Raw genomic sequence first — 72,089 nt, forward strand, 5'->3', positions numbered from 1 at the left:
GGAGCGTACTAATGGTCAGATTTTAGGACAACAGTCTGTCAAAAGACAATCCCCTGCCAACAATTTGATCATGTGTACTAGGCTTTAGAATAAGTAAATGGGCACTTTTTTTTTACCAGTAAACAGATCTTTGGGTTGGTGGGTAGAGCTTCATTTCCAGGTCGATCCGGCCTTTCCTGAGCTTTTACTGATGTATCTTGTTAGATGGATGAAAGGAAATATTAACATCTTTCTTATCGTTCCATTTTATTACCAAAAATGCATCATTGTGCAAACTTGCTAACTCCCCCCTTTTCAGTTTTGTGGAAAGCCTTTGGGATTTGGTCACAATGTAGCACAAAGCTACATTTTTCTGGAGAAAAAGGAGTCTGAAAAGTGTCATGCTGGAATATAAATTGCCCACATAAAGGTTGTATCCCTTATGAAAAAAGGGTGACATAAGGCCCCACATTATTCATCTGCTGCTATCAATATAAGATAAGCCAAGGGACTGCAGATGTCTATATCTCCCTTTCTAAACATAGAAGTCATATATGCACCCTGTGTTCCTCTCACAAAATGTATGTAACTTCACTCTATACTCTGTACTTTTATTGGAGAGATACTGTTTTTGAAGTGTGCTTGTGAAACCCGTCACTGCAGAAATTTTTGTGAGGGGGTTATACGTTTTAGAAAATGTTTGAAAAAATTGATAAGTAGCCCAATTTTGTGGAGCCTATCCTATGCCACCTTGGGGAGGGCACTGGAAATTGTCATGGAAATGCAAAAATCTTATTATTTTATAGTGTGTCCTAGACTTAACTGAAAATATAATGACATATAGAGGTGGGCTGAACCCCGCCCCCATTCGGTTTGCAGCAGAATTCACGAACAGGGGAAAAGTTCTAACCCCAACAGTGAACCCCATTGAAGTAAATGGGAGCCAAACAGGAAAAACCAAAAGTGCCCATTTTGAAAGCTTATATGCAAATAATTAGCCATAAAAGGGGTATAGGGTTCTGGGTACTGCCCTGGGGGGGACATGTATCAATGCAAATGTTTTTTTTTTTTTTTTTACAACAATCGTTTATTCAGGAACAATGATTTCAAAAATTCTTCAAGTGGAATGCGCATGCGCGAGAGCTCCGTCATGGCTGCCTGAGCCGAGAGCTCCTAGCCACCCTGGACTGACAAGCCGCAAAAGCAGCGCTGTTCCCCCCTGGGACACACACCGCCTGCCCAACCGGGCCCGGGAACCCTCAGGGAACACGCAGGGATATCTGGTCCCTCCGCACGATGGAACCTCGGGCCGCAATTCAACTCAGCGGTGGAGGACGGGTGTACCAAGTTGGCCGCTGCCACTGATTCAGCACAGCTTCATGCGGCCTACCCGGCCAGGGCACTAGAAAACAGGCAAGTCCTTGCCCCAGCGACTCTGACCTACCCACAAGAGGCCCAAAGCAGCCCCAACCTCCCCCAAGCAGCCCCTCACGGCCACCACATGCCCCAGGCTCCATCCCCGGCATCCACAAAGTCCTTGCTCAGCCTTCACATGGAGGATTATGCATTATCTCCGTCCGGGCCTTCTCTACCCCATCTATCAGCTAACCCTTCCCCATGCTATTCAGTCAAAGACTTCACCACACTACAAGAAGACCTTTTCACTAAATTCTCTACCCTCTTGGAGAGAGGACTGGCCAACACGGCAGCCCAAATCACTAACACCATTAAATCAGATTTTGCAAGCTTGGGATCCAGAATTGAGGCCATGGAGGACAAAATAGACAGTACAGTGACCAGAACCAACCAAAATGCAGCGCACATTCAGACCCTGCAGGAACAACTGGACACGGCCCTCTCCAGGATCGATGACCTCGAAAATAGGTCCAGGAGATATAACTTTAGAATTCATGGCCTACCAGAAACCTTCACTGATATCCCCCTCACGGTACGAGACATTATCTCAGAGCTCATCCCAAACATACCGCCACACCACCTCGAACTGGACAGAGCGCATAGGGCCCTGGGACCCAACAGAAAAGATGGCACCCCAAGGGATATCATTGTTAAACCTCACTTTTTTGCTGTCAAGGAGGAGGTCATGCGCCAATTTTCGCATGAAGCCTAAACTACAGCACCAGGGGCACCAGATGCAGATATTTGCTGATCTGTCTCCTTCCGCCATTCAAAAAAGGCGAGCTCTCAAACCACTGCTTGCGGTCCTAGCTCAATGGGACATTAAGTATCGCTGGGCCTTTCCATTCGTGGTGAAGTTTACAAATCACGAAAAAACACACTCCTTCTCCAACCTACCGGACGGTGAGAAACTGTTTTTGCACCTTAAACTGATCTCACAGGAATCACCTATGGACTTCTCCATGACATCCTCGGGGTCCTCCAAACGACCTCCACCAGCTAGCCCAGTCTCCCCTCTTTGGAACAAGGGTCGCTCCAAGAAGTGCAAGGATGGAAGACCACCATAAGATGACGTCCCAAATTTCTTACTCCATTGCCCTCTCACGGGCACTTCCCATTGGGACAGGAGTCCCTTCCATTGATGGAGCTGGAGCTCCAAATCTGGGTTTTAGTTCGGTTCAGTCCCCAGTTTCCTGAACGACATAGTTCCTCAAGGTCCCACTCCCACAAGTTTACACAGCGAAGAGACTTCATTAGCATACCACACACTAGTACTACGGCCGTTACAGGAACAAACTGTCTGCTTCCTCTCTCTTCCTGTCAGGGAATTGAACTCGAACTGAACTGGAGCCCCTGGGTCAGGGGATTTTTCCCCCACCAGGTCTAGTCCTCGACATTTGGCTAGGGAGAATCCACTCTATAAAAATGACACTACTGCCAAGACTCCTCTATCTTTTCAGGGCCCTTCCAATAAGCATTAAAAAGGATCACCTGACAACATTCCAAAGAGAAGTCAAAAAATTCATCTGGGGAAGGCGAGGACATAGAATCCCGCTAAAACTCTTTTCCTATCCAGAACACAGGGGGAGTTAAGGCTGCCCCAGCTATTCTGGTATTATCAAGCAGCCAGGATAGCCCAGCTCTCCACAGTCTACTCCAGGGTGGAGAAACCCAACTGGATACAAATAGAAAGGCAGGCTGCTTCATCCTACCCCTAGACTTCTTGCTTTGGGCCCCCCCCAAGAGACCAACCCCCAATCCTTTCCCCTACTCTCTCCCAATCATTGAAAATCTGGGAAAAACTGAAATCCAACCCTGCACTGACCTCGAGTGGCCGACTCCTAGCTCACATTTTCAATAATCCAGACTTTATTCCGGGCCTAGACATCAAGGCCTTTAAATGGTGGCTGGACAAGGGGTTGTATCGAATCGGACACTTCTTCACTCCCATTGGACCTATTTCCCTGGATTTCTGTGTGAACCAACTAGAGATCCCGAATTCGGAACGATTTAGATATCACCAGATAAGCCACTTCCTTCACAAAATCTGGCCAGGGAAACCTTTTCCACCCAGATTCACACCGTACGAATTATGGTGTGGGCAGTCCACAGAACAGAGGGGCGAAATCTCCGTTATATATCAGTCACTGGCCCAACAGTCCAACAAGACCCCATACATGACTGCCTGAGAGAGTGACTTCTCCCTCAACTGGGACATAGAGAGATGGAGGGCCTCCTTTGCTAGATCCTACAAGGGCATTAGGAATGTCTCACTAATTGAATTCAGCCTCAAGGGTAATACCAGATGGTACCTAACCCTTGACAGACAGGCCAAAATGTACCCTTCCTCAGATTCCCGGTGCTTCCAAGGCTGCCAACTTACAGGCACCATAGCCCACATATGGTGGGAGTGCCCTAGATTAAGGCTGTTTTGGAGCAAGATTTTCTCCCTGATCCTAAAAGTTTCGGATCTTCGGCTCCCGAAAACCCCAGTCATAGCCTTGCTCAATGCAAATTTTCCCAAAACACTAAAACACATTCGCAAACTAGTACACTTCATTTTCTTGGGAGCCAAGCTTACCATTGTCAAAGCTTGGAAACAACCCAAGGTTTCCTACAAGGCTGCTATACGTAAAATATCCTGGATCATGTCCCAAGAGAAACTTACTAGCATTCTCCTCAACACCTAAATGCAGTTTGAAGCTACCTGGGAACCATGGGCCCGTCATATGGGCATCTCCCTTATACCAGGAGTTCAACCGTAAAGTTCATTGACCCAACAAGGGCAGCATAATCCTCTCTCATTGATAGGTTCTTTATACTCTACCCCTCTTTTTCACCCCCTATTCTTCACCCCCCCTCCTTTACCCCCCTCTTAGCCCTCCAAGGTAAACGGAGAGACCCTCCGACTTTAGCGCAATTTGACCTTCATCCGGAGGACTAACCCGTTGGGGCAAGTGAATCAGGCTACAGCAGCCCTATTCTTTTTGTTAGATTCCAGGCCTAACTAGTGATGTTATGAGAATTGGGGCTCGTAGAGATTCGGCCAGGCACAGCATGATCCCATTAGGGGTGCTTGCGGAACCTCTCCTTGTCCCTTAGTACTTTTGTCCTCAGGCCAGGCAGAAACTATAAAGTTCAAGGAGCCAAAACTGCTGCTAGATTACTTATCCTTCTGTTAAAAGTTTACCTGATGTCTGACATGTGTATCTTGTATTTCACCCCCAATGGGTATTGTTTTGTACTTTTGAAACACAATAAAATATTTTGAAAGGAAAAAAATGCTTCAAGTGCGACAATATAAATGAAAAATTCCTTTAACTATAGTGCCTGGGGAGGGGGGGCATTAGTCTGCCTGTAAAGTGACATATCTGTAGCATATTTAGAACATGCAGCAGCAAAAATGTAGTTTCTAAATAAAGAAAAAGTCAAATCACATTTAAAATGACTCGCAGTTGCATTTGTTGGCACCCGGCTATTGAAAAAAATGGTGTGGAGTCCCCCCCCAGTCCATACCACCAGGCCCTTTGGGTCTGGTATGGATTTTAACCACTTGCTGACTGGGCCATAGCTGAATGATGGCTACAGTGTCAGAAACCATGAATCAGACTGAGACAGAAGTACAGTTAAATCACACTTGTTTAATAATAAAAGTAAATAGAACAAACTTAGTCAAAACATAGCCAAAATTCTGTGACCGGAATGGATAGCCAGACAAGCCAGAAAGTCAGGAAGCCAGAGATCAGCGTAGTCGAACAGCAAGCAGGATCTGGAGCCAGAAGGAATGTCAGCCAAGCAAGTCTTTAACAGGGATGCAGGAAATAGTCTCTGTGATGTTGACCAAGGCGAAGGTAGAGATAATTTGGCTAAGTAGGCAGGACTGACGAGCAGGATATCATCAACCGGTGAGTCACTGTGAAGAGATAGGAGCTGGCAATTAGCCGACAGCTGAGTGGCCATCTAAGAGGTAGGAAGGGCTGAGCCCAGCCCTAATATACAGTCGGCTAGTTCTGGGAGGGCATCCAGGGACGTCCTCCCGAACTCACGCTTCCTGCCCACCCATGCTCATATATGCCCACCCATGCTATTGCTCATACATGCCCATCCATGCTCATACATGCCCATCCGTGCCTCATACATGCCCATCTGTGCCTCATACATGCCCATATGTGCCTTATACATGCCCATCTGTGCCACATACATGCCTAATACATGCCCATCTGTGCCTCACACATGCCCATCTGTGCCTCATGCATGCCCATCTGTGCCTCATATATGCCCTGTCACATACCTGGTGGAGATCGAGCTGTAGAGTGGGCTTCTCTTGCACCTCCTGTCCAATGGCCCTGATAGAGATGACAGGGAGTGTAGGACACAGAGTGGCATGAGGGCCGGTATAGCAGGTGACACCAGCTGAGGCTTGACAGGAACCCGCTGGAGGGAGATCACCGAACAGGCACTGGGAACTGGAACTCTGTGTCGCTGGATCAGCAGGCAGAGGCGTAGCCAGAATGTAAGCCAGGGGGTCATCAACAGCCAGGCAGAGCAGGTACAGGAACATGAGACTGACGCAAGGACAGGTAATGTTTCATATTCCCATCGCACACGTTCCTGGTATAAGCTCTAAAGGTTGGGTGCTGCAGCAACAACCAGCTGGATACTGGTTCAAGTCACAATGTAGATACTTGCCAGCACACCAAGGATCAGCACAGGATGGCATCCAAACGGTTTAGTTTATTGCATGATCACAACACAAAGAGGTGCAACGTTTCGGAGTCACGCAGGACCCCTTCGTCAGGCATGTGATGACGAAGGGGTCCTGCGTGACTCCGAAACATTGCACCTCTTTGTGTTGTGATCATGCAATAAACTAAACCATTTGGACGCCATCCTGTGCTGATCCTTGGTTTGCTGGCAAGTATCTACATTGTGACGCAAGGACAGGATACAAGCCGGGTTCGGTATACAATCGGCCAGCAAGGTACAGGAGCATGAGATAGGAGCAGAGTCAAACACAAGCCAAGGTCAAAAATAGGCAGGCAGAAGTCCAGAGGAGGGTACAGGTGAAGGCGGGTCAAACACAGGTAAACTGGAAACAAATCAAGGCACAGGTCAACAGGAACAAGCTGAAAGACCACTCAGCAATGTTTTCATGTCATTGCTGGGTTTAATTAGGCTGTCTGGTGCCAGTACGCGCACGTGTGTGCTCACCCTGGCTCGCGCTCATGCATGCGCTCAATACATTTTCCTTCTTGTGCACACATTGGTGTGCCTGCATGCCAATGCGCGTTTACCGGATGCCCATCCATGCCTCATACATGACCATCCCTGCCTCATACATGCCCAGCCATGCCTTATCCATTCCCATCCATGCCTCATATGTGCCTATCCATTCCCATCCGTGCCTCATATATGCCCATCTGTGCTTTATCCATGCCTCATACATGCCCATCCATGCCACATCAGTGCTCATCTGTGCCACATCACTGCTTATTCGTGTCACATTCATGCCACATCAGTGCTCCCTGCAAGTTGGGCCTTTGTAAGCGGTCAGGCTGTGGACAACTGCTCTACTAAAACCACTAATTTTTTGTTTACCTGTTGCTCAGCAGAATGTATTTTGGGGTGTAATTCTTGGTATGTGCATGCTATGTGTCCCTAGAACACCTGACGGTGTTCCTTGCATGTTGGGCCTCTGTATGTGGCCAGGCTGTGTAAAAGTCTCACACATGTGGTATTGCCATACTTAGGAGCAGTAGCAGAATGTATTTTGGGGTGTAATTTTGCTATGTACATGCTATGTGTTGTAAATATCTTAAATTATTATATAAATTGACCACTTTGTGTAAAAAAAAAAGTGTTTTTCATTTTATTTCCACAATTTACAAAAACTTGTGGGAAAAATGACATGTTCAAAAGACTCGTTATGCCTCCTAGATTATGTGTTGGGGTGTTTGCTTTCCAAAATGGGGTCATTTTTTATGTTTCCGTTGTCCTGTTGCTCCAGGGCCTTCAAAAGTGTAATAGGTAGTCAAGAAATTAAATGTATAATTTATGCTCCTAGAACACCTGATGATGCTCCCTGCAGGTTGGGCCTCTGTATGTGGCCTGGCTGTGAAAATGTCTCACACATGTGGTATTGCCATACTCAGGAGTAGCAGAATGTGTTTGGGGTTTAGTTGTAATTTTGTGGAAAAAAAAAATCTTTATTTTGCAAAGAATTTTGGGAAAAATATTACAACTTCAAAAAACTCATTATGCCTCTTACTAACTACCTTAGTATGTGTAATTTCCAAAAAGAATAATTTGGGGGGTATTTGTACTTTTCTGGCTCAAGAAATGAGAGTACATCAGGTGTGATCAATTTTCAGTGATTGGCACCATAGCTTGTAGACTGTAACTTTCACACAAACTAAATAATATACACTGATTTGGGTTATTTTTACAAAAGATATGTAGCAGTATACATTTTGGCCAAAATGTATGAAGAAATATTACTAATTTGCTAAATTTTATAACAGAAACAAAGAAAAATGTTTTTTTTTTTACAAAATTTTCTCTTTTCATTTATAGCATAAAAAATAAAAAAACCCAGTGGTGGTTAAATACCACCAAAAGAAAGCTCTATTTGTGTAAAAAAAAGGACAAAAATATCATATTGGTACAGTGTTGCATGAATAATTGTTATTCAAAATGTGAGAGCACTGAAAGCTGAAAATTGGCCTGGTTAGGAAGGGGGTATAAGTGGGCAGTGGGCAAGTGGTTAAGGTGAACCCCACGCCAATTAAAAAAAAACTGCATGGGGCCCCCCAAAATCCACACCAGACTCTTATCCAATCATGCATCCCATGGGTGCTTTGGGACAGGGGGAACCTGCCTTCCACCAACCCCAAAGCACATTGTCCCCATGTTAATGGGGATGAAGACCTCATCCCCACAACTGTGGCTGGTGGTTGTGGGGATCTGCGGGTGGCCCCCATGTGAACACCCCCCCCATGTGAATGAGTAGGGGTAAATAGTACCCCTATACATTCACCAAAAAAAGTGTCAAAAAGTAATAAAACCTGTTTTTGACAATTTATTTACTAAAAAATAAAAAAGTCACAAGGGGGTGGTGCCACCAGGTGATGTAGCCAGGTGACCCCGCCCCTTACCTATATAGGAAGTCGAACAGCAGAGCCTGCAGTGGGCAGCCAGTCTTCACTCTTCTGTTCATCCAACACTTAAGGCCTGGTGAATTGGGTATGTGGACCAATAGGACTGCAGTTAATTTTGTAGTGATCTTTAGGGTAAGGCTTAGAAAGGTTTAAAATTAGGAAACAATGTTAGGCTTCTGCTCATATGCCTGAGCATAAATGACAGTGGTATTTTTGGCATGCAGGTTGCATTGTTCCAAAATGAAATTGAATAATTATCTGCTGAAAAACAAATAAAAACAATTGAACAGGTATAACATTTTCTGTTTCTGCATGGATACCTGGTTGGGCTATAAAAAGGGGCGATCACAATGATTTGAAAGTGCCTCTGGGACACTAGCATGGGCCCTAAATGTTCATGGCTGATGGTGTAACACCCCACTTCTTTTGCTTGCCACTTCAATAGAATGTACAGCACTGCTGGTGCTTACCATGTCACAAGAATATACAGTACTACTCAGCTGGTTTTGCCTGCTGCAATTCAGTAGGCTATTTAGTGCTTGCTGACAAAGTATGCCTGACTCCGTTAGCAGGGATCCCTTCATTCTTTGACACAGAGGTGGCTATTAACCACTTACCTACCAAGCACTTTCTCCCCCTTCCTGCCCAGGCCAATGTTCAGCTTTCAGTGCTCTTACACCTTGAATGACAATTCCCGGTCATGTAACACTGTATCCAAACTATTTTTTTTTTAGACAGATAGAGCTTTCTTTTGGTAGTTTTGCTAAACAAATAAAAAAAGGCCAAAAATTTTGAGAAAAATACAAACTTTCTTAATTTCTGTTTTAAAATTTAGCAAATAAGTAATTTTTCTGCACTGAACTTTTGAGGCTGCACTGATGAGCACTGATATGCTGCACTGATGAGCACTGATAGGCTGCACTGATGGGCACTGATGAGGCGGCACTGAGGGGCACTGATAAGGTGGCACTGATGAGGCTGCACTGATAGGCAGCACTGATGGACACTGAAAGGCTGCACTGATGGGCACTGATGGGGTTGCACTGATAATCAGTACAAATTCTGGATGGACCCTCTGCACACTGCTATACAATACACTGCTTTCCACCAAACCATGAAAAACAGGGATTTTTAGTTCACACATATTGCTATACATATTTAAGCTGACTAACTGCAAAATAATCCCTCTTATGGTCAGTCCCACACTGCTTTGCCACTGCAAATGCTACGGTGGACACCATGCCAACCTGAGGCATAGTGACACAAGGTGGTGGGAAGCTCTTAATCAGGGCACTGGTGATCAGTACACTGATTATCAGAGTAAATGGTGTGCTGACAGGCTTGCTCTCCTTTTGTCCCACAGACACAATGTGGAAGGAAAGGACTTCCGAGAACCAGCAAGTCTGTTTACAAGTAATCAGCTGTGATTGGACACAGTTGATCATATGGTAAAGGGCTGCCGGGAATGGCCATTTTCTACGATCTGTGTTCACCTGTATCTGAAGTGCATAACAGTCACAGAGCACACCCAATGCGCACCGCAAGAGGCGTGCAGGGGATAGGGTTCTGGGAGGACATCTATTGACACCCTCCTAGAACTGGACAACCACACTGTAGCCATCTTTCAGCTATAGCAAGGTCTGCAAGTGGTTAATGAACCATTGTTTTCCACAGGTTCATACTCTGAATCCAAATCTGTGAGATCTCCTCTCCACTGATCTCATCAGTCCTTCTTATGCCTCGTACACACGGTCGGACATTGATCGGACATTTCGACAACAAAATCCTAGGATTTTTTCCGACGGATGTTAGCTCAAACTTGTTTTGCGTACACAAGGTCGCACAAAGTTGTCGGAATTTCCAATCGCCAACAATGCGGTGACGTCAACCATGTACGACGAGACTAGAAAAGGCCAGTTCAGAACCAAGCGCGGCCCCCTTTGGGCTCCTTTTGCTAATCTCGTGTTAGTAAAGTTTGGTGAGAGACGATTCGCGCTTTTTCAGACTCGTGGCTTTCAGATCGTTTTCTGCGGTTCAGTTTGTGCTTGTGGGTTTGTATTTGCTCTTCAATGCGTGCAAGCAAGCTACGCGTGACTTTGTCATTGTGTTCTTGTTCATTCGTTACTGTTTTTCAGGTCGCTCTTCACAGGCCTTGCTGTTCTTTAGTGCGTTCTGTTACTTCATTCTGAGCAGCTGACCGTTTTTCTAGCCATGTTGCATATATGTACTCCTCGTAGAGTTCGTGCTGTGTTTTGGGGCTTGGTGTCGGGGTCCTGACCTTGACACAAGTCCAGTCCATGAACAGGGTGGGGAGGAGTTCATGGACCAAGAATTGGTTGCTTCAGCGTGACCAGTTCTCTCATATGCCTTTGCTCTGTGAGATCCGTGAGAATAATCCTGATGATTTCAGGAACTTTCTCCGGATGACGGACCCCGTATTTCACCGTTTGTTGGCTTTGCTGACCCCCTATATCAGCAGGCAGGATACCTGCATGAGGCAAGCCATCACTCCGGAACAGAGGCTTGTCGCCACCCTGCGGCACTTGGCGACGGGGAGAAGCCTGCAGGACTTGAATTTCTCGACAGGCATCTCCCCCCAGGCTCTGGGGATCATTATCCCAGAGACCTGTTCTGCCATCATACAGGTCCTGCAGAAGGAGTATATTAAGGTAAGATTTTTATCCTTTAATATCACATTTTATTGTATTGAATGTTTGCTAATATATTGTATTTCTTTCCTCATTCCCTAATTACCATGATTGTAATATGCTGTGAATGTCCCCTTTGTTCTCATGCATGCTGGATTTTTATGTAATTATTTTTTTAGTCCTTCATACATATTTGCCTTCACTAACCTCTCCAGCATGTTTTCCTGGCCCTATATTCACCTCATGTAGTCACTTAACAATGTATTTTATCAGCTCCATAGTAGTGCTTTACCCTAAACACCCCCTAAAATGTTTTGAAATCTGATTTGTGCTTTAAATTCAGGCAGAGTGCCAGAGGCTTTTTTTGTAGTGTCCCCAAATCATTTTTATTAACCCTCCCTCCCCCCAACTGCTAAGTCAGCTGATACCAATTCTCTATCTATCCTCAATCATCTATCTGCTGACTTTGCCAAACCCATACACACTATACCCACCTCTTTTGTGGTCAGATTTATGGATGAATTCCCCAAGGCATGTAGTGCAAGGGCCTGCCTGTATACTTTCAAATGGTACTGTTGAAAGTTTTTGTATCCTATTATTATCTTGATAGGTAATAGCAGAATATCCAAATGTGCTCAAATGTGTACAGTGTGTATTTATATCTTTGTATTCTGACACTTCTTACCTGTCCAGTGGGCTGCCAATAGTGTAACTAAGGAGGGGCTGTTCCAAGTAATACCCTGTATTTAGGCATTCATCTCTCAATGAAGTGAAGAGGGTTACCTGTCCAAGATCCCCCCCTATAATGTTAGAAATGGCCCATGAGAGGGGGGGGGATATGATAGGTGTACCTTATATGTTGGTGTTGTAAAGTTCCCCTTAATAAATGTTATCTGGATGTTGGCCAAGAATGTTTGTGTCTAATCTGCTTTCCATGTTTATGTGCAAAAATACTAAGTTTTTTTTGTTTTCCTCAACAGTTTCCTTCCACGCCACAGGAATGGCAGACTGTGGCCTCCCACTTTGCCCAGCGGTGGGACTTTCCTAACTGCGGAGGGGCAGTTGATGGGAAACACGTCCACATCGTCCCACCACCCAACTCGGGGTCGTACTATTATAATTACAAGGGGTTCAATAGTATTGTGATGTTGGCAGTGGTGTCAGCTAATTACGACTTCCTGTATGTGGACGTGGGGAAGAATGGCTGGATGTCCGATGGTGGAGTCATTGCCCAGACGGAGTTTTACAGGCATCTCCAGAATGGCAGCTTGGACTTGCCACCTCCAGAAGAGAATGTGGAAGGACTCCCATTCGTCTTTGTTGCAGATGAAGCATTTGCGCTGGGGGACCATCTTTTGCGGCCATTCCCGATGAGGACCCTCACCCCGGAACAGAGGGTTTGAACAGAGGGTTTTTAATTACTGGCTGGCCAGAGCCAGAAGAGTGGTGAAGAACACATTTGGAATCATGGCCAGCCGGTTCAGCCTATTTCTGACACCCATCCATATGGCGGAGTATAAACATAATCATATAATCCTGGCATGCTGTGTTCTACATAACTTTTTACGCCAACATTCTGCCAACTATGCTGGCTCAGTTGGGCCTGAGGCTGGAATGCTAAATGAAACAACCCTGACGGCTCTTGAAAGTGGCCGTCCTGGCTTGCCCTCCCTGAGTGCCCGTGAGGTCCGGTTAAGATACCTGGAGTTCTTTGCGGGTAGGGGTGCCATAAATATGCCAGACAATTTGTGAAGCCTTTATCAAATAAAATCCAAAAAAAAGCAAATCTTTGGTGACATTTACTGCTTGTGTTTGTTTTAGCTGACCCTGACAGAAATGTGGGGAGTCCTGAAAATGGCGTGATTGTGTAACCTTATACAAAGCACTGTTGGGTGCTATTTACTAAAGGCAAAGACACTTTGCACTACAAGTGCACTTGAAAATGCACTGAAACTGCACTTGTAGTGCAAATAGGATTTGCCCTTAGGAAATAACCCCCATTTTCACAGAAAGCAGCAATTACATCACCACAAAAGTGTTGTAGCGTTGAGACAATAATCCACACATTCTTGATTAACAATCTTTTTAATACCTGCACAATTACATGTGCATTTAGAAAAGGTTTTTTTAAACAAACCAACATGTTTGTTGTATAACAATTTTTGGGGTGGCCTTATAAAAAATAGAAATGTCCATTTAAGATAAAACAGGCATGTGTAAAACCAACAAGAAAGACACAAATCTTGAATTTACAAAGTTCACATTTGGTAGAACTTGAAGGCAATATCAGACATGAGTATTTAGGAACTGTGTTTGATATTGCGTTCAGATGGGGTGAAGTCACCATGTCTTCTTCCTCCTCCTGCTCTTCCTGGGTTGGGGGTATTTCCCCTTCTTCCAGAGGTGGGGGGTCTGTGGTCTCCTCGGATGAGGGGTGTCCTCCGAGTCTTTTCTCCCCTATGTAAAAAAAAATGGTATACTTAGCACACAGATATTTGATGGCAGAACTATAAATAGGAAACATTGCTTGGAAGTGGGGTACAATTGTCTATTTTGGCAGAGTTCCAAAATGTAGCATTTTCAGTGTCCTTTGTCAAGCTGCAATACTTTACCTGTTTGGTACAAGCTTCACAGATAGAGTCACCCCTATAGTATACACTGGAGCACCTGTGTGGCCCCCCTAATAAAAATGGTGTTCTGGGGTCCCACACTAGTGCTCCAGTGTCCAGATGTGAAAACAGCTGCTCAGTGTCCTCTCCCTACACAGAATCTAGTTTGCATTTCATTCTTGTAACAAACACATCTACACAACCAAATTAGTTTCATACAAGTAGGGCGTAAAAAATGTGGCCAAATGCATATGGCCAAAACAATGGTGTTTTATAGGCCGAAAGAAAAATGTTTGATACGAACGAATAATGTGCCCATGAACATGAAAGTTGCCATTTTAAAATGTACACTTTTAAGAAAAGCACATGGAGCGCTGTACTGCTCGTGTTCCTGAGCTGATCTTTTGATCGACATACCCTGAAATTCCAGTGCAGACTTTTGACCACTTTCGCCATGATCTTGGCCTTTCTGACATTGGGGTTGGGGTAAAGTCCATACTTTCCATCATAGTCGTCTTTCTTCAGGATGTCGACCATCTCCAACATCTCCCCAAAGGACATATTTGAGGCCTTAAATCTCCTTCTGGATCGGGACGTCTCCGGATCCCGGATCCGGGCTTTCCTCCTCCTCCTCCTCATTCCTGTAATTAGCAGGCACCTGCTGTGTATCCGCCATGTGCTCTTCCCCCACTGCGCAGAATGATAATGGGCGGGGAATAGACTAGAAAGAACGTCAGGGGCGGGAGGAGTTACACACATGCGCAGTATGTATAAAGCGTAACACGTACAATCTGTGAGCGGAGGAAGGAGCATCGGAGGCGCCGATCGTGATAACGAAGGTAAGATCTAAACTTGGGCCTATACTGCTTTGAAATTGAAGCCTATATTGTAACAAGATTAGGAGAGTTTGGCCTGACCTTAGGGTTTGTCTTGTGTTGTGTCTTGCAGAGAAAATGGATGGCTTCAATGACCACAACTTCCTCCCCCTGTTCATAGACAAATACAGAGAGCTGCCCTGTCTGTGGCAGGTGAGACATCCCCATTACAATAATAAACAAAAGAGGCAGGCAGCGCTGGGGAAACTGCTGGAGTTGGTGAAGCCGGTGGTCCCCATAGCAACCATCCCCTATTTAAAAGCCAAAATTGGTGGCCTGAGGAACACTTATCTTAGGGAGCGCAAGAAGGTCACGGATTCCCAGAGGTCCGGAGCTGCAGCAGATGACATTTATGTCCCCAGGCTGTGGTACTATGAGAGACTTCGTTTTCTGTCAGACCACACTGAAGTCAGGGAATCCCTCTCCACTCTTCCTTCCACTCTTTCTTCCACCCCAGCTGAGGCTTCTGATGTCCAACCTGGGCCTTCCAGCCAGGAAGAAGTGGAGGAGCCCAGCTGGAGCCAGGTATAGCATTCTTCTACAGATTTCTTGTCAATAAAGAAATGATCTTTACTAGATGTTATTATTGATCACTAATTGCTGATTGAAAAAAGTGTTTTACATATCAATAGACAGTAGTGGGCACCCCAAATTGGGACAAGAATGAAAAATGCTGGGCTCAGAATGATAGTCTGTTATATTTGTTAACATTCAATTTGCAACAGTCAGGAGGTGAAAATTGTGTGTGATTGATGAATAAAAAACTAAAACTATGTCCCTTTTTCATACACAGGAAGACCTCAGCCAGGAGGAGGCTGTGGAATGTGGCAGCCAGGAGGAGGTGGGGGTTAGTGGCAGCCAGGAGGAGGTGGGGCTAAGTGTCAGCCAGGAGAAGCCTGGGACCAGTCGCAGCCTGACCGAATTGCAGGTTCCTCCCCTCTGCCTTCCATACAAAAGACCCAGGAAGGGGAGTCACGTTCAGGATTCTGCACTCAGGCTTATTCAGGAGGCTTCTGCATCCCTCAGAGCCTTACCCACTCCTGAAGAGGCCTTTGCCTGCATGGCTGCCACAAAACTGCAGGGCATGCAGGAGGATCAATGCCTCATGTGTGAGCAACTTATTTATAAAGTCCTAACTAAGGGGGTGAGTGGCGAAATCACACCCAAGACTGACGTGATTGAGTTGGACCATCCCCTCCTCCTCCTCCTCCTGCTGCCACAACTCCACCACCAGAGCCACAGCATGGAAGGAAGCGTGGAAGAAAGACCAGAGAGTGATGGCCCTGGGTTCAGTCTGGTCTGACAAAAGCTGCAGTCTCTTGTATGACCACAGCCTGGGGACACAGATGTCATCTGCTGCTTTCCGGATCTCTGGGACTTCTGGACCAGAATGCACTCTCTTAGATAAGGACTCCTCAGGCCACCAATTTTGCTTGAAAATAGTTGATGTGTGCCCTGGGGGTCCAGGGCTTCACCCATTTCTGCTGTTTCTTCAGCGTTGCCTCCCTCTTTGTTTAGTTGTGAGTCCTTAATAAATGAATTTTTGGGGAAAATTATACTCTCCTATGTGTGTTTTCATCCAAAAAGGACAGTTTGTTGGTGAGGATTCAGGTACATTTCGAAAGTACAATGTGAAATTAACAAGAGACAACAACACCAAACAATCTCCTACAGATTAAATAGAACAACATATCAATGGTGTTGTGGTAACTTGACACACAAAACACACACAAAAATATTCTGGAGTAAAACTAAAAATACAATAAAACAAAGATCAGCCTTGAAAAAAAGACAAACCAAAAAAAATAATCTTCCTTAAAACCAAAAAAAACAATCCAACACAAAAATAATGTTGTCAGATGTGACAAATCAAAATATATTTAGGGAACCCCAATAAATAGTAAAGAAATAAGTTTGTGAGAAGTCTGTGTGAATATGAGCAGCAAAACTACTTCATTCTTCTCACATTATAAAGAAGAAGAGAGTGCGCTGTATTAAACCATTTTTAACACTGCAGCGTGACGAAAGTGCTGTATCCATTGCAAACGCTAAGTTTACCAGACCGAGCTGTTCCATCTCGGAATTTCTTCTGAGCATGCGTGGCACTTTGTGCGTCGGAACAGGCCACACATGGTCGGAATTGACGTGATCGGATTTTGTTGTCGGAAAATTTTATAGCCTGCTCTCAAACTTTGTGTGTCGGAAAATCCGATGGAAAATGTCCGATGGAGCCCACACACGGTCGGAATGTCCGACAACACGCTCCGATCAGACATTTTCCATCGGAAAATCCGACCGTGTGTACGGGGCATTAGAATTGAAAAGGCCTCCTCACTAGTGTACATTTTTCAGACATTTTTGGCAATTTCTTTACTGATACATGATAACAATGGTAGCAAAACAGGACACCTGTTCTGTCTAACAATGGTACTAGATGAAACTGTACTGGTGTAGCTGGTAATAGGGTTACTATATAAATAATGGTTTTGGATGGTGAGTAGAGAATGCACATCATCCCCACAATTTTGTAAATACAAACTATAGAGTAAGACATGAGACTATAAAGGTGCTGAACACTTTAACAGTAAAAGAATCACACAAAATAGGGATAAAAACAAATCAATTTATTATACATTACTAATCGAACACACTTCATAATCCAATGCAATGAATAAAAACATTTAACTATCCACGTGTATGGTAAAATACCCTATGCAGAACCCTCAAATGACACTAAATTACATTCAATTTTAAATATACGACACTAGAATCATAATGTTACTCACAAAAAAGATACATCACACCAGGGGCGTTGCTAGGTCTACAAAAGATCTGGGGCTAGAGCTCATTGCAGCACAGTAAAAAGTCATACGCTTGGGCGGCATACACATGTATATAATATATGTGTATGTGTGTGTGTGTGTGTGTATATATGTGTATTTATAGATTAAACATTATATATTATCATTACATCAGGGTCCCCAAAGAGCCTCCCCCTTACATCAGGATCCCCAGAGATCCTCCCCCTTACATCAGGGTCTGTATACAGAGAGGCTTGGTATACAGAGAGGCTGGGTATACAGAGAAGCTGGGTATACAGAGAAGCTGGATATACAGAGAGGCTAGTGTATACAGAGAGGCTGGGTATACAGAGAGGCTAGGAATACAGAGAGGCTAGTGTATACAAAGAGGCTGGGTATACAGAGAGACTAGGTATACAGAGAGGCTGGGTATACAGAGAGGCTGGGGGCGCTGACATATATACAAGTGTGAGGGGGACTGAAAAATATACAGGCTTGGGGGGGCTGACATATATACAGGATTGAGGGGGGCTGACATATATATAGATGTGAGGGGGCTGACAAATATACAGGTTTGGGGGGGCTGACAAATATACAGGTGTGTGGGATGGCTGAAATATATTCAGGTGTGTGTGTGGGGGAGCTGACATATATACAGGTGTGAGGGGGGCTGACAAATATACAGGTTTGGAGGGCTGACATATATACAGGATTGAGGGGGGCTGACATATATACAGGTGTGAGGGGGGCTGACATATATACAGGTGTGTGTGTGTGGGGGGGGCACTGACATATATACAGGTGTGTGTGTGGGGGGGCGCTGACATATATACAGGTGTGTGTGGGGGGGGCTAACATGTATACAGGTGTGTGTGAGGGGGGGCTGACATATATACAGGTGTGTGTGTGTGTGGGGGGGGGAGGGCTGACATATATACAGGTGTGAGGGGGGCTGACAAATATACAGGTTTGGGGGGCTGACAAATATAGAGTATTGAGGGGGGGCTGAGTGCATACAGGTGAGGTGGCCTGTGTGTGGATTTAGTAGGATGGCCCATAGGCAAACCCTGGGGAATGTTGGTGGTCAGGCTCAGGGTGGCGGGGGGCCTAGGCCAAAAGCTGTGTAAGGGGCCCAAAAATTTCTGATGGCTGCTCTGGGCATATATACTTCAGTTCAGATTATAAAGGGCAGTCCATATAGTATATACTGCAGTTCAGATTATATAGTGCACTCAATGTAGTATGTTCGCACAAATTTTTGGTCTGTTCGCAAGTTCTGGTGCGAACCGAACCGGGGGGGGTGTTCGGCTCATCCCTAGTGCTAAGTAGTGCACATGCCTGGGGGTGGTCTGGAGCTGCATGGAATAGGACGTGCAGTGTGAGAGCTCCGCTTGAGCAATATCCTTACACTTAATCCTGGTGGTCACCCTCCCAGCAAATGTCTCCACCGAAAAAATCGAGCGCCGTCGCCAAACTGGGCAAATATCGCCACAGAGAGCGGGACCCTGAGGAAGATGGTGCCTCCCCGCTCCCGGAGGAAGACGACCAGGCCTCCGGAGACACCGCAAGGGTACTGGAGGCCATCTCCCTATGCCAATCCACCCTCACCTCCTCGATTGAGGAGGTAAAGGTAGACATCTCCTTGATCAGGCAAGATATCCACAAGCTGTGGGAGCGGTTATCCAAAACTGAACGTTGGGTCGGCTGCGTGGAGGACCGCCTGCACCCACTCCAAGTTAACACCGAACAATTGCAACATCAGCTAAATGCGGTTCTCTCCAAGCAAGACGACACGGAGAACCACCTCCGCTGATGCAACCTACGCTTCGTGGGGCTCCCTGAAAGATCTGAGGGCGCGGATCTCCCCACTTACCTGGAGAACCTGCTAATCAAGACCTATGGCAGAGAGGCCTTCCCCTCAACATTCGTAGTGGAGCGCGCCCATCGATTAGCGGCAAAACCCCCACCTAATGGTACCCCTCCGCACACCTTCATTGCCAAGTTTTTAAACTACCACAAACGGGACACTATCCTCCGGCTCACTCGGGAGCGAGGAAACATCCCCCTTGGCAACTTGACTGTGGCGGTGTTCCCGGACTTCTCGGCCGAGGTCCAGAAGAAAAGAGCGAGGTTCACCGAGGCAAAAAGACAACTACGAGTGCACCATCTACCCTATGCGATGCTCTTCCCGGCACAGCTCCAAGTGGTGAGCGACGGTAAAGCACAGTTTTTCGAAGATCCGCAGGCTGTCCTCTCCTGGCTGGAGCAGCGTAGTGCGGCTGGCCCAGCCCACGCCTAGGCCTCTATCCATGGTACACCACCACTGCTGATCGCCTGATGCTGGAGGTCTTCCTGGACTCCCTGACCTACTTTCCCTCCTCATCTCCTTGAACCATGAGTTGGTGGGGCGCATGCGCGGCGCGATGCGGGACGGACGCGAGTAGCCTGAGCTCCGTCTGACCCGGACAACACAGGCCGATAATCCAGGGCCAGAGTGCTCGTTCCACAGCGGAAACATCACCCATACCTGGGTAACATACCCGTGCATGCCCGCAAGAAGATCAGGGCATATTCGCTGCCCACAACGCAACCTTACTCACTTTCTCCTGGACGCTGCAAGCAGACAGAACAGGAAGATGTCCCAAGATGGCGCCGGCACCAGCTTACATGCGGCCTCAGGGAAACAAATGCAATCCAATCCATCCAATCCCTCTCTCAGCAATGGGAAATGTGAGTACACTTCTCCCCTATCTAAAGCTGATCTAGATGCTAGTCTCACCTCCATTTTTGATAAACTAGTTTACAAGATTGAGAGTGAAGTCCATAAATCTACCACTGCATTATCTCAAGAGATTGCCAGCATAGGTAGTCGCACTGACATTCTTGAAACCAAGCATGATGAACTCTCTCTTGCTCACAACGATTTAAGAAAGGATTATGAGACACTAGCTGACAGCTTTGCCTTCATGCAGGCGCAAGTCGAGGACTTAGATAACAGAAACAGACGCCATAACATCAGACTGCGTGGTGTTCCAGAAACAGTTACAGATCTTATACCCACTGTTTCCAAGATTTTTCACAATCTTTTACCTGATAAACCAATATCAGCCTTTACATGTGACAGAATTCACAGAGCCTTACGCCCCAAACCTCCACCTGATAAACCACCTAGAGATATCATCATGTGCATGAAAGATTTTCTGGTGAAAGAAGACATCGTGCGTGCATCAAGAAACTCCCCAAATATTGCACTAGATGGCAAAAAGCTGCAAGTCTAACCTGATATCTCACCTGCCACCTTAGACAGAAGACGTAGGATGAAGGAGGTTACCAATATTCTACAAGCAGCAAGAATTAAATACAGATGGGGATTTCCATTCAAACTCACTATCCCGTATAATGGCTCAACATACACAGTATACAACATCATTGAAGGGAAAGAACTATTGGTGAAACTGGGTTTGCTTGAACCTGAACACCCAAATAAATTTCCATCTACCCCAAGACCCTCTCCTATCTGGTCTACTCCATCCTCAAGACGCAATACTTTGGAGCAAAGAAGATGGCGCCAACCATTTCAAGATCAAGTAATCTAATATCTTCCAGCACCTCCTCAACCTTTATACTTAAAAATCTGACCAAAGTTCTCCATAACCTTTACCGTACTTCCACGGAATTTAAATCAACATCATATCAACAGTTCTCCCACAGCATCGTAAGTGACTTCTGCTGGTACAGCACCTTCATCTTGTTTTCCTCATTGGTCTGAACTATCACCATGACTTTTTCTCCTCCTGACCCTCCAGAAGATGATGACATGGGGATGGGAAGAGAGATGAAAAGAAGATGAAGAGCGGAAATTTTTTTTTTTTCTCTCCTCTTCCCCCCCCTTCCCCCCCTCTTTCCCCTCCCTTCCATTTCCCTCCCCCTCGTCCCATTTAACCTCCTCCCTCCTCACTTCCTATACCCTAACAATCATACTGTTGTATTAGTTGTTTGTCTCTACTAACAGTATATACACAAGCTGCAGATATACTACTTTTGAAAACAAAGACACTTCCTCCATTTAAACGGAGACAGATGTGGTTGCTACTTCATATAACATTTTTATCCAAACATTTGTTCATGGGCCGGGTTTAACCTTTTCTTTTTTTTTAGGCCCCCCTGGTATATGTTGCGCTCATTTTAATAATAATTTGTTTCAGTTGCCTGTTATGTCCGCCGTCGCTGGATTGTTCCCCCACCTGCCCATGTGGTCGACCGCGCTGTCCCTTTTTTGGTGGATTTTGTGTTCGACTGCATTTGCAGGATTTGGACATATTTGTCCTTTGAAGCTATGTTTATATTATTGTGACAAGAATTTCCTTGTCCCTTGGTTTATACTATGTTTTTTTTCACATGAAAGTTCAGCCTTTATGGCCAATGCAAAAAACCTAATGTATTTTGGAAGTTCATTTAAAACATTTCAAATAGCCCATTTCAAACATTGTCAATATTTTCAAGGTTTCCACATTCTGATGGTATGGTATGATGTATTATTTATGACACCACTTCATCCCTCATGGTATATCCTCCACACTCCCTTAAAACTAGAGAGATCTTTTCCTTTGTACTCACATTCGTGCTCTTCATATACACCCCTATATTTTTTATTAAGTTTGAGATTTCTACTCAAATATACACCAACAAAATGTGACCAATGGTTTTGAAAATCCTTTCCCATAATACTCAGGGTTTTAACTCTCCACATAAAAGAAAAAAAACATTTCAACATTACAAAAGATTAGGGGCTGATGTTATACTCTTGCAAGAAACACATTTTGCTGAATCCAATCACCCAAATTATTTTGACAAAACATATAATCAATTTTATTACACTACTTTTCAGAATAAAACACGTGGAGTTGCTATTTTTATTCGCAACACTATAGTCCTAGACATACAAAACTTATACAAAGATCCAGACAGTAGATACATTATCATAAAGGGACTATTAAATAACAAAGCTATTACAATAGCCTCAATCTATGCCCCCAATGAGTCACAATCCACTTTTTTTTCCAACTTTTTTGAAACACTAAATAGATATAGCTCCCCCCACATTATTCTGGGTGGTGACTTTAATCATACATCACACCCTTCTTTGGATAGAAGTAAAGTATCCCCTTCTTCCAAAGCATTCTCCAAATCCCTAAATAGATCCATAAACAAATTTCAACTTATTGACTCATGGAGGGCTCATAATATTGGTATCAGATCATATACACATTACTCACATCCACATGACGTATACACTAGACTTGACTACATATTCTGCACCCCAATACTCCTTGCCAACTCATCCAAGGCAAATATTCATCCTTGCCCTTGGTCAGATCATGATATCACCTCATTTGAAACCTCCCACATAGGTCTATCACCCTCCCCGTACAATTGGAGATTAAACGACTCAATATTAACGGATCCATCTACAACACAATCGATCATGACACCTATTGATAACTATTTCACAGAAAATGTAAACGATGAAACCCCCTCTACCACGCTTTGGGTCGCCCATAAAGCGGTATTACGTGGTCAATTAATTAGCCTTACTGCAAACAAAAATAAAGAAAGACTTATTAACATCAAAAGTTTAACAAGAGATCTAAATATCTTATATAATAAAATTCAGCACAACCCATCACAAGATCTCACTAAACAGATTCAAGAAAAACGTAAAGCCTTAGACCTTATTTTGTCAGCTAACACAGAAAAATCTCTTAGATTTTCAAGAGCCAAATTCCTATTACATAGTAGTTCTCCATCAACTATGTTTGCTAAAAAACTAAACCAGGATCACAAACCCCCACACACTTATAAACTTAGAGATCACTCTGGTAATATGATTACTCACCCTCATGGAGTTCTTGAAATATTTTCTACGTTTTATAAAGATTTACTCTCCAGCCCACAACTGCCTCTGGATGGTAAATCCAAATCTTGGCTAGATGATATCCCTCTACCTCATCTTAACCCACAACAAATAGAACACCTTAATGCTCCTTGCACAGAATCTGAAATATTAAAAATAATTAAATCACTCAAGACATCTACGGCACCAGGCCCAGATGGTTTCTCCTCCTCATACTATAAAAAATTTGCCCCACTTTTAATCCCACATCTTAAAAATCTCTACAATCATGTACTTAATGGTGGTCATTTCCCTGATGAAATGCTTCTTGCCAACCTCTCACTTATCCCCAAACCATTCAAAGACCACTCTCTTCCCCAAAACTACCGCCCTATTTCGGTTCTCAATAATGATTTAAAGATATTCGGTAGAATTCTATCAGATAGACTAGCCTTAGTGATCCCAAATTTAATACACATTGACCAAACTGGGTTTATCCCGAATCGCCAGATTGTAGATAATATCAGACTAGTAACGAACATAATACAAGATGCAAATCTATACTCCAAACAATTATGCCTCCTCAGTTTAGATATCCACAAGGCTTTTGACAGTGTCAGCTGGCCCTATCTTAACTACTTATTACCTAAGTATGGTATCGCAGATAAATTTCTACAAGGTTTCAATGCATTATACCATGCCCCCCACACTAGAATCAAAATTCCTGGTCATAACTCAGAATTTTTCCCACTTAGTAAAGGAACTAGACAAGGCTGCCCCCTTTCACCTCTATTATTTGCCCTTGCGATTGAACCATTAGCCCAAAAAATCAGAAACAATATTGATATAAAAGGATAGACTAAGGATATTAATGAATTCAAAATTAGCTTATATGCCGATGATGCTCTTATATTCCTCACAGAACCCCATACATCAATCCTTTCTCTCCTTAAAGAACTCAACTCCTTTCACTCCCTTTCAGGTCTTAAAATCAATACCACTAAATGCACAGCCATGCCAATCAACTATAGCCAAAGTGTTCAAAATCTATTGTCTAACAATTTCCCATTCATATGGAATACCAAGTCTTTTAGATATCTTGGTATTAATATAACCCCTACACATAACCTACTATATAAATCTAACTACATCCCACTATTCTCTCAAATCACATCCCTCCTAACGGCCTGGTCCTCTTTCCACATATCCCTTCTTGGAAGGATATGTGCCGTTAAAATGACAATCCTCCCTAAACTTCTATATTACTTTCGAGCACTCCCCATTAATGTCCCAAAATCTAAATTATTATATATTCAAAGAATGATAAACAAGTTTGTCTGGTCTGGTAAAAAACCTAGATGCAGTTACGTCCTTATGCACAGACCTCAAACATCAGGAGGCTTTGGCCTCCCTAATATCTGGCTATACTTTTTGGCAGCCAGACTAACCCAACTTTCACAATGGTTCACTCCCTCCCAGATAACCCCTTGGAAAAAATTTGAATCCACATCTATTCTCCCACTTCACTTACAAGGAATACTATGGTCTAACATCACATCTTACAAAAGACTTCTCAAATACAACATTATAGTTGCTCAATCTTTCCAACTATGGAATAAATACAAAGATACCTTCAAACTCTCTTCTAAAATTCCACCCTTAGCCTCCTTTTTGGGAGATCCCAGATTTCCCACGGCATATGACAATAGATCCTCCTTTTCCCTATGGATTAACAAGAATTTAACTACTCTCAAGTCCCTTCAATCAAAATGGGAGTTTCCCCCTTTTTTATTCTTATAATCCACCCATGGTCTTCCAACATCTGAACTCCATAACTACCATCTTATTAAATCCTTTTATAATAAATTTTTTGCTCTCACAACATCCAGTATCAACACCACATTTGAACATATTTGTATCTCCTTATCAGATGATAGAGGCCTTATTTCAAGAATCTATCATTACCTAAATAACTTTGAAGCACCAGACAAATCAACACAGATGCTAAAATGGGAATCAGACATGGCGACTACATTCAGCACTGAGGAGTGGTCCTCCATGTCTGAAAATCTCCGTAAATGTAATAAAGCCATCTCTTTCAGAGAAACCCCTCTTAAATTATTCACTAGATGGTACCTAACCCCTTCCAAACTTCATACATATTACCCTTCTGTCTCCCCAAATTGTTTTAGGGGATGCCCAGAACCAGGTACCCTTTTACATACTTTCTGGGAATGCAAACATATTAAACAAATCTAGCTCATAGCTACAGATTTCTTGGAATCCTCTTCCCAACAAAAAATTACACTCACCCCCCAAGCTTGTCTTTTATATACAAAAATACCAAATATTCCCACTCCATGCATGAGATTATTCCACTCATTGTGCAGCTCCATCCATTGGATGATTGCATATAATTGGAAGACAAACAATTTACAATGGCAGCAAGTCACCACAAGAATGGAATCAATTAAGATCTCGGAATGGATCTACCACACCCTCAATGATTCAACAAATATTCATAAAAAAAAGTGGTCTTACTGGAAGGTAACTTAACAGACTTTATTGCAATATTACATATGAAAATGTACTACTATATGACTACTACCTTTCATTTGTTTTTGATTCACCATCATACCTCCTCCCCACATGTCAATGTTTATTAATGTTTTTTCATATATTCTGTAACATGAATATCCTTTATTTTTTTGTAATCTAATCTTCCAAATAAAACTTTTGTAAACAAAAAAAAAGAACCATGAGTTGGCAACCTGTTGTATGTGGGGTCTCCCCCATTTTCCCCCTTCTCTTAATCCCCCATGCCCCATGTTTATCCTATTTCTTCTGCACCCGCAGCACAACCTGATATAACCTCCCCCACCACCATGATTGTTTGTACTGTAAGCCTCGGGTGGCTCATCTGCACCCGAACCCCCCTAGACTGGACACCTCCTTGCACCGTTGTGCACTTTCCAGTTTGTTCACCCCCATAACTTCACTGGTCACCCCAAGAACTTGGCATTTATGCCACCCCTGACTATTGCCTCCCCACCATTGTTTCCCTGGCCAGCCTCTGCCCCTCTAATTGTAGCGGACAGTGATGTGTTAACTCTGCCCTGCTGGTCCAGTGCGTTTGCAGAAAATTTGTTTTTTGCTGTTTTTTTTCAAGATTTTTTCAGACTTTGCTTTGAAATACCACATGGAATCCTTTTTTCTTTTTTTGCTTTGTATGCCATTACTCATGCATGTTTATTTTACCATGAAATGTCTTACACTAATGTTACTGTCTTTTGTTGCTGACTGTTCCCTGGGAGACCGATTGCACACTATAACCCCCCCTCCACACCCTATGGCTTCCCTTAAAATTGTAACCTGGACCGTCAGGGGCCTCGGTGAGAGGGCCAAATGCGTAGCAGTCCTGGTGGAAACCCATCTTGCAAGTCAGAAGCAGATGAGCCTTAAGAAACCCTGAGTGGGATGGCTGTACCAGGCCCCGCACACCACCAACTCCCCCAGGGTTGCGATCCTCATCGCCAAATCGATGCAATTTCAGCTACACTCATTGCAATCGGACCCCCAGGGCTGGTCATTATTCCTACATGCTACCGTTAATGGTATGGAAGTTCTCCTCCTGGCCTTTTACATCCCTCCCCCATTCCAGTTTACCATGTTGCAGCGGGGGATAGCTTTCACGGCTCAACATCCCTCTGTGCCGGCCATCTGGGCAGGTGACTTCATCAAGCCGAGCCTGTACAGACTGTCCCCTGCAGCTCACCCAGCCTCTCCATCTAGGACTACCAGATTTGGGAGGTTCCTCAAGGAATTTGCTGTTACAGACACATGGAGACATAGACACCCGCTACTCCCACGCTTTTCCTGTTTCATCCCCTCCTTCTCCACAATGTCTCACATAGACCTCATGCTCCTTACTCCCTCCCTTCTGCCCAATCTCATTGAAGCAGGCTTCGACACCAGGGTGCTCTTTGACCACTCCCCATACTGAGTCACACTGCGCCTACCTGCTTCCCCCATGATCCGGATCTGGAGGCTAAACCTATTTTGGCTCTCCACCCTATCTGACCTAGACGCCATCCAATCTGAGTGGGAACATTACTTCCGCACTAACGATGGCTCTGCCCCAGTCTGGACCGTTTGGGAGACTTTTAAAATACATGCTCGCATGATACTATCCACACGTATTAATAGGCACAAAGCCACCTCTAAACTGCTGCTCTGTCAGGCGGAGGACCGCCTAAACACACTTGAACAGGTCTTTCAAAATGACCCGACAGCCGCTAATGCCTCCCTTGTACGCATACCAGACTTACTGACCAATTACATTTTGAGAAGGCCAAACAAGGTATATTTTTCAGCAAGCAATGCATCTTCGAACATGGTGAATGAGCTGGCAAGCTCCTCACCTACATGGCACATCTAGAACACAAACCTCCGGTGGTGGTCTCCCTCCAGTCGGCATCTGGAGTCAGGATAATGGATCCTGATCTAGTGGCCGAAGAGTTCAGATCTTTCTACTCCAACCTATACTCCTCCACTGCTCATCACTCCCAGGACGAGCTACTGGCTTCTTTGCAAGATATTAATGTCAAGTCCGAGTATGGAGATCAAGATGCTAAGAGGGCTTCCCTTGCGGCTGGCCAGGTGCTTGTTTGCAGTCCAACGAGCTCAGTCACTGAAGGATGACCAATGCTGGAAAATCAGGACTTGCTGTGTTCAGGTGAATGGAGAAACCAGAAGACAGGCCAGGGGTCATACACAGATAAGTCAGTCCAGAGCAAAACACAGGGGCAAGCCAAGGTCATACATAGGTAGTGTCCAGGTACAAGCTGAAGGTCAAGCCAGAAGATCAGGAAGCTGAAGAGGAGTCTAGGAGCAGGCCAAGGGTCAAATCAGGAGATTAGGAAGCAAGGTCAAGGCAAGTTGGGTCACAACGGGGATTCTCAGATCAGAAAGCAAGGTCAAGGTATACAAGGGAGGTGAGAAGATAATCCAGCAATGTCCTGTGGTCACAGGCTGGCTTAAATAGGGCCACTGGCACCAGCGTCTGTCACACCACATGTGCGCCGTCGCGCACGCGCACATAGTTGCCAACATTGCAAAAAAAATGTGGGACACTTTTTTGGCTGTAGGAGGAGCCGTATAATAATTAGGGGTGGGGCATGCGTTTGTGGGCATGGCTTAGCACTAAAAATAAAACTGTGGCGTGCAAAAAAATGGGCGTGGTTTATGTGAAATAGTGGGCGTGGCTTAAATGGGCATGGCTCAAAAGGGGGTGTGGTTACAACAATATAAATATGTGTATTCTAGAAAGTTTAACAATCAGCAGATAAAGATACTCCAAACACCTGGTGTTAGCGCTTCAATCATCCCAGCACCATGATTGTTATGGTATCAGGATGATTGAAGCGCATTATTTCTATTATTACATTGTAATATAAAATTAAATCATTCAATTCACCATAATGCTGAATCAGTGGGATCCCTGAGCGTGTCACCTGCCACGTCGCCTGCCACCAACAGAGTCCATCCTTGCATCAGGTGCCACCAGCAGAGTCCGTCCTTGCATCAGGTGCCCCCAGCAGAGTCTGTCCTTGCATCAGGTGTCCCCAGCAGAGTCTGTCCTTGCATCAGGTGTCCCCAGCAGAATCTGCCTTCGTATCAGGTGCCCCCGGCAGAGTCCCTCCTTGCATCAGGTGCCCCCAGCAGAGTCCGTCCTTGCATCAGGTGCCCCCAGCAGAGTCAGTATAGACCCCCTCAGCGCAGACCCCCCCCATCAGTGCAGACCCCCTCAGTGCAGACCCCCTCAGTGCAGACCCCCCTCCATCAATGCAGACCCCCTCAGAGCAGACCCCCTCCATCAGTGCAGACCCCCCTCCATCAATGCAGACCCACCTCAGTGCAGACCCCCTCAGAGCAGACCCATCTCCATCAGTGCAGACCCCCCTCCATCAGTGCAGACCCCCTCAGAGCAGACCCCCCTCCATCAGTGTGGACCCCCTCCATCAGTGCAGACCCCCTCAGAGCAGACCCCCCTCCATCAGTGCAGATCCCTTCAGAGCAGACCCCCTCCATCAGTGCAGACCCCCTCAGAGCAGACCCCCCTCCATCAGTGCAGACCCCCTCAGAGCAGACCCTCCTCCATCAGAGCAGACCCCCCTCCATCAGTGCAGACCCCCTCAGAGCAGACCCCCCTCCATCAGTGCAGACCCCCTCAGAGCAGACCTCCCTCCATCAGTGCAGACCCCCTCAGAGCAGACCCCCCTCCATCAGTGCAGACCCCCTCAGAGCAGACCCCACTCCATCAGTGCAGACGCCCTCAGAAGACCCCCCTCCATCAGTGCAGACCCCCTCAGATCAGATCCCTCTCAGTGCAGACCCCCTCAACAGATCCCCCTCCATCAGTGCAGACTCCATCAGAGCAGAACCCCCTCAGTGCAGACCCCCCTCAGTGCAGACCCCCTCAGCAGACCCCCCTCCATCAGTGCAGATGCCCTCAGCAGACCCCCCTCCATCAGTGCAGACCCTCCCCTCCCATAATGCCCCCCAGGCCCCAGCAGTGAACACATACAGCGGCTGCCAGCACTGTGTTCAGAGAAGAGGGGAGGGGCCGATCCGTGCGAGAGGAGAAGCCGATTCATTGGCTGCACGGATCAAGCCCTCTTCCCCTCTCTACTAAACACAAGGGGGAGCGATCTAGCGGTGGCGGTGGCACTGGCGGCCATTTTCCTGTAGCCAGCTTCCAAAAAATGTAAATTGCAAACATTCCCAATTTTCCCTGGGCAAATCCCGATTTGGAACAGCCTCCGATCGGGACGAGGGTCCCAAAATCGGGATTATCCCGGGAATTGCGTGTACGTGTGCGCCAATGCGCACCGGTTTGCGCCAATGCACGCCGATGCTCGGTGCACGCTCATGCACGTCTCGGGACCCTCCGTGCGCGTTCATGAATAGTCTGGGCAACATTGCCAGTACCAAGATGGCCATGTCCCTGACACATAACCTTCCCCACACTTACCCCCTCACAAATCCCCCCCATCACCACGGACTGTATAGCAAAGGCCCTGACACAGCTCCCCACGTCTAAGCCCCCTTTCACACGAGGCGGACTCTGTTTCCACGGAGCCCGCCTCGGTCCGCCGGCTCAGCGGGAGATCTCTCCGTTGATCTCCGCTGAGCTGGCGGATGACAGGTCCCTCTCTGCTCACTGAGTGGGGAGGGGCTTGTCAGGCGCCGCTGCCACCTATGGAGGGATCAGATGAAAACGGACAGCATGTCCGTTTTCATCAGATCTCACCCGATCCGCCAACGACGGACCCAGACGTAGAGCCATCCGTCTGCTTTTAGCGGATTGGACGGGGTCGGATGTCAGCGGATATGTCTCCGCTGACATCCGACGCTCCATAGACTAACATGGAGCGCCCGTTCAGGTCCGCCGTCAAAACTGACAGGTGGACCTGAACGGTCCGATCGTGTGAAAGGGGCCTAAGGCACCTGGCTCGGACGGACTTCCCCTTGAGTCTTACAACCAATTTGGAGCGATCCTTATTCCTAAACTGTGTAAACTGTATACCCATATCTTTGACACAGACACACTCCCAGCATTCATGTGTGAAGCCCTCATTGTCCTGATACCCAAACCTGGCAAAGACCCACTGCTCCCTGAATCATACCGGCCCATCTCCATCCTGCAGCTAGACGTCAAAATACTGGCCAAAATCCTAGCCCTACGCCTCAACAAAGTAATTCTCAACCTTATACACCCCGACCAGACCGGATTCATGCCCAACAAAAACACAGCCTTCAGCCTCAGACGGCTCATTATGAACCTCCAATCCCAACACGACATTGCAGGCTCCAGAGTAGTGGTCAACCTCGACGCCGCTAAGGCGTTTGACTCTGTGGAGTGGAACTACCTATGGGAATGCCTCCGTAAATTCGGCTTCAGCCCAAAATTCATTAAATGGCATCTCTACCAGGCCCCCACAGCATGCATTCAGGTTAACGGTAGAATTTCCCCCTCCTTCCCACTCTCCCGTGGCACGCGCCAGGGTTGTCCCATCTCACCCCTGCTGTACACCCTAGCTGTAGAGCCTCTGGCTTTTGCACTCAGGAATAGGAATGGGCTTTATGTTCGGGTCAAACATGAATTCGACTCGAACATTAGATGTTCACCAGTTCGCCGAACAGCGAACAATTTTGGGGGGTTCGCGACAAATTTGAAAGCTGTGGAACACCCTTTAAAAGTCTAAGGGAGAAATCAAAAGTGCTAATTTTAAAGGCTTATAAGCATGGTATTGTCATAAAAAGTGTTTGGGGACCTGGGTCCTGCCCCAGGGTTTACGTAATCGGGTGACCCCGCCCCCCTCTGACAACACGGGAATGCCATAGGGAAGTCCCTGTGCATCAGAGGAGGGCGGGGTCACCGAGTGGCCTCGCCCTCCATTATATAAGAAGTGTCAGAAGAACCGAAGAGTCACACGGCGGAAGACTCCCACTGAGGTGGATCTTGCGGACGGAGCGGAGAAGAAGCCAGAGGAAGATGCGGGACAAGAAAAGGGGAGGAAAAAGAAGATGGAGAAGAAGAAGATGGAGAAGAAGATGAAGGAAGAAGAAGAACACCGAAGGAAGACCAGAAGAAAGAAGATGAAAGAAGAAATTATTAAAGGATTGGTCAAAAACCCTCTGTTATGTTTTTTAACCTTTTTGACACTTTTTTGTGAAATGGTAGGGGTACCAATTCACACGGGGGGGCGGGATCTGGGGGTCCCCTTGTTAAAGGGGGCTTCCAGATTCCGATAAGACCCCGCCCGCAGACCCCCACAACAACTGGGCAAGGGTTGTGGGGATGAGGCCCTTCTCCCCATCAACATGGGGACAAGGTGCTTTGGAGGGCATGTGGCCTGGTACAATTCAGGAAAGGGGGTGCTCTCTCATCCCCCCCTCTTTTCCTGTGGCCTGCCAGGTTGCGTCCTCAGAAAAGGGTCTGGTATGGATGTTTGGGGGGACCCCACACCAATTTTTTTAAAATTTTGGCACAGGCTTCCCTTTAATATCCATACCAGACCTGAAGGGCCTGGTATGGAATTTAGGGGGACCCCCATGCCATTTTTTTTTTAATTTTGGCATGGAGTTCCCCTTAATATCCATACCAGACCTGAAGGGCCTAGTATGGAATTTAGGGGCACCCCCACACATTTTTTTTTTTAATTTTGGTTCGGGGTTCCCCTGTGGGGAAATTCCATGCCATTTTTATCAATGAACTTTTATGTGTATTGTCGGACCGACAATTCATTATAGCCACGAGTAGTTTTAAATGACTTTTTTTCCTTTAGAAATGACATTTTGCTGTCAGACTATTCTAAACACGGGAAAAAAGCGCCACTTTACAGGCATACTATAGACACCCCCCAGGTACGAAATTTAAAGGAATATTTTACCTTTATTGTTTAAACTTTAAGTTTTATTAAAATGACTGCTCCCGAAAAAACGTCCGCTTTTAAAACTTTTTTTTGCACTGATACATGTCCCCTGGGGCAGGACCCAGGTCCCCAAACACTTTTTATGACAATAACTTGCATATAAGCCTTTAAAATATGCACTTTTGATTTCTCCCATAGACAATTCACTATAGCCGACACCGCTATTACTTCATGACTTTTTTTCCCTTTAAAAATGTAATTTTGCTCCCGAAAAAATGGACGTATTTAAAACTTTTTTTTTGCATTGATACATGTCCCCTGGGGTAGGACCCAGGTCCCCAAACACTTTTTATGACAATAACTTGCATATTAACCCTTAAAATTAGCACTTTTGATGTCTCCCATAGACAATTCACTATAGCCGACACCGCTATTACTTCATGACTTTTTTTTTCCCTGTAGAAATGTCATTTTACTGTCAGACTATTCTAAACGGGAAAAAAAGCGCCACTTTACAGGCATACTATAGACACCCCCCAGGTACGAAAATTTAAAGGAATATTTCACCTTTATTGTTTCACTTTAAGTTTTATTAAAATCACTGCTCCCGAAAAAACGGCCGTTTTTAAAACTTTTTTTTGCACTGATACATGTCCCCTGGGTCAGGACCCAGGTCCCCAAACACTTTTCATGACAATAACTTGAATATAATCCTTTTCGGTTCAAATATTTTATTGGTAAATAACAGGCATTAGTTACAAGCTTCACAATACAAGGTTTCATATGGTTATCAGGTAATGTAAAACTTAACAAGTTAGGAGCATGTTGAACTGATAGTGGTTAAAGCTTGCAGACAATTTACACTCTGTCAAATATTTCTAGATCCAGTAGGACTGGATGTAGTAGTATTAAGGTGGATCGTGGTCCTTGGTTTAGACATAATATATAACTGAAGATTATAACGGAGGGGTCGGTCTCAGCAAATAATCGGGACCAACCCAACAGAAGAAAAAGGAAAACTAAAACAGAGTATACTTCCCACATTATCAGGGGTAATTAAGGGGAGGAGTGGAAAGAATGAGGGGGGAATAAAGAGATAGGGATGAGAAAGAATCAGGAGGGGTAGAGTTGAGAGAGGGAAGGGAGGCGGTCGGGACGCGCGGGCACCGGTGTGGTTTCACAGAAGGAATTGGTTACCAAAACTTCTCAGGGTTCCAGCAGGCTCATGTCAATGTCTGGGGGTAAAAAGTTTTCTATCCACGGCTGCCAGACTCTGAAGTGCTGTGGGACTTTATCTAGTATTATTGCTTCAATTTTGCTGTGGATCATTGCCTGGGTAACTCTGTTTTGCATTTCAATTGTGTTGAGTGCGGGTGTTTTCCAGGCTTTGGCTATCGTTTGCTTGGCAGCCGTGAATAGGTGAAGAAGGAGACAACGTTGGGCTTTGGTATAGTCCTGGGGTATAAGGTTGAGTAGGGCTATAGTTGGGTTAGGTTCTAATGTGACTTGATGGAGGGTAGAAGCCATCTGGAATGTTGTCGCCCAGAAACGTTGCACTAATGGGCATGTCCACCAAATGTGGGTGTGCGTTCCCTCATCCTTACAGCCCCTAAAGCAAGTTGGGGGGTATTCGGGTAGGTATTTGGCAATTCTGGACGGGACCAGGTACCATCGCATGAGCACCTTGTAGTTTGCTTCTGAGGCAACAACATTCTGAGATGAGTTTTTCGTATTAGTCCATATGGTAGACCAGTCATCTGCTTCGAGTTCGATGTTTAAATCTTTAGACCATTGTCTCGCATAAGTGGGAAGATTTGTGGTCGATGTTGTGAGATGAGTGTAGAGGCGAGAGATGATACCTGGTGCGTGCGGGTCTGAGTCGCATATATCCTCAAACTCAGTCTGTGTGTCCAGCTCAGTACTGGATTTTAAGTTTGTTTTAACAAAATGAGCGATTTGGAGGTAGCGGAAGCACTCTTTAGGTGAGAGGTGTGCTTGCGCTTGTATGACCGGGAAAGATTTTATAGAGTTACCACTAAGTAGATCACTAATGCGAGTCAGACCCGCTTGAGCCCAAGCCTGGAACAGGGTTGGTTCAGAGAGTGCAGGGTTGAACTGTGGATGGCCCAAGAATGATAAAAGTGGGGAGTGTGATGAGACCAATTTGTAGGGGGTGCGTAATCTATCCCAGTGTTTGAGAGTGCATTGTGTAATTGGATTGGTTATGGTGCCGCGTGCAGCTGGGGGGAGCCACAGCAAGTTGGTAACTGTGATTGGGTGGAGATCTATGGCTTCCAGGCTGACCCATATTGGAGTTTCATTCCTAGAATGATATAGAGTAGCCTGGGCCAGTCGGGCTGCGTGATAATAGTGTAAGAAGCTGGGTATCCCCAGACCTCCATTTAACTTATGACGGAGTAGTACTGATCTGGCCACTCTAGGTTTAGTGGGGCCCCAAATGTATTTAAAAACTCGGTTTTGTATGGTCCTGTGATAGTAAGGGGGGATCGCTATAGGGAGTACCCTATATAGATATAGTAATTTCGGTAATAAGGACATTTTCACGGCTGCCACTCGTCCTAGCCAGGAGACACAAAGGGGCTGCCAGGAATTAAGTAATGAAGAGAGTTGGGTTAACATCGGGAGGTAGTTGGAATGGAATAAATTTAAAGGGTCACTAGTCAGTTTAATCCCTAGATAGGGAATGGATGTTGTGGACCAATTGAAAGAGTAGTTTTGCCGAAGTAATTCAAAGTCTGTTTGTGGTAGTGACACATTGAGGGCTTTGGACTTCGTTTGGTTAACTTCTAACCCGGAGACCAGAGAAAACTTATCTAGGATGCACATGAGATTAGGTAGAGTAGTGTGTGGTGATGTGATGAACAGTAGTGCATCATCTGCGAAAAGGCATAACTTGTGCATGGTGGAAGCTATCTCCAGCCCACGAACGTCTGGGTTAGTTCTGATCAGGGCTGCCAGGGGTTCTATTGCTAGGGCAAATAATAGGGGGGATAGGGGGCAGCCCTGCCTGGTTCCACGGGAGATAGGAAAGGGATTTGAGCGGAATCCTGAGTATTGTACATATGCTTGTGGGTGGTTATATAAAGCATTAATCCAATCAAGGAAATGTGGGCCGAATCCCCAACGTTGGAGGATATAAAGGAGGTATGACCAGGAAACTGTATCAAATGCTTTCCTTATATCTAGGGAGAGGAGGTGCATTGGTATTTTACGCGATCGGGCTAGGTGTTGCAGGAGGATTACACGTCTGATGTTATCGCTGGCTTGCCGTTTGGGTATAAAACCAACTTGGTCTTTGTGTATTAGACTGCCAATAATTGGATTGAGGCGAAGGGCTAAAATTTTGGCCAGGATCTTTATATCAACGTTTAGCAAGGAAATTGGTCTAAAATTAGACCATATTGTGTTATCAGTGTTTGGTTTCGGGATCATGGAAATGAGTGCTGTCAATGTGTCACGACCAAAGGAGTGTTGTTTGAGTAAAGCGTTGAATGCGTTAGTGAGGAGGGGAGCGAGTTCGGCTGCAAATTTTTTATAGTAGAGACTGGGGAGGCCGTCTGGGCCCGGACGTTTATGTGGTTTAAGTGTCTTAATGGCTGCTAAGACTTCCTCTACCGTGATCGCGCTCTCCATAGACTCCCGACTATCCGTGGACAGCGTAGGGATTGGTAGATTATGGAAAAGCTTTTCAGCTTGGCGTGTGGGAAAAGCAGTCCCTGCCTCATAAAGTTTGGATAATCGTCTACGGAACTCTGAGAGCACCTTGATCGGGTTACTAGTAACATTATCTTTAGACAATCTAAGTCTGATGGGAGCACGAACACGGTCTGGTCTGCGTAGGCGCAAGGCCAGAAAGGTATCTGGTTTGTTGGCTTTTGTGTAGATAGTATGGTTGGATCTACGTATAGACTTATCAGCCGTTTCAGCTAGTAGAATGTCAAGTTCTAATTTAATTTTGTCTAGAGTTCGTTTGTGAGCTTCAGTAGGGGAAGTTTGAAACTGGAGGAAACTCTGGTGATATTCTGACTCAAGCTGTTGTTGTTTATGGATTCTGTCTTTCTTGAGGTGGGATGCGACTGAGATGCATGTGCCTCTAATCACTGGTTTGTGTGCTTCCCAGAGGAGTGTGGGGGTGATGTCTGAGGTGGTGTTGTGCAATAAATAGTCTTTAAGGGCAATTTGAATGTCCAGGCAATATGATTGATTGGTTAAAAGTGCATCGTTCATGCACCATGTTCTGTTTGTGGGTTGTGGAATCAGGGAGGTTACTGCGGTGATCACAGCGCAGTGATCTGTCCAAGTGATTGGCTGAATATGGGATTGAAGTAGGGTTGGTGCAGATGCTATGGAAATGAAAATGTGATCAATCCTGGAGAAGGATTTATGGGGGTGAGAGTAAAAAGTAAAATTTTTCTTGGTAGGGTTGCATTCTCTCCAGGTGTCTAAAAGGGAAGCTTTTAAAAGCTGTCTGCGAAATTGTGTAGAGGGGGTGTAGTGCTCAGGAGTATAGGGTGATTTATCTAGATGGGGCTGTATAACTGAGTTGGAGTCGCCACAGAGGAACAGGGTTCCTTTGCTGTGTGTTTTTATTACCTGTAGAAGATGTGAGAAGAAGGGGTTAGGGTTCGTATTAGGGGCGTAATAGGAAACAAAAGTGGCTACTGTGTCCTGTAGCAACCCTATCAGGATTAGATACCGACCCTCCGGGTCTTTTATTTCGGTTTGTAGAGTGAATGGGGTGGTATGGTGAAAAGCGAGTAAAACCCCTCTATGTTTCGTTTCCGCTGAGGCGGTGAACGCTTGTGGGTATTTAGAACTAAAGAAGCTCGGGGTGTGGCGTTTGGAAAAATGAGTTTCTTGGAGGGCCACCACACTAGCCCTTAGGGATGCAAATGTTTGGAAAGCTTTTACCCGTTTTTGGGGAGAGTTTAGCCCTTTAACATTTAAGGTTAGTATATTTAGTGGAGCCATTGTTGGGTATATGGGGGGATCCTGATAGGTGGTAGGGGGCCCGCGCGAGCCGACCGGCCAAGAAGAGAAAGACGAGAATTAGTGAAGTAAGGTGAGAGTAAGAGAAAAGAGGGGGAAGGAGGGGGGAAGGACGTAAGCGTAGGGCAATGTACCGAGACACAGCCCATTTAGAGGGACTGCGGGTCAGCACTGCCCGACTGAATAGTGCACCAATTCCACGGCCAGTAAACTAGCCAAAGAGCGGGCGCGCTATAGAAGAGGGGCGCAATGACTGCTCCCCGCCGCAGACGGAGATAACAACATCAATACAGTTTGTATGTTCTGCAGATTTCAAAGTATGTACAGATAGTCATAAATACCTAAGTAGGGGTATGTTTATAGATGAATAAAAAGAAAACAGGTGTTCATAAACATGGGGTATGGGGGAGGGGGCAAAAGAGGAAGGGGAGGGGAGAATGGGATGAGGGGGGAGGTGAGGGGGAGGGGAGGGAAGGAAGGGGGGGAGGGGGAAGGGAAGGAGGGGAGAGGAGAGGGAGGGGGGGAAAAGGAAAGGGGGGAAAGAGGGGGAAGGGGGAAGGAAAGAGGGGGATGGGAGGGGGAAGAGGAAGGTGGGGGGGGGAAGAGGAAGGTGGGGGGTGGGAAAGAAGGGGGGAGAGGGGGAGAAGGGGGTAGGGGGGGAAGAAGGAGGAGGGGGGGGGGAAGAAGGGGGTGGGGGGGGGGAAGAGGAATGAGGAGGAGGGGAGGATAGGGGAAAGGGAACAATAAATTTTAGTAAATGTGATATAGAAATTCAAAAACTAATAGTCTGAGCTGCGCTACTAGTTCTCCGTTTAGTACAAGGGGTACGAGCAGCAAAGACCATGAGAATTAACAATTGCGTAACACTAGCGCCTACTTAAAGTGAATTAAGGATATAAACTTAATGTTACAGATGTGGGTTTGCAGGTAAATACTTTGGTTAACATCAAAACTTAAGACGCAAACCCTAAAAAGATAAGAAAAAAGGGAACAAAAAAAAACCTAGAAATAATATAACTGAACCTGAGAGGGCCCAATGGGGTCTGGGTGCCCTGGAGATTAAAGTTCAGGACGCGATGAAAATCTGACGAGCTGTGGTTGTCGGACAGGTCACGGGTGTTGTCATGTCTTCTTGGGGAATCCAGAAGTCAGTATCTGTGGGTACCGCCGAGGACCTGCCTGTAAAAAAGAAAGAGTGGACAAAAAGCAGTTTGCAGATTATCAACGTAGAGCTTGGGACTTCGGGCTTGGTTGGTAGCTTCCAGATGATCGAGCCGGAGTCCCTTTCCGGATTGATACAGGATCAGGGTTGTTTCGTTTCGGGGTAGTGGCTTATGGATGGATGGCTGATCTTGCAGGTGTACGAGGAAGGGCAGTTTCTGATTGTTGTGGTGACGATGTCAGGTGGAGTGATTCCAGGAGCCTCTGGAGAGATTCAGGCGTGGTGCATGTGTGTTGTTGTCCCTGGTGGGAGAATTGGAGGGCAAACGGGAACCGCCATGTGTACTTGAGCTGGTGCTGTTGCAAGATTTGGAGCTGGGGTTTCATAGCACGGCGTTTTGCGATGGTGAGGGGTGCTAAGTCCGAGAACAGCTGGTACGTATGGCTTTGGAATTGTAGGGAGCTCTGGTTGCGGGCTGCTGTCATCAGCTGTTCTTTTGTACGAAAGAAATGCAGCTTGACAATAATGTCGCGGGGCGGGCCATCTGCTTGGCGTCGCGTTAGTGCCCTATGAATTCTATCGAATTCCAAGCGTTCGATAGGGATGGAGGGTGAGAGTTCCTGGAAAAGGGCAGTGGTAAAAGATTGGATATCATCAATCGATTCTGGTATACCGCGGAGGCGTAGGTTGGATCTACGCGAGCGATTTTCTGCGTCCTCTAAACGGGATAGTAGCATGGTGTTCTCTTCACGGAGAGCCGTGTGTTCTTGGGCATGTTCCTGGATTGTGAGCTCCATATCGTCCACCCTGGTTTCCAGGTCTGCTGTGCGCTGACCTAACTCGCGTATTTCACGAGTCAGACTGCTGGTAATCTGGTCAGATGTGGTTTTTAGGGCTTTATGGAGCATAGATTCCATGAGTCTAATAAAAGCTGCCTGTGACATACCAGGCTGTGAGATAGGAGGAGAATCACCTGGAATGGGGTGAAGATCGCTATCTTCCTCACTATCCAGCATCTCTGAACGAGCGGGTGAGGATGTAGGCTGCTCTGCCAGGGCTCGGGCCTTCGCCGCCATCTTGGAGGAGGCGCGGGCTAATGCCTCTTTGATGGGTTTGGTCTTTGTTCTGCCTCTGTGCCCCGTAAGAACCATACCGGAGGGTGCTCAGACTTGTGAGGAAACGATACCTGAAGGAGGAAGCTGGTGGGGTGGTTCAGTCGTCCGTACGAGTTCCGTGTATGCGGCGGGGAGTACGGAGCTCTACTGTGCAGCGTCTGCCATGTCGAGCCTCGCGCATGCGCCCCCGAATATAATCCTTTTAAATGAGCACTTTTGATTATTCATGTTCATGTTCAATAGACTTTAACGGTGTTCGTGTGTTCAAACAAATTTTTTGCCTGTTCGCATGTTCTGGATGCAAACCGAGCCAGGGAGATGTTTGGCTCATCCCTACTCAGGAACCATCCAAGTATCAGAGGCCTCCAATGTGGACAGTTGACAGAGGTAATTAGTTTACATGCAGATGACATGCTCCTATATCTTGCTGACCCTGGACCCTCACTTCAGACAGCCCTACAAATCATCACAGACTTTCTCTGGCCTCCAAATTAATTGTACAAAGTCCCAAATTCTTCCTCTAGACTTAGGCGCCTCCACCGCTGACCAAGCCGCACTCCCTCTAGTCAGAGTGAGCACTATTAAATACCTGGGTGTTCACGTCTCCAGATCTCCCCTAGATTACATAACCCTCAACACTGAACCTTATATGCCACTTTCAAGACTAAGACACAAACATGGTCCCGTCTGCCCCTCGGTGTTATGGGTCGAATAAATCTGGTCAAGATGATATTACTTCCGAAGCTACTATATGTCTTCTGGCAGGCCTCGATCTACATCCCCCCACGCATATTTAAGTCCATGGAATCAATACTTAATACGTTCATATGGGGCTCCTCCCGACACAAGCTGTCGTGGCAGGTCCTGAAATGCCCGATCAACCTAGGCGGTACCGCACTATCTGACCTTTCCACCTACTACATAGCATCCCAGCTCTCGCACTTCTTCTACATCAACCAAATCAACAAGGAAAGGTACTCCACCCTAGTCTGCTCCCAGGCTCCTGGCCCAACGACCCATGCCTTCCAGATCTTGCTTTGCGGACACCGCGGTTCACCCCAAATCAGCTTTAGGAAACACATGCTCTTTCACCATTGTAAGGTCTGGCAGCTGGCCATACACCTCAGCGAGGCACCCGCCCCCCACTCCCATATACCTCTATGGAACAACCCACATATGCCCGAATTAGCATCTATTCCTGATTATAGTCTGTGGATAGATAAGGGGGTCATATACCAAGTAGTAGCCAATGGGATGGTCAAGTCTTTCCAAATTCTAAGGATAACTTTGCCTTGCTCAATCATATGCTCTTCCTCCAACTCCGACACGCAGTTAACACTCAATTCAGAGAGTCCATCCCAGCACTGTAAATCATACTATTAATGGACATTATCTTGGGAAGGGACCACAAAAAACTGATCTCCCAAATCTACAGTTACCTCATGTTTCCCACGGCAACTACCATAGCCTACCAAAACAACCCAAATGGCAAATTTGCGCTTACTCACGAATAATATTAAGCCGCTAACACAGCACTAGAAAATTGCACATATATCAAATGGAAAACAAAACGTGTAGCGCTGAAAAGAAACGAAAGGAGAATAAGGCACCTACACACTAATAAGGTATGGAGCCACTGTCCTACAAACAACTAAACTCAAACACAGTTGAATTTCTCACATTATATATGAATCCAAATACAATACAGAGTCCATGGGTAAGAAACTAAATGGAATACTGCTTGTGAGTGATATGTGAACCACCTTCACCAGCGTAAGGTCCTATAGTCTCTGAATCGATGCTAAACACCAGATTACAATTAAAGTTCCAGAATGGATGATGTATGGATGAATCAGCTCTAAAACATCACACCACAGTGTCTTCACACACGTGCAAATCGCTCAAACGGTAAACTTGGTAAAGTTGGAGGCTTACCAGAGGGTTTGAACCCAAAACAGTGTATACTGTGGGGGTCAAACCAGCTTTTATTGCATAATGGCAATGGTGGGAAGACCTTGACAGCGTGAAGGGATCACAAGGGGTTCATAAAGATGTATCTTCTCCAATCGTAACAGAGGATCTCCCCGTATGTGGCTCATAGAGAATACAAAAAAGGCCACATAGTGTGATACCATAAAAACCGTGGTTTATTTAAAAGAAAATACACTTACATGATAAAGTTGATAAAAAAGCGCTTGTACATAAAAGAAGGCAGCAGTGGAGTCCTCCCGACGCGTTTCGTCTGAGTAGACTTCGTCCTGGGGTACCCTCCACTGCAGCCTGACTCCTTAATATAGGAACTGTAATCGTCTTGAAGTGACTCCAGCCCATTCAATTGGTAAATTGGCACTTCCGGGTTCACAAGATGGCGGACCCGCGTGCGTTCCAGGCCTCCCTTTCGTAGGTGTGCTGTGCATTCCACCCCCCAGTATTGTGGCCTAGTGATCCCCGTGTATATATCTTTGAAGCGGTTCCCATTTCCAAAATATGTAAAGGTCATATGGATATAGGTAACCCCCAGTGTATGTGGTTTTTACAACCTTAATCCGTTCACAATGTATGCGGAGACATATCCCGCTCGATCTCGCGACATGACGCTGTACCGTCATGACGCGAAGGCGGAAATATGTGTCCATGGGTCTCAGAGTTTGCGTTCCAGCTATGATTAGCCGGAAACGCTCAATGCACCAAATCCCGGTGGATCTCGCGACATGACGCGGTGACGTCACGTCGCGAAAGCGGAAGTATACTACCTCACAAAACAGGGTTTGCGTTCCAGCAATGGTTAGCCGGAAGCCCTCCAAATGCCACCAGATAAAGAATAGCCAGTATCGGACTGCTTACGTCCCACTTTAAAAGTGGCAACTAAAACAAGCGTTCCGCAGAGTGTCAAAGGGATATTAAAAGCAAAATAAGGCATACATCCATACATCTACATGGTTATTCGTAGAGACACTTGTTACTATAATGTTCAATTAGAATGGTTTATGAGAATCGATAAAGAATAATCAAGAAAGGTTTGTCTACATATATATATATATAGATCTATATACTCATACAAAGGGGTTTAGATAAACTCCATGGTTATGTCTGATCATATATATAGTTATGAATGGCGAAAAGATGTGTATGTATAGAACCCATAAACCAGATTATTAAGGGGAATTGAATGAACTGGATTCACTTGCGTCTACATAGTTAGCATCTATAGCCTCTATGATGGCCCTCTGGTGTAAAACATAATTAGATGAACTGGATTCATTCGCGTCTACACAATAAACACTTATAACCTCTATGGTAGCCATCTGATGTGGAACATACTCAAAGCTATTTTCTGTAGATACAACAGTGAACCGTGCATAATAACCCCATAAGTTGTCAACTTCATGATTCATCCAAGAAAGCGTTGACATCTATCTCTACATTGAGCCCAAGAGGAGAGAAAGTCTGTAACTCATAAGCCCAAAACATTTCCAGGCGGGATACTCCTCTTATTTTTGCACCCCCTCTCCATGGTGGTGTATATTTGTCAATAATGACAAACTGTGATCCAGCAAGATTACCGCCATGGAACTCTTTATAGTGTCTTGGGACCGTATGTTTCGGGTCCCTGCTTTTAATTAAGGCGATATGTTCACCCACCCTGATCGAAAATGTCCTAGTAGTACGACCTATATACTGTTTCTTGCAGGGGCAAGTAATGAGATACACTACAAATTTCGTACTGCAAGTGCAGAATGGTTTTATAGTGTATCTCCTTCCCGTGGTGGTAGAAGTACCATAGCCCACCAGCTAAAATCCCACTGGGAACCTGACCTGGGTACCATATCTTGTCCCCTAAGTTGTCTGATGGCCTCAACCACCTCTACATCCTACACAGGTTGTATCTGACACCTCACTGCATCTCCAAATGTAACCCGGGGCAAAACCCCAACTGTCCCAGATGCGATCAACCCAGCAGCTCCTTTTACCACTTGCTCTGGACCTGCCCTTCCATGCAGGGGTACTGGACTCAGGTGGCTCAATTCCTCCATGATCGCATGGGCTCCCCATTGACTGTATGCACCCGCCAGTGTGTGTTGGGGCTCCTCTCACTTTCTGAAAGTGAGAAATACCTAAACATATTTCTGCAGGAAACATTATTTTTGACCAGACTGCAGATCGCCAAGTTGTGCATGAGAGGGGCTCCCCCCACGCTGCAGCAATGGATCAGAGCTGTCAACAGCACCCTCCCCTACAAGAAAGTGCTGTACATCCACAGGGGCTGCCCAAACAAGTACCATAAAATTTGGGACAGATGGTTGGAAGACACCTCCACCTGCAACGTAGAAGATTAGGCATATTCTCCCCCGATCACCCCCATGGTCCGCCCTGATACACTTCCACTCCCCAACGACGAGCTCGCACTACCATATCGCTCAATAGACTGTAATATGCTAGTATTCTGTTACTGCTTTCTGTTGAGACGCAATGTATGTCAACAAAATTGCTCTGTATGTAGTGCCTGTTGCACTTTTCTTTCACACGTATGTTATTATACTTTCCATGCTCAATAAACATTGTTTTTGAGTAAAAGTACCAAAACTAAAGTGAGAGAAAAAAACCTCTAAAAAGTGAAATGACACTCTAAAGAGCAAGATTTCTGGGGGATTATGGGATGGATTCTCCAGTTAGGCCAATTTTCTGTAAGGACCTCATTGGTTTTCATCTATGTAGAAAAAGTTTGAATTGCCAGATCAATATGGCTGGCAATAAAAAAAGTCTTTTGAGTTCATGTGGCTACATCCAGTGGTGGCCCATCCATAGGGGGCGCACGGGCACCACCTACCCTATCCATATGTTCAGTCCATGATTTACATATCAGGGCACCGGACTATGGATTCCAATGTGGGGTGGGTGTTTTTTTGAAGCACCTGATTAGAGCCAGAGGTTCTAATAGGTTTCAAAAAAGGGTGGTCTCGGAGCACAGAGCACTGCGCTCCGATCCCACCCTGTTGTGTGACGATAGCAAATGAATTTTCGCTATTTTCACACTCAAGTTCCTCCCTGCCAATCAGGAGGCAGGTTGTGAGACCTGTTTCCCGATTGGTCAAATTGGATGCCTAGTGCTTTGGCGTAAGAGGAGACACACGACGGAGGAAGACACCAGAGCTGCCGCTGCCCGCACTCCAGGAGAGGAGAGGACAACGCAGCCCTGCCACACAAGCGGGTAAGTGCCGGACCACCCGTGCGGGGGGGGTGCTGTCAGTGCCATGCCGCTGGGGGTGTTGGGGTGTTTTTTGTTGCTGCCCCCCCAGAAGAAGAACCCACCAGCCACCACTAGCTACATCCAAAACATACATATAATAAATCTTTTCTTACATGTGCCACCCACAATGTAGTTTACTTATTGCAATGCCCTTGTGGCTTGCAATATGTGGGCAGGACAACCTAAACCTTACATATTAGACTAAACAAACATATTGGCAACATTAGGAGAGGTTTTCCTATCCAAAGTGTGTCCAAACATTATTCTTTGATACTTAATAAGTCCCCCAAGGTACATTATTCCTGAGGATAGATAAATACGTATATCCTAAATTGGCATTTTAGGTGGATTAGAAGGGGAATGTCACAATTAGAAACTATCATAGCAGCCGGGAAAGGAGGAGGGAGAGAGAGGAGTTCCGGGAGTGAGCGGCAGGTGGAGGCGCTTGTGTCAGGGAGCTACTATGAATATACTTTAATCAACAACACAGTGAGCGGAGACCACCCTGGATGTCTTATATGATTGTGGTGGAGAGGAGATCGTGGTCGAGATACTCTATGCTGTTTTCCCCTTCTGGGGTTGCTGGATTCGGTGAGTGGGGACCCTTGAGGGGGAGCACAAAAGTCACTAAGACCATTTGAGAGCACCCCAGTCACGGTTTTTCTTGAAAGAAAAACATTTTTGAACACTGGTTTTGAAGAGATTCATCACTCTATGGACTATGATCACTAATTACTAATTGATTTGTACATATTTGCACTAATTAGGCAGAGGTGCACTTTTATGGTTTATGGTATATGTTCTTTGCCTAATGCCAATGATTTAGCATCTTTTGGACTATGTTCACTATTTATATATTTATATATTTTTAATTAATTTGTATATATTTTGCACTACTTAGGCAGAGGTGCACTTTATGTTTATGGTTTTGACTTAATTTAAGTCATTTTCATCTGTGGTGGCTTCTCTGTGTGGATCTATCACAGATGTAGGCGTTTAGTCTACACCCCCTTATTTAGTGTGTTCACATGTATGATTCATGATTGTACAACTATACCACTGAAGATCGCTTTCCTTTCTGCATATTAATAAATTTTTGGTGGCAACATGCACCACCAATAGGGGTTACGGTTGGGGGTATAAACTGCCTTTGGTATAGCATAAACTGTTCTTGGTATAGCTTATACTAGGACAGTAAGGGACCACATAAAACCACCCCCCCTCCCCAATACACCATCCCATATAGTCCTATAGGAAGCACCATACCCCATTATAAATGTTAAATTCTGTGGAGGATCCTTAGGGAAGCTCCTTTAGGGGGACTGCACACCTATACTTTTGTCCTAAGCGCAGCTTTCAAACACACTTATTAGAAACTATGTGTTTTTTCCCCCCACGGTCTCAACGTGGAGTGGGATGTGAATGCTTTTATTAACAACAGTTGAGTTTATTAATATTAATCTTTTTTATTCATATATAATTAGTTGTACTTTGTAAAAGGTAAACACCAGAACAATTACGTTCAATTTATATATCCATATGGATGAGGTTGAAGAAGTCTTTATATTTTTATGCATCTACATTAACTTTTTTCCCCTTCTATTTATCCTCCAACAAGCCGGTGTGAGCACATTGCAGTATTGTGCTATTTATTTCCCGTTTATGGCTGCAATTCTTTTTCCTGTTATTATTATTTCCTGCCTCTAGAGGTAGGCTGCTGGAGTCTTATGATGATCTATTTCCTGTTCCGGGGTTTTTTCTTGCATTTTAAGTGGGTCTGTTATATAAGACACATGGCTTTGAGCATGCTTTATACCCTCTGATGATGTCCTTTTTGACAAAACATGTTGGGTGAGGCTTGAGTCTGTGACATTACTACATATGCGCATGCATTGCTGAGGATTTTGCGATATATGATTTTATATGCTGCTTTTCAAGCCATTCGTTTGTAACTGTTTTTAACCAAATTTAATAAATGTAGTAATCAGATTTACACTATGGCAGGTGTTTTTTGATTGAGGAGCGATTTGCAGGTGAGTGATTGTCCCATATGCCACAGTGTGGAGGAACTACCTGCTTAATATAAACACTGTTTATGACTTCTTGTGTGGAGGTCGCATATGCTCTGGTATGATACTGGTCATTGATCGCAGAGTGAGAGATCAGGAGGCAAGTGATTACCCCATGTATCACGGTGCAGAGGAGCATCTAGCTTGACACAAAAGCTGTTTGTGAATTCACAAGTGGAGGTCACATATGCTCTGGTAAGCAAACCAACATACAACCACAGCACAGATCCTTCTGCAAACCAACCACAAATCAAATAAACCACTGTACATACACACCCACCAAGCACAGCTACAAACCCCAACCAAAATCCATACAACACCAACCAACAACCCATGCACATCCAAACACCAGCACCTGGCACCACCACCAATGCACTAACACCATCACAAAAAAAATCAAAATACAAAAAATTACCTACCTACAGCAGATACGATAAGACAAGAAATGAAGAAAAATAAGAAAAAGAAAGAAAAAGAAGAAGAGAGAAGGAAAGAGAAAGATTACTGGGACTTGGCTGGACCACACATATGACTGCCCATATTACCCCCCAGGGCCCAAGTAAACCTTCCTCACTGCTTATATATACTAACGCTGGGCAACGGCACCACGGTACACAAATATACAAACAGAGAAAACATTGCAACAAATAGCCATCTAGTGCAGAAACCAAACCAAGACATGTACAGAAATCACTACTTAAAATTGTTGTGAAACAAGTTGTGAGAGTTAAATGTCAAAACGGGTATGACGCATTATGCTTGAGCTCACTACAGAAACAGTTTAAAGTGGTTGTAAAGCCTCAAGGTTTTTCACCTTAATGCATTCTATTCATTAGGGTGAAAAACCTTCTATGCTGCACCCCCCCAGACCCCCCTTTTTTCTTACCTGAGCCCGAACCGATCCAGCAATGTGCACAAGTGCAGCAACTCCTGCTGCTGTCAATCAAATCCAGTGACGCAAGAGCAGTCACTGGATTTAGGTCGAGTCCCGCTGCCTGTGTTGGCAGGACTTGGGAATGAGCCCGCACAGGTGCCCCCAGGGAAAGTGGCTTTCTGTAGGGGCACTCGATAAAGAGGAGAGGCCTGGAGCACCAGCTGGGCACCCCATAAGAAGAGGATTGGGGCTGCTCTGTGCAAAGCGATTGCACAAAGCAGGAAAGTATAGACATGTTTGTTATTTTGTTGAAAAAAAAATGAGGGTTTACAAGCCCTTTAAAGTGGTAATAAACTCTGTACTACCAATTGTTCCTACAGGTAAGCATTTATAAGGCTTACCTGTAGGTACTGTAAATATCTCCTAAACTTGCATAGTTTAGGAGATATTTAGAGTGCATGCAGCCAATGACATCAATCATCAGCGCATGCGATTTGAAGGTCTGGCTTATAGTGCTTGACCTTCAGAGCCTGTACCGGAAATGGCGGCATCATCGCGGTTCCAGCCAGTCACATAGCCGGAGCTCATGAACCAGTAATGCCATGCATACTAGCACATTATGCCATTGCCTAGCAGGTTTTTTTTTTTTTAATCTGTGGTTTGCAACCACTTTAACCACTTGTCGACCGGCCACAGTACATATACAAGGCAGACCACCATTCTGTCAGAGATGAACACAGTCATCTTGTGTTCCTGCTCATCAAGAACACAGATCACTGTTTTCATCCCCACCACACTTAGAAAGCATCCCCTAGGTACACGTTTGACCCTTTGATCGCCTCTGGTGTTAACCCCTTCCCTGCCAGTGCCATTAGTGCAGTAACAGTGCATATTTTTAGCACTGATCACTGTATTAGTGTCAATGGTTCCCAAAAAAGTGTCAGTTAGGTGTCCGATCTGTCTGCCGCAATGTCACAGTCTCGCTAAAAATCGATGATCCCTGCCATTACTAGTAAAAAAAAATATAAAAAAATTAAAATACCATAAAAAATATCCCCTATTTTGTAGACACTATAACTATGGCGCAAACCAATCAATATACGCATATTGGGATTTTATTTTACCAAAAATATGTAGCAGAATACATATTGGCTTAAACTTATGAAGAAATTAGATTTTTTACATTTTTTATTGGATATGTTTTATAGAAGAAAGAAAAAAAATTGGTTTTGTTTTTATTTCAAAATTGTCAATCTTTTTTGTTTCTAGGGCAAAATATAAAAACTGCAGAGGTCATCAAATACCACCAAAAGAAATCACTATTTGTGGGAAAAAAAGGACATCAGTTTTTTTGGGGTACAGCGTCGCACGACCGCGCAGTTGTCAGGTAAAATAACGCAGTTGGCCTGGTCATTAAGTGGGTAAAACCTTCCGGGGATGAATGGTTAAAGATGATATTCTCATTAAGAATGCTATGAGGAAGGCTACGGCTGAAACGCGTTAGAATCATGTGGATTGTACACTACTATTGTGCCTAAATAAATTTCTATAAGCAGAAGCTTTGGGTTACCAGCGATTTCTTTTACCATGGATTCACAGTGAACAACACAGCCAGTGCAAGACTCCACTCGTCAACAGCAATATAGCAGTAGAGTTTGGGTGAGTGTCTTTCTTGGGTTTTTAACGGCCCCCAACTTGAAGATCCATCTGGTCCACCCCCACTTTTTGAGTGTTTTTATATGTTCCAAAGCATATGTAGTGGACCCCTGCCTTAGTCCGCCAATCTGATCCCAGGTTCTGATCCCTTAATGGGCTAGCAGCCAGCCACATGGTATTTTCAGCCAGACAGTAATATCTTCTCTAAGGCACAGCCCTGGCAGCTTGGTTTAAAACAGTCCCTCTATCCAGAAAGGGTGCACAGGCAACAGTCATTCTCTCAGGATTCACTGTGGCTTACTCACTGTGATCCAGGCAAACTGAAGGCCTCCTTTACTTCAGCTGACTCTGATACAGGATATCCCAGATGGATCCTCTCTAGACTGTTGCCTAGAATAATTCTGCGACTTTAGGGGTGACCCTATGGCTCCTCACTGAGCGAGAATCATCCAGGACTTTTTATGGCTTCTCTTAAGCTTTGGAAATTTTAACAGCGTTCCAGGCTGGTTCACACTCCTGCTGGCAAAGGATCCTGATACTCTCTGCTCTCAGCCTTATATCAGCCCCCTGCTTGCCATTCTTCTTGACCAGGGATTGACTGAAGCTGTATTCAGGACCAGCTCATACTCTGCACCTCTCCTTTCACTATGTTTCCAGAAGATTCTGAAAACCTGTTGATCAAACAGACCTACATGTCTACTAATCGATGTGGTCATCCTAATAAGATATACATGGTCCCCATTTACTGCCATACGGATCTTTTCATCTTGCCTATATAAAAAGTGTTGCAAGAACTAAGCATATAATACACTATCCCCGCCCCGTTCAACAACTATTGTCATGAAGTGGGGTCTAACAGTCACTGTTTGGTAGTGTAATTTTCTCCCCTTACAAAACCCAATAACAAAAAATACCTGCACCTATAGGTATCCCACTTGCAGCCACCCTGAGGCAGGGGGCAGGAGTTTAGAGTTCAGGTCTACTGGTCAAATGGCTGTGTGTCAGATGATAACACATCTACACGTAACTTCAGGTCTCATTCCTATGTATTTGCCTACTACAGGATCCTCAGTGAGTAGGTACCAATGTCACTCAAGAATCTTGAGGACTTGGGAGTGTTATTGAATATTGAGTAATTACAGTGCCTTGAAAAAGTATTCATAACCCTTGAAATCTTCCACATTTTGTCATGTTATGACCAAAAACGTAAATTTATTTTATTGGGATTTTATGTGATAGACCAACACAAAGTGACCCATAATTGTGAAGTGGAAGTGGAAGGAAAATGATAAAAGGTTTTCAAAATTTTTATGAATACATATGTGAAAAGTGTGGCATGCATTTGTATTCAGCCCCCCTGAGTCAATACTTTGTAGAACCACCTTTTGCTGCAATTACAGCTGCAAGTCTTTTTGGGTATGTCTCTACCAGCTTTGCAAATCTAGAGTGACATTTTTGCCCATTCTTCCTTACAAAATAGCTCAAGCTCTGTCAGATTGAATGGACACTGTCTGTGTACAGCGATTTTAAAGTCTTACCACAGATTCTCAATTGGATTTAGGTCTGGACTTTGACTGGGCCATTCTAACACATTAATATGTTTTGATCTAAACCATTCCATTGTAGCTCTGGCTGTATGTTTAGGGTCGTTGTCCTGTTGGAAGGTGAACCTCCACCTCAGTCTCAAGTATTTTGCAGACTCTAACAGGTTTTCTTCTAAGATTGCCCTGTATTTGGCTCCATCCATCTTCCTGTCAAGGCTGCACTCAGCCTTTCCTTCTCAAAGCTGGCCGCTCAGCTATCGGCTAATTGCCAGCTCCTATCTCTCCACAGTGACTCACCTGTTGATGATATCCTGTTTGTCAGTCCTGCCTACTTAAACCGTCCAGTCCAGATGATCGCTGCCTTGGTCACATCTCTAGAGACGCTTTCCTGTGTTCCTGTTAAAGACTTGCTTGGCTGACATTCCTTCTGGCTCCAGATCCTGCTTGCTGTTCCACTACGCTCATCTCTGGCTCCCTGATGTTTTGGCTTGTCTGACTATCCATTCCTGTTCCTGAACTCTGGCTATGTTTTGACTACATTTACTCTGTTTACCTTTTTTTATTATTATTAAACAAGTGTGATTTAACTGCACTTCCATCTCAGTCTGATTCATGGTGTCTGACACTTCCCATCAACTCTGATCAGCTTCCCTGTCCCTGCTGAAGAAAAGCATACCCACAACATGATGCTGCCACCACCACGTTTCACGGTGGGGATGGTGTGTTCAGGGTGATGTGCAGTGTTAGTTTTTCTCCACACATATCGTTTTGCTTTTAAGCTAAAAAGTTCAATTTTGGTCATCTGACCAGAGCACATTCTTCCACCTGCTTGCTGTGTGCCCCAAATGGCTTCTCACAAACTTCAAATAGGACTTCTTATGGCTTTCTTTCAACATTGGCTTTCTTCTTGCCACTCTTCCATAAAGGCCAGACTTGTGGAGTGCACGACTAATAGTTGTCCTGTGGACAGATTCTCCCACCTGAGCTGTGGATCTCTGCAGCTCCTCCAGAGTTATCATGGGCCTCTTGGCTGCTTCTCTGATTAATGCTATTCTTGCCCGACCTGTCAGTTTAGGTGGATGGCCATTTCTTCTCTTTTGCAGTTGTGCCATACTCTTTCTATGTTTCGGATGATGGATTGAACAGTGCTCCATGAGATGTTCAAAGTTTGGGATATTTTTTCATAAATGAACTCTTCTTTAAACTTCTCCACAACTTTATCCCTGACCTGTCTGGTGTGTTCCCTGGCCTTCATGATGCTGTTTGTTTACTAAGGTTCTCTAACAAACCTTTGAGGGCTTCACAGAACAGCTGTATTTATACTGAGATTAAATTATACACAGATTGACTCTATTTACTAATTAGCTGACTTCTGAAGGCAATTGGTTCCACTAGATTTTAGTTAGAGGTATCAGGGTAAAGGGGGCTGAAAACAAATGCACGCCGCACTTTTCATATATTTATTTGTAAAAAAATAAAAAAAAACATTTATTATTTTCCTTCCGTTGTAACAAGTGTCCCCAGCTTTGGGTTTCTTAGGCAGTCTCCCAGTGTTTACTGGTTGTCTACCTGTACTTTACCCATCTTCCTTGCCAGCTGCAGGGTAACGAGTCTGACCACACACTCCTAGCACTGGGATTGATCCCTGGCATAGGAGGCCCTTATTTAAACATCATCAACCTGTGCCTCAGTGCTTGTATAGCACTGAGGCACAGGTTACTACTGCAGGAGCTACTAGGTAGATTGGGATCTCTGTTCTTCTGCCTTGACTCTGAGAACAACCTCAGCACCACTGACACAGGTTAGGAAAATGGATACTGCACTGCTGCTGGCAGCAGAAATATAGATACCCTGCACAAAACTAAGGTTCAGTATTAAAAAGCAAACAGTGGTAAATGATATATGGTCACGGGTTGCAGTAAGTAGCAGTATGCACATAAATGAGTATGTAAAGGATTATGTAATTCACAGTTCAATTGACAACATGTTCACTAGGCTATAGCACCATAGAATGGAGTTATATGCAGCTGAATTAGAGTAAACCTGGTAAACCACAAAAACAGCAATAAGTAACGTCATTCGAAAACAGTAACAGCAATGATATAATGGTGATAACTCCTCTGTAAACAGTAGGCTATATCAACTTTAGAGTGCAATGTATATACCTATTGAGGTACCTATTACTGTGGACAATAGGCAAAGTTCTTGTGAAGCCATAACACATGCAAGCAGGTAGCTCGACAGCTTCTTCATTAAGCTTCATGTATACTGCTGCGGGTAAACTGACATTTAGGAGCAGTTGGGTGTTTTTTCAGCTGCCCCTGAACTCTCCTCTGATATCTGTCCATGTACACAGGGTCGTTTATAGTAATTTCTAGGCAGTTGAGTCTAGAAGCATTTTTTGGAAAGCAAAAAAATGCGTTCAGGACTGTAACAGCCTGTAAATGCGGTAACTCGCATTTAGCTGTGTTTCGTTTACAGGCGTTTTTAATGGAAATACATTTTTGACTATTTGAAAAAAAAAGTCTCTAAACACAAATGCGGCATGTAAACGTTGCAAAACAGTTTTTTTTTTTTTTAAGTTTAAATTATTTATTGAAAATGTTCAGATATGACAGTAATAGGGGTACAAGACAGTGCCAAATTTGTCATATAACCAAATGGTTCCAGTACATAACTTTTAAAGCAGTTAAATTGAAAGAAGCATAAGAACAACTTCATAACATGAGAGAACTAGTGGAAATCTTATGAGACATGGTCTAGACTAACAAGCAACCCTGAATCAAGCCGTTGTTTCATGAGTCGGCCATTCCGGCTGAAAAAACCCGAACCCGATCCTTGTCGCACTGCGACAGAAAATCTGTTAGAGGGAAAGCCAGAAAATAACTTGAGTGTGCCAGCTGATCACCCCGGGAAGTTCCCCGCACCCCACTCCTTTGGGAACTCTAAGTGCCCAGTTCCTCCCGGGGTTCCAAGCCCCACCCTCCTTTAGTCTTACTACTGGCTCACAGGTAAATGTGACTAATAAGACACTAACCAATTCTCATGTTAATTCTGGCTTAACAGTGTCTTCTCTGTAGAATAGCAGAGGAGACCTTACTCTGTTAGCTTGACCTGAAGTAATTTCTAACTCCAATTCAGGGCTTGTGATAAGTCTTGCTTAATGTGAAAGGGGATTGGGAGCAGAGTGTCCCAGACAGTGAGGAGGAGAAAACGTGTGAGGGAGAGAGACATGTGTGAAGAGAAGGGTTCAAAGAGGACCAGGATCGTCCGTAGCTCTGGGTGGAATACCTGAGAAGATAGGAATATTACAGTAGGAGGCCCAGGGTTCCCAAATGGCACTAAACTTCCCTATTTTATGTTTAAGTTTTGCTACTATATTTTCTTGTGCCATTATCCAAGAGGCTTTCCTTTTGAACCCCTGGAATGCGACGGTGGGGTTTTTCCAGACCATAGCTAGCGTTACCTTGGCACCCAATAATATGTAGAACGACAGTGCTTGCGAGTATTTAGGAAGGTCCGGTATGGGGTGGTTTAGTAGTGCTATGTTAGGGTCAGGGGTGACCACTTCATTTGTTATGGAACTGATGGTGCAAAATACCTTCTGCCAGAACGATCTGATGCGGGTACAAGTCCACCATATGTGGAGCATCGAGCCCTCCAACTCGCATCCCCTAAAGCATAGGGAGAGGTCCCTGGATAGATCATTGCCAGTCTAGAGGGGACATAATACCACCTAGTCAATACTTTGAGGCTGGCTTCTATAAGAAATATGTTGAGAATACCTTTAAATGCACGCTGAGACGCGCGGAACCAGTCCGTGGTAGTCCAAGTGCTGCCCGTGTCCTCCTCCCAGGCCGATCATATGCTGGTATGTCCACATTTGTCACCACGGCTGCATATATCATCGAAACCCCCCTTCTGATCCATGGTGTTTGAGCACCAGTGTCTGTAAGGGGTTATTGTGGGGGGTTCTGTTTTGATGGTCCAGATGGATTGCAAGAAATGAGAGATTAGGGAAAATCGAAATAGTTCCGAATCGGCATTTCCAGTTTCTTCCTGCAGTGGGACAGGGTAAGCGGACCTGTCGGGGAGAGGAAATGACCAATTCGGTAGAGGCCCTTATCCGTCCACCATTGGAAGGCTTTAATGTTCATCCCCGGGGGGAAAATAGCATTATGGAATAGGTGTGCTAATAGCTTCAAGGGAGAGATCAGGGAGTATTGTGAGTAAAGCTTGGAGCACAGGGCCACAGAGTCAGAGAGGGTAGGCGACATCAGGGCTTTTTTCACAGAGAATAGGTGCAGGAACTCCCCCTTTTGGGAGTTACCCATTGTCTTTGCCCCTACCTACCTCTGAACACCAGTCCTTGGTTCCACCCCCTACCCACCTCCCAGCACTGCCCCTTTTAGAGAATACAGAACCAAGTAACATTTGTGGTACTAAGTAATTTGTATGGAATGTGTTATTGATAACAAGAAAAGCAATAAAATAGACCCCACACAGCCAACAACAATAGACCCACCAGCAACAATAGATCCCCCCCTGCAACAATGGACCACCTACAATAAAATACCACCCAGCAACAATAGACCCTCTAGCAGTCAGCTATAATAGACTGCTCCCTCAACCATAGATCCTTCTCAGTGACAACTGACCCCCCAGCAACATAAGACCCACCCCAGCAACAATATATTCCCACCAGCAACAATAGACCTCCCCAGCAGCAATCAACCCTTCTGCAGAAATAGATCCCCTCCAGCAACAATAGATCCATCAGAAGCCAGCATCAATAGACACTGTAGCACAACCCAGCACTCCTTGCCATTACATACATTCAGTGGTGGTGGTGCCGGAACTGCGTTCCCCCGCGTTCCCGCTGAAAAAAAGCCCTGGGTGACATTATTGCTGGTCTAGGTTTTGCGTCACACCAAAGAAGATAGTCTATTGTATTCAAGGGAATGGCTTGTCTTTCCATAAAGAGCCAATCAGGCTTTGGACCTCTAGAGAAAACCGTGGAAATTTGTGTGAGTTAAACTGCTTGGTAATACCACCAGAGGTTTGGCAGGCCCAGCCCTCCCTGAGATTTTAATTGGAGAAGAATTCCCATGGAGCATCTGTATCTTTTATTACCACAAACAAATCAGACTTTAGCAGACTGTAATTTACTGAGGAATTGTTTCTTTATCGGGATTGGGAGAGAGCGAAATATAATAGTCAGGGGAGAAGGGTCATCTTAACCGCGTGGACTCTGCCCAGCCAGGCTGGAACACACTTCGACCACCTTTCCAGGTCTCCTCTACATTTGTGTATCATAGGGGGATAGTTCTCTTTAAAGAGATTGTTGATGTCTGGCGTCAGCTTGATGCCTAGGTATGGAATTGCGGTAGGAGCCCATGAGAAGGCAAAGTTGTGTGAAAGCTATTTGAGCAGGTCCGGAGGAACTGATAAGTTTAAAGATGTAGATTTATCCATGTTAACCCGCAACCCAGAGACCTTACTAAAATTCTGCAATATCCTATATACCGTAGGAGTAGATGTTAGTGGAAAGGTAATATAAAGGAGAAGGTCATCTGCGTATAATGTGCACTTATGTTCCTGGTCTCCGCAAATTACCCCCTTGATGTCAGGGTTCAATCGGATTGCAATGGCCAAGGTTTCGATGGAGGAGGGGAGAAAGCGGGCAGCCCTGCCTGGTGCCCTTGCCTATGGAGAAGGAGTATCTGCCCATCAGGCGTACTTGCGCGATCGGGGTTGAATAAAGAGAGTGAATTATGTTTAGAAAGTAAGGGTCGAAACCCCATCTACCCAAGATTTCAGTCAGATATGCCCAGTCCACTGAGTCAAAGGCCTTGTGAAGATCTATGGAAATTAGAAAACCTTTTTGAGTGGGTCCTCCGTCCCACCACGATTTGAGTAAGGAGATAATATTCATTTTTCTCTGAATCTGGTCCGGTCCCTGTCTCCCAGGGATGAAGCCCACCTGATCTCTGTGGATGTAAGAAGAAATAAAACTCGCTACTCTATTCGCAAGAATCTTATGCCGCGTACACACGGGCAAACTTTTTGACCGGACTGGTCCGACGGACTTTCCGACGGACTTTCGACTGACTTTTGACGGACTTTTGACGGACTTCCGACGGACTTCCGACGGACTTCCGACGGACTTTTGAACGAACGGACTTGCCTACACATGATCACGCCAAAGTCTGACGGATTCGTACGTGATGACGTACGACCGGCCTAAAATAAGGAAGTTGATAGCCAGTAGCCAATAGCTGCTCTAGCGTGGGTTTTCGTCCGTCGGACTAGCATACAGACGAGCGGATTTTTTGACCGGACTCGAGTCCGTCGGAAAGATTTGAAGCATGTTTCAAATCTAAAGTCCGTCAGAATTTCTGATTTGGAAAAGTTTGCTGAAGGTCCAATGAAGTCCACACACGATCAGATTGTCCGCCGGACTCGGTCCGTCGGACCAGTCCGGTCGAAAAGTCCGCTCGTGTGTATGCGGCATTAGTCATTATTTTAATGTCGTTATTTATAAGCAAGATTGGACGATAGTTACCAACCTCACTTGCATCCTTACCCAGTTTGGGGATGACTGAGATATAAGCTGAGTTGAGATCAGTGCCAAGGGGGGCTCCATTCCTGAGAGAGTTGAATAACCATGCCAGGTGCATGGCCAGGCAGGGGCCACATTTTTTGTAATAGCCAGTGGAAAAACCATACCATCCAGCCCAGGCGAGGAACCTAGTTTAAGGGACCTAATGGTGTCTAGTATCTCCTCCTGGGTGAACGGACTCTCGAGAAGGTCCCTGTGGTCTTTAGTTAGTGATGGCAATGGGAGGTTATCAAGAAAAGTGTCCTGAAGTAGTCTGGGGGGGTTGTGATCAGTTTGTACAGGTCAGTGTAGAATTGTAGAAAGCCGTCCATTATTTTAGTCTGGTTTTGTGTTAAGTCCCCTGATGCAGCACAAATTTTGGGGAAGGCTAGTGTGCGTTGTTTAGGACTTAACTTGACAGCAAGTGGACTGGATCCAATCTTGTCTTTTTGGGAATAGTATTTGGCCCCGGTCCACCTGAGGTGTTTTTCTGCTGCCGTTGTAAGGGTCAAGTTGAGAGGGGCATGGACCGTGTCTAGTTTAGCCAGTGACGTGGGATTATGTTTGTGTGCCTTCGCTAGAGGACGAAATTCCTCTGTGTGCTTTAGTGTATCAGCCCTGTGTTCAGCCTTAAGTTTCAAAGCAAGCTGGATGAGTTTCCCCCTGTGGATCGACTTATGTGCCGCCTAGACAGTCGTCGGAGAGACCTCGCTGGTCTCATTAACAAGGAAATACTCTTTAATGGCTGTCTGCAGTAAGGTGCATTGAATTGGGTCACTCAGGAGGGACTCATTCAGACGCCAACAAAAGGGTCGTCTAGATCCTGATGATCTCTGCGTAAACAGGGTAACTATCGAGTGATCTGACAAGGGGGTGTCTATAATTTTAGATCCTCTGATCAACGGGATTGTTGTGGAGTGCTTGAAGATTTGGTCTATCCTGGCATAGGAGTTGTGGGTAGCAGAGAAGTTGGTATAGTCTTTCATATGGGGGTTGACCTCTCTCAAAATGTCAACCAGCCCTGGAGCAATTGTGCTACATTCAAGCTTTGTTTGGAAGGGCGTTTGGGTTTCGGTTTCCCGCCTGGCAATTTGTCTAGGGAGAAATCAAAGGCGGTATTAGAATCTCCACCAATGAAAACTAACCCCTTCAGATGTCCTTGCAGATTGTTTAGCAGAGTTTCGAAGAAGTGTCTTTGACCCTTTCTGGGGGTGTAATATGAATGATACAAAGGTGTACATCTCCCCATCAATAGAGCCAGAGACTAATATGTAGCGGCCTAAGGGGTCTGCTATAATTTCTGGTTGTGAGAGGTTAATGTGTTTTGCAAAGCAGATGGACACCCCTTTCATTTTGGTTATCTGCTGATGCAGTGAAAAATTGGGGGTATCACTGGTGGAAAAACGTGGGTTTGTATGTAGCTGGGAAATGGGTCTCTTGTAGCAAGACAATGTCTGTGTGCATGAAATGATATAGTTGGAAGAGTTTCCTACGTTTGATGGGGGAATCTAGTCCCTGAGTGTTATACGTGATAAGTTTGAGTGTAGGTGAGGTGTGAGTTGTGTTAGCCATGGATCAGAGGTGAGGGTTCCGCTAAATAGATCTGTAGCCTACCTTTTCCTGAAGGGAAGGACTCATAGGGAAACCCAGTCGACAGAAGTTTCAACGCCCGGGGACCTGGGACGGGAGGCCAGGAGGTGCTGTGAAGCCTGGAGTCACTCAAATGAGAGAAAGCAAGGTAAAGAAGAAAGGGGATGAAAAAAGAGAAGGGGGTTAGACAAGTGTAAACATGAATCAAAGTGCTTATGTTCATAAGATAATGACAATAACGAAGTACCCGTGGGCCCCCCGACCCCCTCCCACCTCAGGGGGTGGAATGGACTTGCCATCTCCTACCCATTAACCTGAGAGGTTCGGAATGCCCTGACTGCAGGGAATCTGGGAAGAATACTAGGGCACCTAGGATGCCCATAGATACTAATGTAGGTGCACTAGGTCCACCACAGCCCCGCCACCAAAAATCAAGCTTGTTGAGGAAATTCAAAATGCATATAGTACAGAGTGCCCCATGACAGGAACTAACATTAAACAAACTAGAGCACCGGTAACATTTCCCAGGCCCAGCATCCACCCCAGCCCAAAGAGCTGGGGGTCCAGGGGGGAACCCAGGCCCAGCTCAGGGTGGCAGCTAGACAGCTTGTGATGGGGTAAACCCCCACAAGTATATTATGTAAGAGCACCTGCTCCACCGGAGTCGCTTACCAAACCAACTCTTCAGAGAAGAAGGTTAGAGGAACATGTTAAAAAGAACAACTTTAACCATAGTAAACAGTTTCCACCTATCAGGGGGTAAAAACTAAGGCTCCCCTCGTAGGGGCGGAAAACATTCTTGAGGTATTACATAACTATGTAGAAATGGAAGGCCACTTATGCTAGGCAGCCAGCAGTCAGTAGGAGCCCCTTAAGGGGCTAAAAGAGTAGTCCCATCCACCCTCGCCCGGGCCCAAATCTGGAGTCTCCTGTTGCTCAGCAGTTGCCAATCCTGCCAAAGAGGGGGGATATGCTTCAGCTGGGTCAACGAAGAGGTGAGGACAGTCCCGGCGGGAAACCTCAAAAAGGGGGAATCAGGGGAAGCACCCCAAATGGGTGTAAAAAGAGAACAAAGTCACAGATCAGGGCCCTGATCTATTAGGGGGAGTCTGCCAATTGGTAGGTTTTCTTTGGATCTCTTAGAGTTCGGTTTCAGCCAAGTGGGTTGCAGCGGGCTTGTTGGCGGGGGCCTCTTTGTGGAGGAGGGGGGTCCTTTGTTGGCTTGGAAGGAGGGGGACTCTTGTGCGATCAGGCCGAGGTACAGCAAAAAGCGTTCCCCCTCTACAAAAGAAGAGAAGCTGTAACCTTTCTTCCTAAAGGAAAAGTTCAGGCGGAGAGGATATGACCATCTATATGTGATTTCCTTATCGATCAGGATCTGGAGTAGATGCTTAAGCGACCTTCTTTTCTGAACCATGTAGGGGGATAGATCGGCAAAAATCTGGATTTTGTACCCATTTAATGTGAGAGTATCAGAGCTCCTTGGCATCTTCATCACTTACTCTTTTACGGAATAGAAGTGGAATAGAAGAAATACAATTATGTCCCTGGGGAGTTGTAGGGCCCTGTGTGCTCCATCCAGTTCTAGGTGGTGATCTGCAATATCTGGGATAAGTCCTTTAATGAGTGATTTGACAGCCGATTGAAGCTCTTTTTCTGATTCAGGGAGCCCCCTAATCCTAAAGTTGTAGCGTCTTGATCTGTTCTTGAGGTCATCAATCTTTGCGAATGTGGTTTCTAGTTGATCTTGCACATCTTGGAGCCTCGCAGAATTTTGATTAATCCCTGCTACTGATTGATCAGCTTTTTTCTCTATCATGTCAATCCTCATTCCTATGTGCTGCAGATCTGCGTGGATGGATGAGGGGAAGTCAATGGGGGTAGGAGTAACTTCATTAGCTTCACTCACAGCCAGGAGCATGCCTGTGTTAGGATCCAGCATGGGGATAGAGGGGAGACCTGTGTTCAGTCTGCCCAGCAGAGACTCCGTGGATGTGGGAGAGGTGGCCAGGTGCAGCTGGGGATGGCGGAGGGATCGAGTCCTGGTATGCAATGGAGTCCTCTGGATCTTCTGCTGTGAGAGTTCCTCATGGAGCGGCCGCCATCTTGGCATAGCTGAGGAGTCTGCCGCGGCTGTCATCTGGTGTGAGAGGTTTCTCTTCACCTGCGCTGTGGTCATCGGTGGGTTCCTTGGGGTTACCCCGTTCGTGCGTCCCTTTGTGGAGTGTGGGGGAGTGCTCTGTAAGCTCCGGTGGCTATGAGGGGGCCGTGGTGGCTCGGAGCTCTAGATGTCCGCGGCCATCTTGAGAGCTACCACGCATGCGCCTCGCAAAACAACCTTTTTTAAACGTCAGTTACTATCTGTCAAGTCAAATCATTCAGGAGAGGTTTTACAACATCCTGTGTACATTAAGCCTTAGAAAATAAGGGGGGCTGTAAACTTAAGAACAACAAATCAACTGATAACACCTAGGGATGATCAAACAGAGGTCAGTAATCCTATTATGGCAAGGGTTAAACAGAACATTAACCATTTACTTCAAACAAGTGCATCAAAAAAGCAATAACAAAGCACCATCTATTAGCATAACATAAGTTATTCATACCAAGCGGAACCCTGATGTTAAGCATGTGGATCCACCACATCTCACGCTGAAGCAGGATGCAATATATATATCCCTCTTTTGTAGGGTTGGTTGTGATTTTGGACACTGATGCCCTGTACACATGGTCGGACTTTGTTCGGACATTCCAACAACAAAATCCTAGGATTTTTTCCGACGGATGTTGGCTCAAACTTGTCTTGCACACACACGGTCACACAAAGTTGTCGGAAAATCCAATTGTTCTAAACGCGGTAACGTAAAACACGTAAGTCTGGACTATAAACGGGGCAGTGGCCAATAGCTTTCATCTCTTTATTTATTTTGAGCATGCGTGGGAGTTTGTCCGTCGGATTTGTGTACACACGATCAGAATTTCCGACAACGGATTTTGTTGTCGGAAAATTTTATATCCTGCTCTCAAACTTTGTGTTTCGGAAAATCCGATGGAAAATGTGTGATGGAGCCTACACACGGTCGGAATTTCCAACAACAAGGTCCTATCACACATTTTCCGTCGGAAAATCCGACCGTGTGTACGGGGCATGACAGTTATAAAGTCCATAAGAAGAATTCTCCTGTTCACGGACACCCCATTGTAGCGGGTATAGGGTCCCTATTGGAAAGACTTAGTGAGTGGGTTGCTAAAACCCCTTGTTACTCGACTACCAGGATATCTTAGGGATATCCCTTATCTTTTGGCCCATACACATGATATCAAATGGTCTGCAACCAACACTTGGATTACTGTTGATGTTAAGGCGTTATATTTTTGCATACTGCATCATTTAGCTCTTGAAGATTTTAAATGCCATCTTACATCATACAGTTTTTACAGCCAGGAATTATGTGAGTTTTTGTACTTGGCTTTTGAATTTTTATTGAAACACAATTATTTAATGTTTGATTCCAGGTTTTATATACAATGCCAAGGTTCCTAAATGATGGTCAAGTTTTCCCACTTGTTGGCAAATTTGTATATGGGCTGGTGGGAGGAAATATTTCTCTTCACTCATAACAATCCTTTCAGAGTGTATATTGATTGGTACTGTTGTTTCATAGATGACCTAATCCTAGCGTAGAAGGGTCCGATCTCAATGATAGATTCATTCATCCGATACCTCAATAATAATCATTTAAATTTGGAGTTTAGTTATAACTCTCGCTCTGAAAATATTGATTATTTGGACATAACTTTAATTGGACACACAGACAGTGGTACAGTTACCGCTAAAACGTTTAGAAAATAGTGTACTGGCAATTCACTCCTGCTCACCACAAGTTGTCACCCCACACACATCATTCAAGCATTACCAGTGGGGGAATTTGTGAGAGCTAGGAAAAATTGCTCTGAACAAGATGACTTTATTCAGGAGTGTGCCATTGTTTCAGAGAGACTAATGCCCTGTACACATGACCGGTTTTGCCGTCGGAATAATCTCTGAAGGTTTTTCCGACAGAATTTTGACTGAATTCCGCTCAAGCTGTCTTGCATACACACAGTCACACCAAATTCCGACCGTACAGAATGCGGTGACGTACAATGGGACTAGAAAACGGAAGTTCAATAGCCAGTACGTAGCCAATAGCTTCCTTCTCGTACTTGCTTCAGAACATGCGTCATTTTTGGTGTGTCGGAACAGCATACAGACGAGTGTTTTTTCCGATAGATTCGTTCCATCGGAAAAATATAGAACATGTTCTCTTTCTAAGTCCGTCTGAATTTCCGACGGAAAAAGTTAGCTGGGGCATACACACAGTCGGAATATACGATGAAAAGCTCCCATCGAACTCTTTCTGTCGGAAATTCCGCTTGTGTGTACGGAAAGTATGTATAAGGAAACCACGATAAAAGGAGCATCTGATAAACAGAGGCAGGACTAAAGTAGAAGAGAAAGATCAAAATACCTTGATAAGTGGTGCATTGAGTCCTAAAATTAAAAAGCAATCACACGCAGTAGGAAAACAGCACATTTTGTAACCACATTTTCCTATTTTATATGCAGATAAAATACACAGGTAAAATGTATTCCCTCAAAAATGTTACCAATTGTAGCTCTAATGCTCCATACACACGATCGGAAATTCCATCAGCAAAAGTCCGATGTGAGCTTTTGGTCGGAAATTCCAACCGTGTGTATGCTCCATCGGACTTTTGCTGGCAGAATTCCCGCCAGCAAAAGATTGAGAGCAGGTTCTCTATTTTCCCGTCAGAAAAAGTTCCTATCGGAAATTCCATTCGTCTGTATGCAATTTCGACGTGCAAAAAAACACGCATGCTCAGAATCAAGTACGAAACGGAAGCGCTCGGTCTGGTAAAACTAGCGTTCGTAATGGAGATGGCACATTTGTTACGCTGTAAATTTTTGGATCTTTTAATGCGGCGCATTTTTTTGTGCTTTATAATGCTAGAAGAATGAAGTATTTTGCTGCTGATATTCACACAGAGTTCTAACAAACTTATTTCTTTATTATTTTTTGTGATCGCCTTAATAATATTTTTAGCTTTTAAAGCCAGATCTCCATAATAATGTTTAGAATTATTTTTTATAGTGATTTTTTTCACTTTTTTTATTTATATCAAGATCTCCTTTTTTTGATTATTTTAAAATTATTTCCTAGTGATCTCCATATTTTTTTTTTTTTACCACAACAACATTATATTGTATTTTTTAACCTCAAGGAGGTTGGTGTTGGCGTCCCTTGTTAATTTGACATTGTATTTTTTAAATGAACCTGCCTACTCATAAACAAACTGTCCTTTTTTAATAAAAACACATAGCCAAGTATTTTTTTAAAACAAAATTACCATTTATTCTGGGTAATAACGAAAGAAAGAGGGAAGGCAACGCTGGAGAAACTGCAGAAATTTGCGAAGCCTTTGTACCTCAGGGGACACATCAACTATTTGAAAAAGAAAATTGGTAGCCTGAGGAGTCCATACAATAGGGAGCACAATCTGGTCCTGGACTCCGAGAGATTAGGAACAGCAGTATATCACATATGTCCCCAGGCTGTGGTACTACCACAGCCTGCATCTTCTGTCAGACCAGACTGAACCCAGGCCATCACTCTCTTGTCTTCCATGCTTTCCTGCACTCTATGACTTTGTTCGTTGAGTTGTGGGAGGAGGTGGAGGAGGTGTAGGAGGAGGAGGAGGATGGACAAACTCAGAAAGGTGTGTATTTTCTGTCATTTGGCCACTCAACCCCTTATTTAGGATCTGTAAAATTATGTTCTCACATAAGAGGTCACTCCTCCATTTCCTGCATTTTCGCTGCTACTATGCAGCCATAGACCTCCTGAACGCTGGGGGGGGGTCTCTCGGGGTCGCATGAGCATCCTGAATGAGGGCAAGTGCTGCCTCCTCCATGTTTCTCCCCTTCCTGGGCCTTTTGGGTGGAAGGCGGAGGGGAGGGACCTGGGATTGAGTCAGTCCACTGGGCCCGGCCACCTCCTGGCTGCCACTTCCCCCTGTGACCTCCTGGCTGCCACTTTCCCCTGCCACCTCCTGGCTGCCACATTCCAGACCCTCATCCTGGCTGAGGCTTTCCTGTGTATAAAAAAGGGACATAGTTTTAGTTTTTGCTTCATCAATCACAAACGATTTTCAGCTCATGACTGTTGCAAATTGAATGTTAATAAATAGAAAAGACTATCATTCTGAAACCCCAGCATTTTTCATTCTTGTCCCAATCATTTTTGGCCACTACTGTCTATTGATATGTAAAACACTTTTTGTTCAATTATTAATTTCTTATCAATAATAACATCTAGTTAACATCATTAATTTTAGGACAAGAAATATGTAGAAAAATACTATACCTGTCTCAAGCTAGGCTCCTCCACTTCTTCCTGGATGGAAGGCCCAGGCTGGTCCTTGGAAGCCTCTGCTGGGTTGGAAGGAAGTGTGGAAAGTGATGACCTCACTTCAGTCTGGTCTTCCAGAAAATGAATTTTGTCATAGTACCACAGACTGGGTACATACACGTCCTCTGCTGCTGCTCCTGACCTCTGGGATGCCAGAACCTTATGATGCTCCTTCTTGTATGTACTCCTCAAGCTACCAATTTTCCTGTCCAAAAAAAAATTGCTGGCATAGCAATGGCCCCCCAAACCATAAAATAGTCCAGATACTTTTGCCGCACATCACTGGTGCTTTTGAGGGACAGCTTCCAGGGCCATCATTTATGTCCTGGATTGCAGCCTCAGGCCCAACTGAGGCCAAATAATTTGGAGCATTTCTCCTTAAATAATTATGAAGAATACAGCACGCTAGCACTATGTGATTCAGTTTATACTCCGCAATGTTGATTGCCGTAAGGAATAGGCGGAACCAGCTGGCCATTATACCAAACGCATTCTCCACCACTCTTCTTGGCTCTGGCTAGACAGTAATTAAAAACCCCCTTCTCCGGGTGAGGGTCCTCTGGGGGGATGGCCTCATCAGATGTTCATCCAGACCAAATGCTTCATCTGCAATAAACACAAATGGGAGTCCTTCCATGTTCTCTTTAGCAGGTGGCAATCCCAAGCCACCACTCTGGAGACATCAGCAGAACTCAGTCTGGGCAAACACTCCACCATCCGACATCCAGCCATTCTTCCCCACGTCCACATATAAAAACTCATATGTCGCCGACATCACCGGCATCAACACGGTACTATGAAACCCCTTATAGTTAAAATAGTATGAACCCGAGTGGGGTGGTGGGACAATGTGGACATGTTTCCCATCGATTGCCCCTCCGCAGTTGGGAAAGTACCAATGCTCGGCAAACTGGGAGGCCACAGTCTGCCATTCCCTTGGCACTGAAGGAAACTGTGGAGTCAAATCAGAAAAAATAAAATTAGTACTTTTGCACATAACATTGCAAGCAGATTAGGCACAAACATTCTTGGCCAACATCAGTATAACATTTATTTTAAGGAGTATTTAAAGACAAAAAGATAAGGTACACTTATCAGATTCCTCACCCTCTCTGAAGGCCCATTGTAAAAATTTTAGGGGGGTTCTAGATGAGTTTGGGACCCCAAAAAAAGCCTCTGGCACTCTGCCTGAATTTAAGGACAACAATACCATGGGGTGTTTAGGGCAAAGCATTACAATGGAGCTGACAAAATACATTGTTATGTGATTAGGCTAGGTGTATATGGGCTCAGGATAGCATGCTGGGGAGGTTAGTGAAGGCAAATATGCATGAAGGACAAAAAAGGAGCATTAAAAGCTTCCAGCATGTATAAGGAAAAAGAGGACATTTACAGCATCTTACAATCATGGTAATTAGGGAATGATGAAATAAATACAATACATTAGCAAACATTAAATACATAGAATGTAATGTTAAAGGAGAAATCTTACCTTAATATAGTCCCTCTGCAGGACCTGAATGATGTCAGAACAGGTCTCTGGAATAATGATTCCCAGAGCCTGGGGGGAGATCCCTGTCGATAACTTGAGGTCCTGCAGACTTCTCCCTGTCGCCAAGTACCGCAACGTGGCGACTAGCCTCTGCTCGGGAGTGATGGCTTGCCACATGCAGGTGTCCTGATTCATAATATAGGGGGACAGCAAAGCCAACAGACGGTGAAAAACGGGGTCCGTCATCCAGAGAAAATTCCTGAAATCATCAGGATTATTCTCCTGGATCTCCCGCAACAAAGGCATATGATAGAAGTGGTCACGCTGGAGCAACCAATTCTTCATCCATGAACTCCTCCCCACCCTGTTCATGGACTGGGCTTGGGTCAAAACAAAAACCCCAACACCAAGCCCTCGCACAGCATGTACTCTACGACAAATACATAACCACAACATGGCTTCAAAATGGCCGGCTGTTCAGAACGAACTAATAGAATGCACTGAAAAACAGAAAGGCCTGAGAAGAGCAAGTTGAAAATCAGAAACGAACAGACAAGAACGCACTGGAAAACAAATACGTACTGTAATAATAATAATAATAATACGCACTGAAACCCAGATACGAACTGACTAGACGCACTGAAGAACAGATACGAACCCACAAGCACAAACTGAAGAGCAGTAACGATCTGAAAAGTACGAGGCTGAAAAGCGTAAATCATCTCTCACCAAACTTCTACTAACATGAGATAAACACGAGATTAGCAGAAGGAGCCCAAAGAGTGGCGCGCTTCGTATGGAACTTCCCTTTTCTAGTGCCTTCGTACGTGTTGTACGCCACCGCATTCTTGACGGTCAAAAGTTCAGAGAACTTTTGTGTGACCATGTGTATGCAAGCCAAGCTTGAGTGGAATTCCGTCGGAAAATTCCGATCGTGTGTATGCGGCGTAAGTCAGTGATATACAGTATGTTGTTTAATGTTGTGCATATGTAGGTTGTACTATCCGTCATTTACGAACCAGCATATCAGAACATTACAATGATACAAATAATTTAAATGCTAAAAACATTTCAAATGTATCCAAACATTTTAGGACAATACATGGAGGGAATCTTGACTCTTTTTCTTTCTTCGGTCTGGAACAGATTAACCGCTTGACAACTGGGCACTTAAAACCCCTCCTGCCCAGACCAATTTTCAGCTTTCAGCACTCTCACACTTTGAATGACAATTACTCAGTCATGTAATACTGTACCCAAATGAATTTTTTGTCCTACAAATAGAGCTTTCTTTTGGTGGTATTTGAGCACCTCTGAGTTTTTTATTTTTTGCACTATAAATGAAAAAAGACCGAAAATTTTGGAAAAAAACGCATTTTTCTTAGTTTCTATGATAAAATTTTGCAAATTATGAATTTTTCTTCATTATTGTTGCCACAATTTATACTGCTACATACCTTTGGTAAAAATAACCCAAATTAGTGGATATTATTTGGTCTTTGTGAAAGTTATAGAGTCTACAAGCTGTGGTGCAAATCATAAAAAATTGATCACACCTGATGTACTGACGGCCTATCTAATTTCTTGCGACCCAAAGAAGTCAGGAAAGTACAAATAACCCCCAAATGACCCCTTTTTTAGACATTCCAAGGTATTTAGTAAGATGCATGGTGAGGTTTTTGATGTTGTCATTTTTTCCCACAATTCTTTGCAAAATGAAGATTTTTTTTTCCCCACAAAATTGTCATTGTAATAGGTTATTTCTCTCACATGGCATGTGTATACCGCAAATGACACCCCAAAATACATTCTGCTACTCCTCCTGAGTATTACGATACCACATGTGTGGTACTTTTTCACAGCCTAGCCACATACAGAGGCCCAACATGCAGGGAGCCATGTCACGTGTTCAGAAACATAAATTACACATCTAACTTGTTGACAACCTATTACACTTTTGAAGGCCCTGGAGCACCAGGACAAGGATACGTGACACTGACGTGGCACTGATGACAGATGGCACTGATACGTGGCACTTATACGTGGCACTGATGACATTGATGTGGCACTGATGACAGATAGATGACACTAATACGTGGCACTGATGACAGATGGCACTAATACGTGGCACTGATGACACATGACACTGATGACAGATGGCACTAATATGTGGCACTGATTACACGTGGCACTGATGACAGATGGCACTAATACGTGGCACTGATGACAGATGGCACTAATACGTAGCACTGATGACAGATGACACTAATATGTGGCACTGATGACACGTGACACTGATGACAGATGGCACTGATACGTGGCACTGATGACACATGACACTGATAACAGATGGCACTGATACATGGCACTGATGACACATGACACTGATAACAGATGGCACGTGACACTGACAGGTGGCACTGATGACAGATGGCACTGATACATGGCACTGATGACAGATGGCACTAATATGTGGCACTGATGACAGATGGCACTTATACATGGCACTGTGAACAGATGGCACTGACAGGTGGCACTGGGGACAGATGGCACTGGGAACAGATGGCAGTGGGGACAGATGGCAGTGACAGATGGCAGTGGGGACAGATTGCAGTGGGGACAGATGGCAGTGGGGACAGATGGCATTGACAGATGGCAGTGGAGACAGATGTCACTGACAGATGGCATTGGGGACAGATGGCACTGACAGATGGCAGCTGGGACAGATGGCAGTGGGGACAGATGACAGTGGGGACAGTTGGCACTGAGGTACTGTGTTCACTTTTTTTCCGTTTTTTTTTTTCTGACACTCACGCTGCAGCCGTTAGCTCTCCCTCTTCACACGCTGTCTCTATGTGAGGAGGGAGAGTCGGCGATGAGAGATGATCTCATATGTTTACATATGAGATCATCTCTCATTGGAAGCTCCGATTGCGCTGTAAACAGCCACTGTGATTGGCCATTTACAGCGATCTGTGACTGGCTGTGTCCAAGGAACATGGCCAGCACAGAATTTTCCAGATGCGCGCCCGTGGGAGCGCGCATCGCAGAAGTAAACAGGAGGATATCCAGGGATGCCCTCCCGGCAATTGGCGTCCGCGCTGAAGCTGGCTTTCGGCTATAGCGTGGGTGCGAAGTGGTTAAGAGACCTCCAAGAGGGAGAGATATACATTGCATCCTGCTTCAACATGAGATGTGGTGGATCCACATGCTTAACACCAGGGTTCTGCTTGGTATGAATAACAGTATGAATGTCAATCTCTTTTTCAAATAATCAATTAACTTATGCTATGGTAATAGATGGTGCTTTGTTTTTTTTTTTTTGTTTTTTTTTATAATGCACTTATGTGAAATAAATGATTAATGTTTTGTTTAACCCTTTCCATAATGGGATTTATGACCTCTGTTTAATCATCCCCAGGTGTTATCAGTTGACTTGTTGTTCCTAATTAAGTTTACACCACCTTCATTATTTTGGGAGGGTTGTATTTCTATATACAGTTGCAATAAAAAGTATGTGAACCCTTTTGGAATGATATAGATTTCTGCACAAATTGGTCATAAAATGTGATCTGATCTTCATCTAAGTCACAACAATAGACAATCACAGTCTGCTTAAACTAATAACACACAAAGAATTAAATGTTACCATGTTTTTATTGAACACACCATGTAAACATTCACAGTGCAGGTGGAAAAAGTATGTGAACCCTTGGATTTAATAACTGGTTGAACCTCCTTTGGCAGCAATAACTTCAACCAAACATTTCCTGTAGTTGCAGATCAGACGTGCACAACGGTCAGGAGTAATTCTTGACCATTCCTCTTTACAGAACTGTTTCAGTTCAGCAATATTCTTGGGATGTCTGGTGTGAATCACTTTCATGAGGTCATGCCACAGCATCTCAATAAGGTTGAGGTCAGGGCTCTGACTGGGCCACTCCAGAAGGTGTATTTTCTTCTGTTTAAGCCTTTCTGTTGTTAATTTACTTCTATGCTTTGGGTCGTTGTCCTGTTGCAACATCTATCTTCTGTTGAGCTTCAGCTGGTGGACAGATGGCCTTAAGTTCTCCTGCAAAATGTCTTGATAAACTTGGGAATTCATTTTTCCTTCGATGATAGCAATCCGTCCAGGCCCTAACGCAGCAAAGCAGCCTCAAACCATGATTGCCCACACCACCATACTTCACAGTTGGAATGAGGTTTTGTTGTTGGTGTGCTGTGCCTCTTTTTCTCTACACATAGTGTTGTGTGTATCTACGATACGTAAAACACTAAACAAGAATGGATTTCATGGGAGGATACCACAGAGGAAGCCACTGCTGTCCAAAAAAAATTGCTGCACGTTTACAGTTTGCACAAGAGCACCTGGATGTTCCACAGCAGTACTGGCAAAATATTCTGTGGACAGATGAAACCAAAGTTGAGTTGTTTGGAAGA

Source organism: Aquarana catesbeiana, linkage group LG06, assembly GCF_042186555.1.
Source record: "Aquarana catesbeiana isolate 2022-GZ linkage group LG06, ASM4218655v1, whole genome shotgun sequence".
NCBI classification, from domain to species: Eukaryota; Metazoa; Chordata; class Amphibia; order Anura; family Ranidae; genus Aquarana; species Aquarana catesbeiana.